The 72089-nt window shown below is 37.9% G+C and overlaps 1 protein-coding gene across 1 annotated transcript; it reads right to left on the bottom strand.

Annotated features, from left to right (window-relative positions):
• Window positions 1–32540: 32540 nt before the first annotated feature.
• LOC125877443 (uncharacterized) lies at window positions 32541–40983 on the bottom strand. The gene is made up of 3 exons (XM_049558734.1): window positions 40861–40983; window positions 32942–33579; window positions 32541–32832 (listed from the first exon to the last, which is right to left on the bottom strand). Exons 1-3 carry the CDS (start codon window positions 40981–40983, stop codon window positions 32541–32543), a joined length of 1053 nt encoding a protein of 350 aa, XP_049414691.1.
• Window positions 40984–72089: the final 31106 nt, after the last annotated feature.

Genomic DNA, 72089 nt, shown 5'->3' with positions numbered 1-72089 from the left:
AAGAAAGACTCATAGACCATCGATTGAATAATTTTGGTTTTACGACCTCTCTCTCGATCTAGCCAAAAACACAAAGTTAAGATTGTATTTGCAACTACAACCGATTAAATTCAACCACAATTATTGAACAAAATCACTTTTAAACAACGAATAAATAATTAATTAGCAATACCCATCAGGTAATTCATCACATAATCACACCCCAAGAATTGGGGTTTTAGCTAGACATAGTAAAAAAATAGAAATCCATACCGAAATGTGTTTCCATCAATTGGGTACGATTGATATGGTCTTTACAAACGTCTAAGATGAAGAATCTTCAATACCCACTTCCAATTTCTTCGAAATGGGAATCTTCAAAAACTCCTAAGCTAAGGAAAAATGTCTCCAAAAACCAAGTTCTAAAATTGAATAACTCTCAAAATGGTTTCTAAATTGTAAAACTCCTCCTAAACTAAAACTTCAAACAAGTATTTATAGTTGTAGAAAAGTGTGTTGTGAAGGATCACTCAGCGCAGTAAGTCAGGACCACCGATCCTCCCTTTGGTCATTTGTATCGCCATTCTGCTTTTGCCTTCAGCATCCTTGAGGTCTTGTACCTTTGGGCGATAAAGCACTACATTGCGGAGCTGTTCGGCGACACGCTAACTGCTCTTTTATCTCGTCAACTAGATCTTCTTCTTCAGGGCATGGCAAACTGGAACATTAGGTGAGACCAAGGCCATTCGGCGACTCGCCTAATGGGTTAGGCGATCCTCAGGCCTTCATTTCTTCGTTCTTTAAGACACCTTGTTCCTTCTTGCTTAATAGTGTGCATGCTTTGTCCTGAAGTCCAAATACCTGAAATTAAAGGATTTACATCAGTTATTGAGATAAAATATTCATTTGAGGACACTAAATCTATTTAATTAAAACCCTAAATAAGTCCAAATCGTGGACTCATCAGCTACCAACATTAGGCCTACCGGTTCAAGACATAGACTAGAATACTTCATCATTCATTTAGGAAAGGGCTACCAACATTAGGTCTATCAATTCAAGAAAAAGCCTTACAATACTATGTTAGTCATTTATGAAAGGGCTACCAACAGTAGGTCTACCGATTCCATGATCATTAAGTCAAGGCACATTCATTACCCAAGAAGAGGATGTCTAAGCCTACCAATTCAAGGTACTTCATTCATGATCACATTCATAAATACAAGAAAAGGATTCCTTAATCCTACCAATTCAAGACACATCAATCCACATTACTTTCATTTATACAAGAATAGGATACCTAATCCTACAAATTCAAGATACAACATCACATTATAGAAACCCTTCGCCTTTTGTCATCATCATTCATGAGTGTTAATTGAGAATATCCTTTCAATCATAACACAACTACATTCCAAACATGATCATAACACTTTATTTTAGATCACACACATATAATTCACATCGTGTCCATACATAGATCCTTCATGAATTGCCTTCCAAGGCTATGAATCAATATCAACCCATACATCTAGAATGCTATATTAGATAAGGGAATTAACATAATTCAATAACTAATTCAATATAAACATAAAAAATTCAACATACTTTCATAATCAATCAACCCAATTCACATACTTCCAATTTTGGATTTGGGGGAAAACATCGGTTCATAGAATAAATTCATCAATAATTCAACAATCCATCATTTATAATCCTTTGACAACGTTTTGGAATTGAACCCATGCATAGATTGAAAACCCTAGGTTTTGGGGGGAATTTGGAAACTTGAAATCATCTTTTGATAGGGCTCCTTGAATGAAAATTAGTCAAGGATGAAGACTACCATACATTTTGGGAATAAATTCCATGAAAATTGAGTGAGAATAGTGAGATCTTGAGCTTGAAAGCTTGAATCCTTCATCTCCAATGGTGGTTTCTATCGAGAAAATATTTAGGGAGGTGGGTAGTTTCTAATTTGTGTTTTTGGAATAATGAATTGGAAAAGGAGCTTTAATAGTTTTCAAAGTCTTAAAATACCTTAATTAATCAATAATAACTGTCTATTAACTCAACTAACCTTAAAAGCAATTTACCTAAACACCCTTACCTTGGCCGAGTCTTGGACAGTAACACAGGCATGACCTACGAAACCCTACCCACGGATCATGGGTGGGTCAACGAGCCATGCTGGCAAGTCGTGGTTTGGGTCTGGAGCTTGTCATCTAGGCCCTTGACCTACAGATAGGTTCCACGGGGAGTGGATGGACATACGAGGCATAGGTCCCATCAATGTGGCACAACTTTTTGGGCAGGTTTAGGGGTTAGGCTTTAGGATCCCTCTCAAGGACCCTTGGTTGGTATTTGGGGGGGGGGGGTCATACCTTGACTTTTAACCCCTAAACTCTTCAACCTAAACTTGGGACATCATTTTACAACCTTAAACTCCACAACAAATTCAAAATCAAACTCGTTAGGCTCTAGTTTCACTCCCTAGTTTTCTGGGTTGTTACAATAAGCACCACCACTATTACCTCTTTGTGGTTTAGGACACCCTATATTTGTTTCTCCTTGGAGCACTAGAGGAGCCTTGGTTGGAAAACCTTCTCTTGAACCTTGGTCCACCTTGACCCTTAAATTTACCCTTGGAAGAATTCTCATCATCGGTCCTTTCCCTCTTTACTTCCTTATTCACATGCTTAAGCTTTGGTTCCTCAATTTTTCGGCATGAACCATAAGACGTGAAATATTCATACTTGGGATGAGCATTGCCGAACGACATTCATTGACTACCAAGTTAGATACCCTATAACAAATTTGTTCATCTTGGCCCTAGAGTCTGCTACGAAGGTTGGAGCATACTTAGACAATTGTGTGAATTTAAGGTCATACTCTTTCATACTCAAACCCCCTTGTCTAAGATTTATGAACTCTTGCATCTTGCATTCCCTCAACTCTAGAGGAAAGTACCTATTAAGGAAGACCAACTTGAACAATTCCCAATCTACAGGACCCGCTCCAACGGGTGTTTCACCCTTCCATTGTTGATACCATACTTGAGCCACATCCTTCAATTGGTAGGCGGTTAGTTCAACCTTCCCTTTCTGAGACACCCCCATAGCATCAAGCACCTTAAAGATATCATCAAAAAACCCTTGTGGGTCTTCCTTCACTTTGGAACCAAAGAACATAGGAGGGTTCATTCTTGTGAAATCCCATATCCTTGAAGTAGTTGTACTTGGATTGAGGTTCACATGTGTTCTATCATCGCTATTGACTTGGGCCATCACGGCTTGGGTGTAATACCCCGTATTCTACGTCTACTAGTTCTATTTATTACGCTTAAAATTTTTGTTTTGGTATAGTTATGGACTCGGTTTCCTATGCAACTATGGACAATAGAATAGATTTAAAGTGAACTGTCTGTAGATTTTAATGTGACCCGATTAAGTTGAAGTCGATGAAAGTATTTAAACTTGAGATCATAAGTTGGTATTTGAGTCTAAAGTTTAAAGTGATATAGTGTATATAAGTTTTAAGTTAAGTTAAAGGTATTAAGGTCTAGAAATGGAATAAAATATTGAGGTTCTTGCTTGACTTCACTAAGCTAGTAGATGACAAGTAGGTGCACCACCTACTTTGACTTATTGACCAACCCAAAGGACCAAGTAGGTGCATCACCTACTAAGACTCTTTTTACCATATTATTGGGACATGTACATTACACCTACTTGCATTAATCTAGCCTAAGTTGAATAGAAAAATAAGGGGAAAATGGACATCCAAGGCCCAATCTTTCCAAGCCCACAAGAAATAATTTGAATTGAAAAGTAGGTGCATCACATACTCAAATGTGTGGCCTAGATTAAAGACACATGTTTGGCTGCAAAAGTATTACAAAAAAGGTGGAAAAAGGCCCAAATTTCTTAAGTCCGAAAAGGCCCAAGTGAAAAGTCCAATTAGGTGGGTCACCTAGTTGAAAAATTATGGCCCAAAATGAGTGAGAAGTTGGCCAAAGCAGGTCCCTTTTAAAGGGATTGATATCAGCTTTTTCCAACCATTTTTACTTTGCCAAAAATCTAATTTCTGAAGCTTTCTCTCTTCTCTCTCTTAGCTTCATACAACATCCATTATATACCATAAGGGTTCTTGAATATTAGGGAGTTAAAGCTATTGTAAGGTATAATTTAAGACAAGTTAAGGAGGAGAATCTTAACCTTGAAGAATCCAAGTCTTAACAAGTGGTAGTTTTGTCCAGTAAGGTAAGCTACTACAATTTTCTCCCTCTTGTGATTGAGTTAATTAGGACACTTGGTATGTGTTAGTGAGTTGGAAATTGTTACTTTTACATGGTGTAATATTGGGGAGGATGTTTAGGTGATTAGTTCATGTTGGGACAACCATGGAGGGGAGTCCTCTTTAACTTCAGTCATGAGCTTGTTTGAGCACCTTAAAAGTAATGTTAACTCTTCAAGTGCTGGTGATCAAAAACCATGATTCATATTTCTTTTGTTACATTATTATGTTGAACGATTGTTTTATGTATGTTATGATAACGGATGTGACTGGATGTGCGGGGAAGTTATGGAGACGTTAAAGGACTTAATTATTGCAGGGATGTTTGGGGAGGAGCTGATACGAAGGTTGTACAGAATATAGACGCGATTTAAGGGAAACGGAAGGAAAGAAAACATTGACTAGATAAATTGCATGCTTACTGCTTGGTTACTATTTTGGTGAGATCAAGTAGCTCAAATTGATTGATTAGCTACTAATACTAGTCTTACAACTTATTTTAATATAGATTAGTAATCTGAAGAGAAGGAGCTTAAGTCATACTTTTTGAATTGTATAGCAAGGTATGTAAGGCTATTGGATTTCCTATTTCTTTGGCATGTATCCAACACTTGCATTACAAAAATCTAAGATTTCTAAGTGCCCTTGGAAGTGACTAATCCATAGTTGCAGTTCCTACTCCTTAGAGCATTAAAGTGAGTACTCTAATATGAGTTTGTTACTAAAGTACATGCTTACTCTACCAAGTATTAGCATGCAAGGTTTAAACTTGTTTTACCATCACAGTACCCCTGGCATGTATTTCCTTTATATAAATCAAAATGATCCTAGATTACACATGGTACATATGTTTGTATGTTGGATATACAATCTGCCCATATCATGACAACTTGCTTCAATTATCTATATATATGTCATCGTGTCACATGTTCATATGTTCCCTTTATTGGTTATTACTCCCATTGTGTTATATTTTATATTTTACTTACTTGGAATAAGTATCCGTCCTTAAGTTGAATCTGCCCACGTTCTCCCTTGGTTCCACTTTCATGTATACCTTGTATTAGTTATTGAGTATCCGCCTACCATATAGAGTTCAAATCTCTTGGCTGAATGTTAAATGTCTTCACTTGATATGTGCTTCAATTTGAGATGTCAAAATGCTTAACTGAGTCATATGCTCCTAAGTATTACATGTTCATGTCACATTTGCTTCCCATGTCATTGTTATTATCGTAAGTCCATATTCATATGGCTTCTACTACTGGTCCATAGTTCCAAATCTCAACAATGAATATGACCACCAAAACAACAATCTCAAAAGAGATAATGATCATCAAAAGAATAATCTCAAAAGAGTTATGATTATCCAAAGAACAATCTCAATAATAAAGAATTTAAGTGAAGCTATATGTATAATTATGGGTGGAAGCCCAAGAGCAAATGCCTAGCATGGGCCGATCCCCATTTGTATAAGAGGGTGGCATCTCAGGGGCGAAAGCCTAGCATGGCCCGATCCCAATTTGTGGAATTTTGCGGACAACGTCCTAGGGGTTAAAATGCCTAGCATGGGTCATCCTCTTCTACTGCTGACCAACTGGTCTTTTGTATCATATGTCTTATAAATATTATAATGCAAAGAAAAATAAAGAAAAGAATGTAACATACAAGATTCCACAAGTATAAACAAAGGTCGTCTATAATCCTTATCTATTGCTATTTGGTTTCACTTGAGCTCTCATTTAACATATGGTTGTATTATGCCTTACATATTCAGTACATTCTTTCGTACTGACGTCCCTTATTGGGGATGCTGCATTTCACGCTACAGATACAAGTACTCAACTAGTAGATTTCCCCAATAGAAGCACATGATACTCAGCAGTTGTTGGTGAGCTCCAGGTTGATTCGGGGCTTTGCCGAGTCCTTACTATGCGTATTTCATAGTGGTACAGTCATGACTCGCATATCACTTCTTAACATGTCATATGCATCATAAACCATTTCTATGTATATTACATGCCTCGTAGCTTACTTGCTTAAACATTATAGGCCTTATAGATTTTCTAGCCATGTGTCATGTGTTCACTTGCTCATATTTCATAGGTGTGCTTATTGACATATTAGGTCACCAATCCATGCAATATAACGCACTTGATCAATGTGATATGTGTTCCGTAGTTCATATTTCATATAGTTTACTTGCTTACGTATTATATATTTTGTAGCTTTAGTACTCATGCATCATGTGCTCATCTAGTCCATTTCCTACATTCCTTATAGTTCATTCGCTCACACGCTACCCTATGAACCATATGCGTGCGTACACCATATATTTCTATAGCTTAATGCCCGTATATTATGGGCTCCCTTTTGTGCTAATCTGCTTATGTGGCATACCCAATGTGACTTATTTATTTGTACACTATGCCCCTCTGTGATTATTGACTTGAGTTTTGAACATTTTGGGAAAACATTTCCTTATATCATTATGTAGTGAAGACTTTGACTAGAAAAGGTTGGGCATATATGTAAATTTTATCGCAACCATAGATAAATAAAGCATAATGCCTTATTTGAAGGTGCGGCATAAAATATTAGATTTTATATTAACGGCTATGCGTTCTTATAAGTCTCACCTCTGGAAAGAGTAATGAGATAAAAAAGAGAAGGGAAAGTAGTTCGTCGATAGGTTAGGCCTATGATTTTGTGTTCGTTCCATATACAAAAAAAATGGGAGATACTATAGTTATTCTTGATTGTTAAGGCCTGGAAGCTAAGTTCAAAATGTGTAACCTCCATTGAAGTATTGTGGAAGGAATAGAATATAACATAAGATACTTAGTAATGGAAGATGGTAGAGATCCTAAGTACCCCTCCTCATTCTAAACATCAACATAAGGACCATAGATCATGTGGTCCCCTTATGTGATCATGAATCCTACTAGGATTTGTTCATTTGATATGTCATTTGCATGTCTTGTGTTTAGGTATATTAAAGTCTTTATTTGTATGAGTTCTACTTGTGTATATTTAGTGAATTACATGGTCAAGAAAGGGGTTTAATTTGTCATATTATTATTTTATGAAACATCTCTAGTGAGACTTCATGCCAGACTTGTCTATACGTGTTTTAGGTTAGTCTGTGAATTTTTGATAGTTCTATTTATAATGGGAACTCTCGCAAATCTCCAAATAAAATTCCAAGGTTAACCAAACTATCAAATACACCCATCATTCCAGGACGAATGATCATAAGAGGGGGAGGATGTAACACCCCATATTGTACGCGTACTAGTTCTATTTATTACGCTTAAAAAAATTTTTGTGGTATAGTTATGGACTCGGTTTCCTATGCAACTAGGGACAATAGAATAGATTTAAAGTGAACTATTCGTAGATTTTAATGTGACCCGATTAAGTTGAAGTTGATGGAAGTATTTAAACTTGAGATCATAAGTTGGTATTTGAGTCTAAAGTTTAAAGTGATATAGTGTATATAAGTTTTAAGTTAAGTTAAAGGTATTAAGGTCTAGAAGTGGAATAAAATATTGAGGTGTTTGCTTGACTTCACTAAGCTAGTAGATGACAAGTAGGTGCATCACCTACTTTGACTTATTGACCAGCCCAAAGGACCAAGTAGGTGCATCGCCTACTTAGACTATTTTGACCATGTTATTGGGACAAGTACACTACACCTACTTGCATTAATCTAGCCCAAGTTGAATAAAAGAATAAAGGGAAATTGGACAGCCAAAGCCCAATCTTTCTAAGCCCACAAGAAATAATTTGAATGGAAAAGTAGGTGCATAACCTACTTAAATGTGTGGCCTAAATTAAAGACACATGTTTGGATGCAAAAGTAGTACAAGAAAGGTGGCAAACGGCTCAATGTTCTTAAGTCCAAAAAGGCCCAAGTGAAAAGTCCAAGTACGTGGGTCACCTACTTGAAATATTATGGCCCAAAATGAGTGAGAAAGTTGGCCAAAGCAGGTCCCTTTAAAAGGGATTGATATCAGTTTTTCCAGCCATTTTTACTTTGCCAAAAATCTGATTTCTAGAGCTTTCTCTCCTCTCTCTCTTAGCTTCATACAACATCCATTATATACCATTAGGGTTCTTGAATATTAAGGAGTTCAAGCTTTTGGAAGGTATAATTTAAGACAACTTAAGGAGGACAACCTTTACCTTCAAGAATCCAAGTCTTAGCAAGTGGTATTTCGGTCCAGCAAGGTAAGCTACTTCAATTTTCTCCCACTTGTTCTTGAGTTAATTAGGACACTTGGTATGTGTTAGTGAGTTGGAAATTGTTACTTTTACATGGTGTAATATTGGGGAGGATGTTCTGGTGATTAGTGCATGTTGGGACAGCCATGGAGGGGAGTCCTCTTTAACTTCAGTCATGAGCTTGTTTGAGCACCTTAAAAGTAATGTTAACTCTTCAAGTACTGGTGATCAAAAACCAAGATTCATATTTCTTTTGTTACTTTATTATGTTTAAGGATTGTTTTATGTATTTTATGATAACGGATGTGACTGGATGTGCGGGGAAGTTATGGAGACGTTAAAGGACTTAAATACTACAGGGAGATTGGGGGAGGACCTGAAACAAAGGTTGTACAGTATATAGACGTGATTTAAGGGAAAGGTAAGGAAAGAAAACATTGACTAGAAATTGCATGCTTACTGCTTGGTTACTATTTTGGTGAGATCAAGTAGCTCAAGTTGATTGATTAGCTACTAATACTAGTCTTACAACTTATTTTATTATAGATTAGTAATCTGAAGAGAAGGATCTTAAGTCATACTTTTTGAATTGTATAGCAAGGTATGTAAGGCTATTCGATTTCCTATTTCTTTAGCTTGAATCCAACACTTGCATTACAAAAAAGTAAGAGTTATAAGTGCCCTTGGTAGTGACTAATCCATAATTGCAATTCCTACTCCCTAGAGCATTAAAGTGAGTACTCTAATATGACTTTGTTACTAACGTACGTGCTTACTCTATCAAGTATTAGTATGTAAGGTTTAAACTTGTTTCACCGTCAAAGTACCCTTGGCATGTATTTTTCTTATATAAATCAAAATGATCCTAGATTACACATGGTACATATGTTTGTTTGTTGGATATACAATCTGCCCATATCATACAAACTAACTTCAATTATCTATATATATGTCATCTTGTCACATGTTCATATGTTCCCTTTATTGGTTATTACTCCCATTCTATTAGATTTTATATTATACTTACATGGAATATGTATCCGTCCTTAAGTTGAATCTTCCCACGTTCTCCCTTGGTTCCACTTTCATGTATACCTTGTATTTGATATTAGTTAGTGAGTATCTGGCTACCATATCTAGTTCAAATCTCTTGGCTGAATGTTAAATGTCTTCACCTGATATGTGCTTCAATTTGAGATTTCAAAATGCTTAACTGCGTCATATGCTCCTAAGTATTACATGTTCACGTCACATTTGCTTCCCATGTCATTGTTATTATCGTAAGTCCATATTCATATGTCTTATACTACTAGTCGATAGTTCCAAATCTCAACAATGATTATGACCACCAAAACACCAATCTCTAAAGAGATAATGATCATCAAAAGAACAATCTCAAAAGAGTTATAATTATCCAAAGAACAATCTCGAAAGAGTTATGAACATCAAAACAACAATCTCAAAGATAAAGAATTTAAGTGAACCTATCTGTATAATTATGGGTGGCAGTCCAGGAGCAAATCCCTAGCATGGGCCGATCCAAATTGGGATAAGAGGGTGGCAGCTCAGGCGCGAAAGCCTAGCATGGGCCGATCCCAATTTGTGGAATTTTGAGGACAGCATCCCAGGGGTTAAAATACCTAGCATGGGTCATCCTCTTCTACTGCTGATCAGCTGGTCATTTGTATCATATGTCTTATAAATAATATAATGCAAAGAAAAGTAAAGAAAAGCATGTAACATACACGATTCCACAAGTATAGCAAAGGTTGTCTATAATCCTTATCTATTGCTATTTGGTTTCACTTGAGCTCTCATTTTACATATTGTTGTATTATGCCTTACATATTCAGTACATTCTTTCATACTGACGTCACTTATTGGGGATGCTGCATTTCATGCTGCAGGTACAAGTACTCAACTAGTAGATCTCCCCAATAGAAGCACATGATACTCAACGGTTATTGGTGAGCTCCAGGTTGATTCGAGGCTTTGCCAAGTCTTTACTATGCATATTTCATAGTCGTACTGTCATGGATTCTAGTAGAGGCTTTGTAGACATTGTAAAGCTGTCATCTGTATTCATAGTTTCACTTGTCACATGTATGGATTCGGCTAGTCAATATGTGTTGTATATGAAGTGTCTCATCAGTAAATCTATATGCATAGTAGTTTACTTTCTAATCATAGGTCACTTGTAAATCATGTGTTCATATGGTACTTGTCCGCCTTAACTAGGGTTGGGGTGTGACAAAAATGGTATTAGAGAAGTTCGTCCTAGGGAGTCTACAAAGCCGTGTCTAGTAGAGCCTTACTTACGAATGTGTTGTGCCCCACATTTATAATTATAGGGCTTCTTGGATATTTAAGAAATGTTACCATCCTTCATAGTCCAGATATTGCAATAGAGCAAAGTTAAGAAGTCAATTTCTACTTGTACCTGATCATGTTATTCATATTATGTTTAAGATGGTTAAGGTTAACGGTACCTAAAATTTCAATATGCAACCTACAGAAAAGGATCTGAAGTTATCAATATTTAGACTACATTGAGCTCATTTTATTTGACAGTCTCACTCCACAAGGTATTTAAAGGCTTTTATGTTATATGCATTTTAAGTTGCATTTTTACCATTTGTATCACATTGGTTCAATTGAGAAAGATATAGTATGGTTATCCATATACTTAAAAATGATGGGTCACCTAGTTAAATATATGAGCTGTTGTATTTCTAAGCACATCTTCTTAGGAGGATGTATCCAACTCTTGAGTTTTTATATTTCCTACATATTTATAGGATCTATTCCAATAGAGGACACTCGTTCTTAGTCTATGCTATACATAGAATTTTTGGTATTACACATTTACTTTAAATTGATTTTTTTTGAACCAGTTTCTTTTAGTTGGAAGAAGGCAGTGGCACAATCTGATAGCTATATGTATCAGTGCAATGTTGTTACTAGATATACCCCTAATTGGTTGACAAGGCATAAAATCTCACCATATATCATCCTGAATATGTTAATAGTAGGTTTTATATGATATGTTCCAACCACCTTGAATAAGTATTAATAACATTTATATTCTTTTCATGATTATGAATTTTAGAGATAACCGTGCTAATTACTGCAAATGATATATGTATGGCAGTTCCTACACCAATCTATATTTTGGCTATAGAAGATTAGTATGTCACCAAAGGGTAAGGTTAACAAAAGGAAAATTGATTGGTTAGACCTAAATTGTGATTAGTTAGGTTGTACATAGTGGCTTTAGAGTACATGAAGCTACTAGTTTTGATTAAAAGGTACTTGTTAGACAGGAAGCATGTGAGAATAACGCTTGAATGACACATGCCAAATATATATGTAGAGAATTATTCACATGTATAGACTTCCATCAATTAGAATAGAGCTACTACAGGGTTCATTTAATATATGTCTGCAGTAATTCGTCAGTCATAGTCCAGTTAAGGGAGAGGAAAAATTGATCATATCCTTGTTGTTATTATTTGCTATCTTGCATGGGAAAGGTGTCAGAGCACCCTCACTTGTTTTTAAAAAAATCTATTAGTATTGCCAGACCTATCTAGTTAAGCCCAAAAGGGATAACTCTAAGATTTTATGAATAATGACATAAATTTATAGGTACCTGAATACATGTTATTAGAGTTCATGTTTTATGGTGCGTTCAAGCTCCACTATTTATTTTCTCGTTCGACCTTCAAAGGGCACAAGGCGTTGAGTGTGATATAACCCAATCTAGTAATGCAGGAAAAGTTCACCTCGGCCTCCTACTATAAAAGATGAACTATTGAGGATTTTCTTTTTCTATCTTCACTGTAGTATTTATGTTGACCTAGACAGAAGCCAAGTTCCAATAGCAGAGCACCTATAAGAATTCTTAGGAGATTGAAAAGAGTAGATGGGGAAATCAATTGTATGTGTTTAGTTGAGTAAGGACTATGAGCAAAATTATCTCACCTGTGACTTAATGCTTAAGACAGTGTGTTTGCCCTTAATATGGTAGAGTTGTTCTATAGGTTATCTCGTAGTTTCCAAAGATGGTTTATCATATAATTATACATGCTACATGTTCCCTAACTTATCTATTTGTATGTCATTTGCCCTTTGTGGATCACTTTTTCATATGTTTTCTAATGTCATAGAATGCTTACATGTAAGTGTTATCCGCTTCAGAGTACCCTTGTTTATTGTTATGTGTTTTTGTAGGACCTTTTACTTACATGTTATTTATTGCACTGGTTACTTTTCACATGTCACTTGTCCATATTGTGTGGGTACTCCATGCTAATTTATCATATGCTATGGACAATATTAGTGCTCGTGGGTTATACGACTCGCATATCACTTGTTTACATGTCATATGCATCATAAACCATTTCTATGTATATAACATGCCTTGTAGCCCACTTGCTTAAACATTACAGGCCTTATAGCTTTTCTAGCAAAGTGTCATGTGTTTCACTTGCTCATATTTCACAAGTGTACTTATTGACATATTAGGTCACCAATCCATGCAATTTAACGTCCTTGATCAATGTGATTTGTGCTCCGTAGTTCATATTTCATATAGTCTACTTGCTTACGTATTTTATATTTTGTAGCTTTAGTACTCATGCATCATGTGCTCATCTAATACATTTCCTAAATTCCTTATAGTTCATTCACTCACACGCTACCATATGAACCATAAGCGTGTGTACACCATATATTTCTCTAGCTTAATGCCTGTATATTATGTGCTCCCTTTTTTGCTAATCTACTTATGTGGCATACCCAATGTGACTTATTTATTTGTACACTATGCCCCTCTGTGATTATTGACTTGAATTTTGAACATTTAGGGAGAACATTTCCTTGTATCATTATGTAGTGAAGTTTTTGACCAGAAAAGGTTTGGCATATATGTAAATTTTATCACAACCATAGATAAATAACTTAGCATAATGCCTTATTCGAAGGTGCGGCATAAAACATTAGATTTTATATTAACGGCTATGCGTTCTTATAAGTCTCACCTCTGGAAAGCGTAATGAGATAAAAAAGAGAAGGGAAAGTAGTTCCTCGATAGGTTAGGCCTATGATATTTTGTTCATTCCATATACAAAAAATTGGGAGATACTATACTTATTCTTGATTGTTACGGCCTGGAAGCAATGTTCAAAATGTGTAACCTCCGTTGAAGGTTTGTGGAAGGAATAGAATATAACATAAGATACTTAGGAATAGAAGATGGTAGAGATACTAAGTGCCCCTCCTCATTCTAAACATCAACATAAGGATCTTAGATAATATGGTCCCCTTATGTGATCATGAATCCTACTAGCATTTGTTCATTTGATATGTCATTTGCATGTCTTGTGTTTAGGTATATTAAAGTTCTTATTTGTATGAGTTCTACTTGTGTATATTCAGTGAATTACATGGTCAAGAAAGGGGTTTAATTTGTCATATTATTATTTTATGAACCATATCTATTGAGACTTCATGTCAGACTTGTATATATGTGTTTTAGGTTAGTTTATGGATTTTGGATAGTCCTATTTATAATGGGAACTCTCGCAAATCTCCAAATGAAATTCCAAGGTTAACCAAACTATCAACTTCACCCATCATTCGAGGACGAATGATCATAAGGGAGGGAGGATGTAACACCATGTATTCTCCGTGTACTTGTTCTATTTATTACGGTTAAAATTTTTGTTGTGGTTTAGTTATGGAGTCGGTTTCCTATGCAACTAGGGACAATAGAATAGATTTAAAGTGAATTGTCCGTAGATTTTAATGTGACGCGATTAAGTTGAAGTCGATGGAAGTATTTAAACTAGAGAGCATAAGTTGGTATTTGAGTCTAAAGTTTAAAGTGACATAGTCTATATAAGTTTTAAGTTAAGTTAAAGGTATTAAGGTTTAGAAATGGAATAAAATATTGAGGTGTTTGCTTGACTTCACTGAGCTAGTTGATGACAAGTAGGTGCATCACCTAATTTGACTTATCGACCAGCCCAAAGGACCAAGTAGGTGCATCACCTACTAAGACTATTTTGACCATGTTATTGGGACAAGTATAGTACACCTACTTGCATTAATCTAGCCCAAGTTGAATAGAAGAATAAGGGGAAAATGAACAGCCAAGGCCCAATCTTTCCAAACCCACAAGAAACAATTTTAATGGAAAAGTAGGTGTATCACCTATTTGAAAAATTATGACCCAAAATGAGTGAGAAAATTGGCCAAAGAAGGTCCCTCTTAAAGGGATTGATATCAGATTTTTCCAACCATTTTTACTTTGCATAAAATCTGATTTCTAGAGCTTTCTCTCTTCTCTCTCTTAGCTTCATACAACATCCATTATTTACCATTAGGGTTCTTGAATATTAAGGAGTTCAAGCTTTTGGAAGGTATAATTTAAGACAACTTAAGGAGGACAACCTTTACCTTCAAGAATCCAAGTCTTAGCAAGTGGTATTTCGGTCCAGCAAGGTAAGCTACTTCAATTTTCTCCCACTTGTTCTTGAGTTAATTAGGACACTTGGTATGTGTTAGTGAGTTAGAAATTGTTACTTTTCCATGGTGTAATATTGGGGAGGATGTTCTGGTGATTAGTGCATGTTGGGACAGCCATAGAGGGGAGTCCTCTTTAACTTCAGTCATTAGCTTGTTTGAGCACCTTAAAAGTAATGTTAACTCTTCAAGTGCTGGTGATCAAACACCATGATTCATATTTCTTCTGTTACATTATTATGTTTAAGGATTGTTTTATGTATGTTATGATAACGGATATGACTGGATGTGCGGGGAAGTTATGGAGACGTCAAAGGGCTTAAATATTGAAGGGAGGTTTGGATAGGACCTGATACGAAAGTTGTACAGTATATAGTCACGATTTAAGGGAAAGGGAAGGAAAGAAAACATTGACTAGATAAATTGCATGCTTACTGCGTGGTTATTATTTTGGTGAGATCAAGTAGCTCAAATTGATTGATTAGCTACTAATACTAGTCTTACAACTTATTTTATTGTAGATTAGTAATCTGAAGAGAAGGAGCTTAAGTCTTACTTTTTGAATTGTATAGCGAGGTATGTAAGGCTATTCGATTTCCTATTTCTTTGGTATGAATCCAAAACTTACATTACAAAAAAGTAAGATTTCTAAGTGCCCTTGGTAGTGACTAATCCGTAGTTGCAGTTCCTACTCCCTAGAGCATTAAAGTGAGTCTTCTAATATTAGTTTGTTACTAAAGTACGTGCTTACTTTACCAAGTATTAGCATGCAAGATTTAAACTTGTTTCACCGTCGAAGTACCCTTGGCATGTATTTCGCTTATATAAGTCAAAATTATCCTAGATTACACATGGTAAGAATGTTTGTATGTTGGATATACAATCTGCCCATATCATGCCAACTTGCTTCAATTATCTATATATATGTCATCCTGTCACATGTTCATACGTTCCCTTTATTGGTTATTACTCCCATTGTGTTAGATTTTATATTGTACTTACTTGGAATATGTACCCGTCCTTAGGTTGAATCTGCCCACGTTCTCCTTTGATTCCACATTCATGTATACCTTGTATTTGATATTAGTTAGTGAGTATCCGTCTACCATATAGAGTTCAAATCTCTTGGCTGAATGCTAAATGTCTTCACTTGATATGTGCTTCAATTTGAGATGTCAAAATGCTTAACTGAGTCATATGCTGCTATGTATTACATGTTCATGTCACATTTGCTTCCCATGTCATTGATATTATCGTAAGTCCATATTCATATGTCTTCTACTACTGGTCCATAGTTCCAAATCTCAACAATGATTATGACCACCAAAATAACAATCTCAAAAGGGATAATGATCATCAAAAGAGTTATGATTATCCAAAGAACAATCTCGAAAGAGTTATGAACATTAAAACAATAATCTCAAAGATAAATAATTATAGTGAAGTTATATGTATAATTATGGGTGGCAACCTAGGGGAAAATGCCTACCATGGGTCAATCCTAATTGGTATAAGAGGGTGGCAACTCAGGTGCGAAATCCTAGCATGCGCCGATCCTAATTTGTGGAATTTTGAGGACAGCATCCCAGGGGTTAAAATACCAAGCTTGGGTTATCCTCTTCTACCGCTGATCAGCTGGTCATTTGTATCATATGTCTTATCAATATTATAATGCAAAGAAAAGTAAAGAAAAGAATGTAACATACATGATTCCACAACTATAAGCAAAGGTGGTCTCTAATCCTTATCTATTGCTATTTGGTTTCACCTGAGCTCTCATTTAACATATGGCTGTGTTATGCCTTACATATTCAGTACATTCTTTCGTATTGACGTCTGTTATTGAGGATGCTGCATTTCATGCTGCAGGTACTGGTACTCAACTAGTAGATCTCCCCAATAGAAGTGCGTGATACTCAGCGGTTGTTGGTGAGCTCCAGGTTGATTCGGAGATTTGTGGAGTCTTTACTCTACATATTTCATACTGGTATAGTCATGGATTCCAGTAGAGGCTTTGTAGACATTGTAAAGCTATCATATGTATTCATAGTTTCACTTGTCACATGTATCAGATCAGCAAGTCAATATGTGTTATATATGAAGTTTCTTATCAGTAAATCTATCTGCATAGTAGTTTACTTTCTTATCATAGGTCACTTGTAAATCATGTGTTCATATGGTACTTGTCCGCCTTACCTAGGGTTGGGGTGTGACATTGGGTCAATACTTGGAGATCCGGCCTTATTTCCACATTTTTCATAACCCCCACAACAGTAGGAGCTTGAGGAACTTGAGGACATTGGGGAGGAACTTCGTCATTCACATTCTCCTCTTCCATCCTTCTTTCGGTCGCCCTTCTTATATTCATATCATATAGACACAAGAGAAGGATTAGGAAAAGGACTTCATAGAGTTAAAACTCTAAGGCACGACAAAAAAGTAATGAAAAAAGTGAAATTTCCTAAGCATCTTATAGCCTCTCATTCATATGTGTGTTGCGCTTCACACTCATGAACAAGACTCTACTAGACGTGGTTCATAATATAATATCCTAGAATCATTTTAAACCTTGGGCTATATTTATAAAGTTTGTCACGACCCAGGGGTACCCCTTAGATGTAACATAGAATACTTGACCTCGAAGGGGTCTTATACAAGCCCTTAGAATAATCATAAACATAAGTAATATAAATGATGCGGAATTTAAAACTTTTACAATCAAAGTCTTTTCATTTATATCAAAAATAGGAGTCTAAATATTAACTCCATGAACCATATACTACAATTGAATATCAATAAGGTCATTGCTGTTTACAATAAATTCTCTAAGTAGAACATATGAAAGGAAACTAGAAAGAATATCTCTTGTCCTCAAACCATGAGGTCTCACCAAGGCAAGGAGAAAATCAATCCAAGCCTTCAACCAAAGAGAAGCCACCTCAAAGATCAGGACCTACACTTATAGAAAAAGGTATAGAATATGGGTTAGCACAAAAATGTACCAAGTATGGAAGCCATGCATAAAAATCCTTAAAACACGCTTAAAATGGACATTTAGTTCACACCATACATTAATCAAGTTTAAAAGGCATCATGCACATTTGTGAATAAACATAAGTCACACCATATCATAAGCAACCCATAGCTATACTTGTGCAATGCATAGGTAAGATCCCATAATCCTACTTAATACTAAGTACCGCCTTTAGGTCACCAACATCATACATATCATACCTTGACCTCATCATTTGACAACATTCATAGAGAAGGAAATATTCATATTCATAACTTGTAGCAAGTAAAGTCACTTTTGACAACAATTCATACCATGATGCATAATTCATAAGTCTTCATAGCATAAGAGAACCTCACCATAACCACTCTTAAAGCCTACTTGTGCAATGCATAAATGGAGTCCCATACCCTCACTCATACTAAATAGTACCTCTTCAGAAGTCATAGTTAAAGTTCATGTTCTTGTCATAATTCATATTCTTATTATATAGGGAAATATAGCCTTAACCGACATAGATCATGTGAGCTACATGGAATCTGGTGTCTTACCCCCACACCGAAAAGAGGTATCCTACTTGCCTAAGGTAGAACTAATATATTAGCTTTTAGGTGGATCCACTAGCTAAAGACCTGTGTGGGCACATAGTTATGGGATAGGGAGATTGCTACTAGAAACCCGGACTTTCTAACGTAAAAGGTTTCCATCTCATGAGATAACTTACATTGGGAAGCCGGACTTTCTAGCGTAAAAGCTTCCATCTCATATTCATATTCACTCGGTGCTAAGCATAATTCCCTTTAAAATTCATATTAAGTATTTACTTAAGTTCATGTTCATGAAAGAATGCTCTAGGAACTCAAACCTACATAGTATCATAATATCTCATAAATCCATTTGGTGAGAATGTCCTTTCAACCTTAGAATCATCAATATGTGAGAAAACCTTTCACATCATATTCATAGTGTGTTCATGAGAATAACCTTTCATTCAACACAACAATACTATCGTAGTCATAGACATTGCATACATAGTCATGTGTAAGGGTATGGGCAGAATGCTCTTATAACAATACCACAATTACACAATGGTCATAGGATCTTCAGTTTCTAAGTGAATCATAAGCTCATACACAATTCTCATTAACATATAAATCCTTCATATATTGCCCTTCAATGGCTATAAATCTAACTCAACTCAAATATCTAGAATTTCTATATTAGATAGGGGAATATAATGATTCACTAACTTAATCAATATAAACATAATTAATTGACATACTTCTATACTCAATCAACCCACATCATAAATTCACAATTTATCAATATGGCGGATTTATGGGTTCTTGGAGGGATTATTTTCATAAATCAACAATTAATCATCAATTCAACCATAATGCACCATAATCAACCATAAATAAACTATTGAAAACATTTTGAAAGAGAACCCATGACATAGATTGAAACCCAAGATTTTTGGGGAAATTGAAAGCTTATAATCAAGTTTTGAAGGGACTCTATGGGTGAAAGCTACCCATACATGAAAATCCACCATAGATTAATGGATTTTCCCCCTAAATTAGAGAATAAAGACCTTGGTTCTTCAAGCCCTAGCGTCTACTTCTTCTTCTTCTTCTTTGGGAACTTCTAGAGAGAGAAATATTGAGAGGAAGAGAACTTTTGGTTTGATTTGGGTGAGTAAGTATAATGACTTGTTTTGGGTGAACTTGGACTTAAAAAAATATATATATAGTACCCCTAAAAATACCCAAAACAACCTCACATTAATTGAACTAAAATAGGAAAAGACTAAAATAACCTTTAATTAATCACCACACCCAAGTGTCACGAGCCACCTTCACGAGCCGTGGTGAGGACCACGACCCGTTGTCCTACTCGTGAAGTGTGAAGCAGTGACTAGGAATTTTGTGCCACAAGCTCACAAGCCCAGGGCATTCCCACGAGGGGCTCCACGAGCTGTGGTCCATCTTGTGGTCCATGAGGCATTAGCCAGGCTACTTTCTGCCCAAGCCACCACGCCTAAGTCATCTTCACGAAGGGCTCCACGAGTCCTGGTCCCTTCCGTGAAGTTGAGGCAGTAGTTATGTTCTTGGTTAGCCATTCTACCATGGCCAAGGCAAGTCCACGAACCACCTTCATGAACCGTGGTGAGGACCACGTCCCGTGGTGCTTCTCGTGAAGTGTGAGGTAGTGGCCAGGATTTTTGTGCCACAAGGTCACAAGCCCAAGGCATTCCCACTAAGGGATCCATGAACTGTGGTCAAGACCACGAGCCGTGGTACCTCTCGTGGTCCTTGAGGCAGTAGCTAGGCTACTTTGTGCCCAAGCCACCATGCCTAAGTCATTTTCACGAAGGGCTCCACGAGCCATGGTCCCTTCTGTAAAGTTGAGGCAGTAGCTAGGTTCTTCGTTGGCCATTATTCCATTGCCAAGGAAAGTCCACGAGCCCCCTTCACGAGCCACGGTGAGGAGCACGATTAGTGGTCCCACTCACGAAGGGTGAGGTAGTGTGCTCAAGCTAGGGGCAGTCTTGGCTTAGCCCCTTTGCCTTGGCACTTGCCTCTTGGGCTTGACTCTTATAACCCTCATTTCAACCCTAAATGATCTTATAATATACAGGGAATCATTTTATGATTTTTAACCCTTACATTAGGCTCTAGTTTAATCTACTATTTTCTGGGGTGTTATAGTGTGCATTGATATCAAGGTCGTTTATGTGTTCCGAATGTGGATGACTTGTGAGAATGAATCCTAGAAGAAGCCCATAGTTCTTGGTATTCTATTTACCTAGGAGCCACCAAGATGTACTATGACCTACGGAAAGCCTATTGTTGGAATTGGATGAAGAAAGATATTACGGAATTTGTGGCCAAGTGTCCTAATTGTCAACAAGTGAAAATTAAGCACCAAAGGCCGGGAGGTTTGTCCCATGACATTGCTATTCCTACTTGGAAGGGGAAGACTTGAATATGGACTTCATAGTTCGTTTGTCTGGCACCCGGTAACAACATGATTCAATATGGGTAATAGTAGATTGAATGACGAAATTGTCACATTTCCTCCCCGTCAAGATCTCATATTCGGCGAAGGACTATTCCAAGATATACTTGACAGAGATAGTAAGGTTGCATGGTGTGCCTTTGTTTGTCATTTCTGATCGTGGTACCCAATTCAGTTCTTAATTTTGGAAGTCATTCCAAAAGGGTCTAGGTACCAAGGTTAAGCCTAACACTTCTTTCAATCCCAAAACTTATGGGCAAGTAGAGCGTAATATTAAAACTTTGGAAGACATGTTAAGGGCTTGTGTGATAGATTTTAACGGTAATTGGGATGACCATTTGCCATTGATGCAATTTGCCTATATTAGAAGCTACCATTCAAGTATAGGTATGGCTTAGTTTGAGGCTCTTTATGGTAGGATTTGTAGATCTCCTATAGATTGGTTTGAGGTAGGTGAAGTTACTTTAATAGGTCCCGAGCTAGTTTATGAAGCCATTGAGAAAGTTTGGCTTATTAGAGAAAGGTTGGAAATGGCTCAAACTTGACAAAAGTCATATGTCGATGTTAGAAGAAGAGATCTTGATGTTCATGATTGTGTTTACTTGAAAATCTCACCTATGAAGGGGATAATGAGGTTTGGTAAGAAAGGGAAGCTCAATCCCCGATATGTAGGCCTATATCAAATTTAGAAACGTATTGGTAAGGTTGACTTTGAGTTAGACTTGCCAAATGAGAGGCATCAGTCCATCCGGTTTTCCATGTTTCTATGCTTAAGAAGTTTTTTGGAGATCTGATGGCCATAACTTCCCTAGAAGGGTTGGGGGTTGATGAAAGCCTCTCTTATGAGGAAGTCTCTATTGATATTTTGGACCGTCAAGTTAGGAGATTAAGAAATAAGGAGGTTGCTGCCGTAAAAGTGTTGCGGAGGAATCACTTAGTTGAGGGTGCTACTTGGGACGCCGAGGCCGATATGAAGTCCAGATATCCTGATCTCTTTCCTTCTACTCCTACCTTAGCTTGAGGTAATGAGTTCCTTTTGGTTTGTTCTATGTTTTGGAGTAATGTGTGTTTTATGTTTTCCACGATCTCTTTAAGTTATGCATGTTCATGAAATCTGGAGTTTTGAAAGAAAATGAATAACATTGTTGATTTTCCTCATGTTGTTGTGCATTAAGTATGAGTTGTCTATACGCTTCATGAGATAATTGTGAACATGCTTTAGTTATGCTTTGTGAGAGTAAATTGCATATTGACTTCATGAGATTGTGTTGAGCATGCTTTTGAGTTTGGAGAAGGTAGTTCCTCCTAGAACATGAGAAATGTAGAAAGTTTCATGCATAATGGATTGTTAGATGTGGTTCCTACTTCTTTGTGGTGCATTGAATGTGTCTAGTGTAGAGTTGATGTTTCCTCCTTTGTTTTGTGTATTGTTATGATGTTGCATGCGTGATGAGTTGCTAGTCTTGAGTCTTGACTCCTGTAAGGTGTCCAGAGCGTCATTCGAGGATGAATGGTCCTAAGTAGGAGATATTGTAACACCCTATATCTGAATAAGGGTAATGAACCAAAAATTCAGCCATCAACGAGGACCACAAATGATTTGTAGGTGGACCCATGGAACGTTAGTGTGGTCCATGGTTGGATCCCTAAAATAGAACTTTCTAACTAGGATCGACGATCCACTAGGACGGGCCGTGGGTCAGACCACGGTCTGTCGACAGGGGTCCGTGGATGGGTGCCTCTGTAACTGTCCAATCATGGACCACGGTTGGACCTACAGACCGTACGTGGGTCCATCGCTCCTGGTCCACTGGCCGTAGTTAAGGGCTAAAATCTCTGACAACCAACCACGGTTCACACGATGGACCGTAGGTCCGTCCACGGTCCATCGACTGGGTGTGTCGGGTTATAGGTTGGTGACAACTGACAGTTAACTCAAGGGTAGTTGGGTCTTTTCCTATTTAATTAGTTTCTATACTATGTCGTTTTGCCTATATTAACAACCCCTATATAAGTCTTTTTACCCCATATACATCCCATTTAATTTATTCTACCAAAATCCCAAAAGAAAATCAAAACCTCCTCTCAAATATTCTCTCTAGAGCTTGAAGAAAAAGAAGAAGATTTCACCTAGGTTTTCAAGATAAGGATCCAAATTCTCCAATGAAGCTTAGAATTGGTCTTTGTTGTTAAGGTATGATAGATTTCATCCATGGTTACCTTACTTCCATGGAGTTCCTTCAAAATTCAATTTCAAAAGAAAGATAGAAATCCCCCATTGTTAGGGTTTGATTCAAAAGTCATGGGTTCCTCTGAAACATGATTCTAATGGTTGAATTATTTTATTATATTTATTAATTGATGATTTACTATGGTTCTTATTATGTATCCCCAAGAACCCATGAAATCCTCATATTTCTCAACTGTGATCTTATAATGTAGGTCTTTGTTGATGAAAGAGGAATTTTCTGATTGATGAATGAAGTGATAGAACCACATGAATTATAATGAAATCCATGTCTAATGCTTGAATTCTATATGTGATGATTGGAAGTAGGTTATGAACCTTGAAAAGGTAAAGTGTGAGATTATGAATGTTTTTATGAAATCTAAGTAAATGCTTTAAGGACACTCTGAGAGTAAAGTGTCAATGATTATAACAATTTTGTTGTGTTGATTGAAAGGACATTCTCATGAACTCATAATGAACTTAATGTGAAAGCTTTTCTCACATAATGAAGATTCTATGATTGAATGGCTTTCTCACCTAATTGAATGTAAGATTTACATGTACACATGGACGGTGAAAGGTTTTCTCATGCATGATCTAAGAGCTATCTTAATGAACTAACTTGGATGGGTTGTCAAGGACGTTCTTCCATGAGGCATGAGTTAAGTAAGACTTAATAAGTACTCTGTGGGATTTAATCTTAGCACCGAGTGGATATTGAAATGAGATGGAAGTATTTACGTCATTTGAGTCTGGGTTTCCCAAGTATGTCTCATGAGATGGAACCTTTTACGTTACTTTAGTCTGGGTTTCTAGTAGCATTCTCCGTATCCCATAAACTATATTCCCCCATAGGTTATCTAGGATCCAGCTAAGCTAAGAGTTCATGGTTCTGCCTTAGGCAAGTAGGACAACCGTTTTCAATATAGGTAACGTCATGTGATCATGTTATAGCTCACACGGTCTCATATCGGTTAAGGCTTATCCCCCGAACAAGAACATGAATAATAAACTAAGGTTGCTTCAAGAATTATTGTACATTAGTTCAAAGATTTTAAAGATGATGTTGACTTATATTGTCAATGTTTATGACTTATGATTTCTAATCTCTTATATGATGTTTTAACTTGGCAATTGCATGCTTTGAAATGAAATGTCCCTTTTTGCATGTTTTCAATGTTTTTATTCATAGTTAACATACTTAGTGCATTATTGTACTCTTGCTTACATTTTTCCCAAATGTAGGGTCCGAAAGATAGGGTATCCATTCTAGTGGCTAGAGCTAGGACTTTGATTTCTTTCCGAGCTTGGTGAGCCCTCATGGTTAAAGGACAGAATTTTGCTTATTGAAGTTTCCATTTCTTGTATTTCCTTTTTGTACATGATGTATGGGCTAGGTCTAATTTCATTCGATATTGTAATAGATGGCTATGATGAGACAAGTGTCTAGACTTCCGCTTCCTTTTATGAAAAAACATTTTACACTTGAAATGTGTTTTACTCTTAATTGTTCTATTTCTTATGTTATGAGTACTAAGTGGCTTTTATGGAGTTCGTCGGGGTTCTATACACCATGTTACATCTAAGGGGTACCCCTAGGTCGTCACAAACTTGGTAATCAAAGCACAAGGTTTAGAATGGCCCTAGGATGATGTCTCATAAGCCACGTCTAGTACAGTCTTGTTTATGAGTGTGAAGCGCGCCACATTTATGATTGAGAGGCTACAAGATGTTTAGGAATTTCTCTTCTTCATTACTATTAACTCGTGCCTTAGAGTTTAACTCTAAAAGATCTCTCTCTTAATCCTTGATCTATCTCTTCAAGATATGAATACTAGAAGGAATGGTAGAAGGATTGAGGGTGACAGTGTAGAACAATAAGCTCCTCCCCAATCTCTGGTAAATCCTTTGGCTGAGAATCTTACAAATGCAGAGGTTAGGTCGACTTTTCAAATGTTGGCCCAAGCTATGAAGGCAAAAGTCAATCGAGAGGTGGTAGTTTCCGTGAACTCAATTGTTGGTACGACGGCTTCAAGTATGAGGGATTTTTTGAGGATGAAACCTCCAGAATTTTATGGCTCAATATTTGAAGAAGACACTCAAGAGTTTGTCAATAAGGTCTATAAGGTACTTGCTATTATGTGGGTGACTCCGGTAGAGAAAGTGGAACTGGAGGCTTACCAATTTAAGGAGGTTTCTTAAGTATGGTACGATGAGTGGAAAGAGGAAAGGCCGATAGGAGCGCGTCCTGTAGAGTGGGAAGAGTTTATATCGGCGTTTCTTGATAGGTTCTTTCCCCTAGAGATGAGGGAAGAAAAGGTGCAAGATCTTATTAACCTTCGTCAAATAAGTATGAGTATGAAAGAGTATGCCCTAAGGTTCACCCAATGGTTGCGAATCCTAAAGCAAAGATGAGTAAGTTTGTGACGGGTATATCTGATATGGTGGTTAATAAGTGTCGTACCGCCATGGTCATTGGTGACATTGACACATCTTGTCTTATGGTCCATGTACAACAAATTGAGGAGGAGAAACTCAAGGAAAAGTCTAGGGAGGTGTTAAGGGCTAGGATCGGTGATGGAAACTTCTCTAATGCAAAGTTCGAGGGACAAGTCGGCCTAGATTTCAACAAAGGTTTTCTGGTCAAGATTAATATTATTCTCCTCCTAAGTCTAATAAGGATAGGGTGCCTAACCCTAAACTTCAAGGAGGAAATGGAGGTGGTTCTTCTTTGGTTAGATCTACTTGTGTGAAGTGTGGGAAAAATCATGTTTGTAAGTGTCTAGTTGGCATGGATGGTTGCTTTGGTTGTGGAAGGAGTCGTCCCTATGTTAGGGGTTACCCGATGCTCAAGGTTAAGGGGAGAGAGGGAAAGCAAGTGTGATACGCTGAAATTACACCTCTCTAAAGTAGTATAAGCGATCATTGTCAAATAAAGAACCCAACTTATAGGTTGAGGTCGATCCCACGAGGAATATGGTTTAGACTTAAACTTAGCTAACAATTATTTCTTTTTAGTCAAACTATTTCCGTTGTTAAGTAAATAAGGGGGGGGGGGGGTCGGGGTTGTAACTAAAGTAACAGATTGGGGATTTGAATCAATAAGTAACAAGTAAGCAAGATTAGCAGTTTGAATGACATGCAAAGTTGGTAAGTTAGGTATCCCTAAGTGATTTGTCCTCCAAGTAGGGAATTTCACTACGCAACTTGGTTCGTCAACATGTGTATACTTGACTAACCCTTACCTTTACCCCAGATTATTCATCATATCAATGTAGTTTAGTTTTCACCCTCACTTCAATTGAAACTAGGCTATTAGATAGCATCCACTAAATCTTTGTTATTCAATCCTTTTCTCATTCATTATCTCCTTGGTCCAGCAAGTAGGAACGAGGCGAGTTCTAACGTTTGCAACCGTTAAAAAGACTTCTAAACGAAAGGATTAACAATACATGCATAAACACTATTCAACAATTACTTATTTATTATTCATACTTTGTTAATTCGCATGGTTGCCACGATCCTATTTATGGATTTAGCTACTCATGCTTTATAATTCCCAATTCATAATTAGGTTAGAAAAATTCATGAACTTACAATGAGAATAGATGAAAACCCAAATCGTGAATTGAAATTCAAAGTGAAAATTGTATTAACCAACTTTCGGAAATTAAATTTCTAAATGTTTGCCAATTATTCCCAAAAGACCAAAACTCAAAGTATACAATAATGTCTAACTCCCAAAAACGAGAATTACAACTCCTATTTATAGAAAACAAATAGGTAGGAAACAAAATAAGGAAATAAACTGATCAGATGCCATTTATGTCGATGCTACAACCTACGGACCGTGGGTCAACCTACGGTCTGTAGTCAACCTCCGTTGTTCCATACTTGTGCAATATTTCAACGCCTTCAAACGATGACTCCACTTACGGTCCGTGGATTGGACTATGGTCCGTTGTGTCTCTTTGTGGTCTGAGTACTGAAAATCCACTTTCTGACCAGGACTTATGACAGCCCATCTACTGCCTATTACTAGACCTACGGTCTGTCGTTTGCTACTTCTACAATTTTCAGCTCGCATGTTCATCAACCACATCCAAGCCTATTTCCTGCAAGAATTACACACAGAACATATTTCTAATAACAAAATAGCCCAAGACCCACACAAACTTTAAGTGAAATGCATCAAAAATACCATAAACTCATGCAATATCAGCACCTTCAATTTAAACTTGTTCTTTATCCTCAAGCGACACACTAAAACTCTTAATGAAACTTATGTAGAAGCAAACATACAAACTCAAGCAATCACATGTCTTTCTCAATCAATTCCATTAGTTAATGCAAATATTTTCATCTAGACTGAACAAGCTAACTCATACGGATTAAAACATGACATATATCGACCAATAGACATCACAACATACACTTTTTACAATCACCAATGTACTAACACTCCAACAATGTAACTAGTGCCCTTACTTCAAAAGAAATCCTTTTTCACCCAAGAAATTGGAATTTCAAGGTTAAGGATTCATTAAACACTCACGCTCAGAATTGAATCTAAATACAGTTAGTGCTCAATACCATAGGCGTGCCCTTATTTTCATTGTATAGACTCTCAAAACTAGTCACTAGGATCACTATAGGACTTTCTTAGCTTGTAGCGTAGGCTCAAGGTAAGGTAGGGTACATTTGGTAACTTTTTTTCCCTCCTTCACATTACATTGACTTTTTACCTCTTTTGTCAACCAATTCTTGACATCTTTTTTATTTTCTGCTCTTTTCCTTGACTTTCTTCAGCACAGATGTGACTTTAATTTTATCGCTCTTATTTTTCCCTTTTTTTTCTTTCTTAGGTTTTTTTCAACAATCTTTATTATTCTTATTTTTATTTGTTTTAACTTCAATCACATCTTTTTCTATCTTTTTCTTTCTTCTACACAAAACTCTTTTTATACCCTTTTTCTTTCGATTTCCTTTTTCATAGCTTCCCTTAACTTATGTAATTTGCATAACTTGAGGTGCACACTATCCGATGTTAAACCAGGGCCAAGATTAAAGTAAATTTTTGAATTGGCCACCCTCAACTTAGGATTTTGGCCTAAGTTAAGGTGCACATGTCCAATTAAAGTCCAGGGCCAAAACTATCTTTTGGGGAAGGTGAGTTGGGTGTATTGGAAGAAGTGGTCTACATTAGGTTCAAACATTTGGATCAAGGGAATCATTTATTTATTTTTGTTGAATTATTTTAGGCTTTAGTGGACTCATTTGAACAAGGGCTTATGATCATCTCCTAATTCCCAACCTAGATTGTTTTAGCAGGACCAACGGGGCAAGTTCTAAGTTTGTCATGACCCAGGGAAACACCCTAGATGTAACATGGCACATAGAACCCCGAAGGATTCCATGTAAGCCACATAGCATATCATAACATAAGATACTAGAAAAGTGCATAAATTTTAAAACATCTTCCATACAATCAATGTCTTTGTAAAATCAAAGCTGAAGTCTTACTACACTTGTCTTCAACCATCTAGAACATGAATATATTTGGGATGCAACCCATACAAAAGTCTAAAACATAAAAAAATACATAAAGGAAAGGTGATCAATCCTTGATGCTATGAGGACTCACCAAGTCTTCAACTCTTTATCTACTAGAAACTTATCCTCGGAGATGGAACTCAAAATTGTCGGACCCTACATTTAGTGAGAATGTGGGAATGATTATGTGTCAGTACAAAAGTACTAAATATGATAGCTAGCATAACATCATAAGAGCATAACATAAGGGTTAGTCAACATAAGTCATACGCCATAATCATAAGAGATACTTCATGAAACATAAACAATAAGCATAAGAGTCCATAACACAGTCATAAACATAATCTCCAACATAGGCATAATATAAGCATTAGTCAACCCTTTGTCCTTCATATCATAGGAAGAACACTTCATAAGTAGCTTCAAGTCCTACTTGTGCAATGCATGAGTAATATCCCATAATTTCACCCACACTAAGTACCACATTGGGCCATCATGCATACTTACTATCTTTAATCTCATCTTTAGCTTAATACTCATAGAAAAGGGATTTTCTCACCTTTAGTCAATCTTAACAATGAAGGCAACTATAGCACCATCCTATCTAAACATATATCATATAAGAGAAAAACTTTCTAGGTAACCTTAAGTCATACTTGTAGAATGCATGGATAAGACCCCATAATTCCATACATACTAAGTACCACTTTAGGTCATCATACTCATACTTCTTGATTGGGGACTAATCCCTCTTTAAGACATTGGAACACTAGGAGATACTTCTTTAAGAACATCTTGGTCCCTCTTCTTTACTTTGTAACACTATGAAATACTTACTCAAGCATGTCTAAGTTCATTATGTTTGAACACTTGGAGATGTTTCTATAAGCATGTCATAGTTCATTGTTAACTTGGAACACTTCGAGATTATTATTCAAATATGCCTTAGTTCATTAATAATCTTGTACTAGTTGGGATATAGTCTTAACCATCACATAAGCTATCACATGATCCCCTCCGATGTTATCCATACCGAAAAGGGTTGGTCTACTTGCCTAGGATAGAACCGGTTTATTAGCTTAGTTGGATCGACTAGCTAACGTTCCTAATGAGCATGTAGTTAAGGGATACATATATTTCTACTAGGAAACCCAGACTCCACTTCTGAGGGACTCCATCTCATGAGACATATTTTGGGAAACTCGAACTCTATTTGTGAGAGTTCACATTTCGGAAGCCAGACTCAACTAGGTAAAAGCTTTCGTCCCATTTTAATATCCACTCGGTGCTAGGAATAGATCCCACAAGATAGCTTAATAATTCTTACATAATTCATGATACATGAGGGGATTTCCTTGACAACTAATCTATGCTTTAAGTGATTCTATCACTCTATGCATTCAAACATATATAAGGTCGATTAGGTGGGTAAAGTCCTTCCAGAACAATGATATTTACTAGTCTCCGATTCTCATATAGGCTTTACTCTCAAACCCATTGCATACATAACTAAACATATTAGCTTTACTTTCAAAGACCTAGTAATAAACATTCATGACTATAACCTTACTATTAAAGATTTACTTTTTACAATCATCATACAAACCTAGATTTCAAGGCATTCTAATCACATGCTTCATTATTAAGTGATTCTAGTCAAATATTGTCATAAAGGTTCAATCTTTCGCTTTTCTAGCCATGATCCATCACATATATATTATTATACTTCAATTCATGTCTACATGCCTTTATTCATGGACAATTACTATTCAATTTATCAATTCTAGAAGATCATCTATGAATCCTCAATTTCCCTTCACAAGGGATAAACCCACATTACTTCAATATAATCATTTAGACTAGGGTTAGTCATAAAAAAACATGTAAATTCTTCATAATAACATGATTCTCTGCAAATTCGATCATAAACAACAAATATCTACTCAATTGGATTCATACTCAACATAACCCATAATATAGGAAGAAACGCTAACTAGAATTGGAGCTCATCTTTAAAATTGGGGGATTTCTAGGGGGATCAATGGATGGAAGAATCAATGGATGAATAAGCTATCATACCTGATTATAAAGCCTAGTAAATCTTTCAACATTGGAGGAATTTGACCTAGCTTTACCCTCCTCTTCTTCTTATTCTTTTTCAATTTTCTAGAGAGAGAATTTCTTAGAGGGAATTAGGTTTCTTTTGGGTGAGTTGAAATATTGATTTGGAATCACTTAATTAAGGGTCTAATAGATTTATATAGGTGGTGTAAACTCTAATAAAACGACACCACTAAACCCCTAATTAATTCTGGAAAGTTCCATATGACCCTTGCTTAACCGACCAAGACCAACAGGCTACCTCACCCACAAAACCCCGCCCACGGGCCTTGAGTGGACCCATGGGCCGTGCTTGTCAATCGTGGGTGGTGGTCTGAGGGTGAAATTTTGGGGCCTTGACCCACGAGGCAATCCACAAGGTGTGGTACCCTCTACGAGGTGTGGGTCCCCTTGTGGATACACTGCTTTGGGGAATATTCTAGGGTCCTCTTCAAGGATTCTTTGATGGTCCTTGATAAGTCGTGTCTTGATGTTCAACCTCGAAACCCTTCATTCTAAATAGGGGAGCTCATATCTACTACTCTAACCCCCACGTGAAGCTCTAGTTTACCGTACTAGTTCCCGGGTGTTACAATATCTCCCCCTTGGGAACATTTGTCTTCGAATGACTCTCTATGCACTTCTTAAGGTCACAACTCTAGACTAGAAACCCATCATGCATGCAACTCATCTAAATGCACATTAACAAAGGGGGAAAGCATAAACTCCAAGACATACCAACTCAATGCAACACAAGAAAGTAGGAACTATATCTCACAACCCAAAATGGATGAAGTTCTATATCTACTCCTATTCAAGGAGGAACTACCATCTCCTAACTAAAACATGATCAACATACGTTCATGGAGCCTACATGAAATTTACTCTCAAAAAGCATTTATTCAAGGAGGAATCTCTAAACTTCCAAAATAAAGCATTCTCATCTATTCATCTCATGGATTCTATAGGGAACTTTTGTAAATGCACTACAACACGAAGAAAAACAATGCACATAAGTCATTTCTATCAGGACCTAAACTTTTTCATGAACATGCATATAAAGAAATCATGGCCACTCATAAACACACAATCACCTTTCTATCTAGGCACACCATTTCCCCCTAGGGAGTAAGCCTAAGTAGACTTTCTAAGCACCATTACTTTCAATTCTAAGGTCGAAACAAGATATCACTAAACTTCATATCTTTCACACAAGAGGATTCTAAACCAAGGTGAATTACATTACTACTCTTTAAACAAGGCTACTCACCCAACACATCAACATATTACTTGAACATCCTATTCATCAAGTCTTCACCAACATACCTAAACCATAAAATTGCCTAGTAGGTTTCTAGTATCAACAACACATAACAATAATGTAGTCCACTCATACTCAATGACAACATCAAAGACTACCATATAAAGTCACAAAAGACCAAACAATACCGGAATCTAGTAAAGCATAAGACACATATCGATATCAACATTCGGAGGTCACTGTTGATCATCTCTAGCTTGAAGTGCATAGAACCTATTCTTCTTTTGAGGATCCCTATCCAAAACACTAGTGGCCACTTGCTTCTCCTCCCTTCACTTAGCCTTAAGCACCGGGCAATCTCTCATTTTGTGCCCATTCTTTCCACAACCATAAAACCCCTCCATGCCGGCTAGGCACTTACCATGGTAATTTCTCCCAGACTTGGTGCAAGTAGGCTTAGGTAATGGAGACCCACTACCTTTTTCTTGGTCAAACCTAGGGGTTTTTTTAGAATCTTGACCGGAATTCTTAGGTCTACTTTGTTCATCGTAATTAGTATTGGAGAAGTTCACATCAACGGTCCTATCCATTTTTGCCTCCCTATTCTTTTTCCTTGAATTTTGACTGCTCAATTTGTTGGGCATAAACTATAAAAGGTGAGATATCCATATCATGCAGGAGCATTGTCGTACGACATTCATTTGCTACCTAGTTGGACACCCCCGTCAAGTACCTACTCATCATATCTCTCGAATCCACCATCATAAATGGAGCATACTTGGATAATTGGGTAAAATTCAAGGCATACTCCCTAACACTCATACAACCTTGCCTAAGGTTTATGAACTCTTCCACCTTAGATTCCCTCAACTCTCGGGGAAAGAACCTATCAAGAAATGCTAATTTGGACACTTCCCACTCTATTGGTCCCGCTCCTACCAGTCTACCATCCTTCAATTGCTTATACCATACTTGTGCTACATCTTTCAATTTGTAAGCAACTAACTCCGCTTTCTCTACCGAATTCACCCCCTTGATAGATAGCACCTTATACACCTCATCTATAAACCCTTGAGGATCCTCCACCACTTTGGAGCCATAAAACTCCGAAGATTTCATTCTCATAAAATCCCTCACTCTTAAAGCCGTGAAATTCTCATTAGTGTTCAACGAAACAATCATTTCCCTACTGACTTGAGTCGTCATGGCTTGTGTAAACATTTGGAAAGCCAACCCAATCTCCGCATTCGACATATCCGAAAGATCAACTGGAGCTTGAGGAGATGCTTGGGGTCGAGCTTGGAGAAGAACTTCTTTCTCATCATTGCCTTCCTCATTCCTCGTAGCATTTTTCCTTGTATTAGCCATACCCTAAAAACCATAGGGCACAGATTAGGAGAAAGGCCTAATCAAGGCAAACAATATGGCATGATTTAGAGAATGAGGAAGTGAGATTTCCTAACATCCAATAGCCTCTTATCCATAAATGTGGTGCACTTTACATTTATGAACAAGACTCTACTAGACGTGGTTTGAGACATCCTAGAACCATTCTAAACCTTGTGCTTTGATTACCAAGTTTGTCACGACCCAGGGGTACACTCTAGATGTAACATGGAACATAGAACCCCGAAAGACTCCATGTAAGCCACTTAGCATATCACAACATAAAATAATAGAAAAGTGCAGAAATTTTAAAATATTTTCCATACAATCAAAATCTTTGTAAAAGTAAAGTGGATGTCTTACTACACTTGTCTCAAACCATATAGAACATGAATTTCTTTGTGACACAGAGTCTAAAACATAAAAGAAAGACATAGAGGAGAGGTGATCAATCCTCGATACTATGATGACTCACCAATTATTCAACTCTTGATCTACTAGAAACTTATCATCGGAAATGGAACTCAAAATCGCCAGATTCTACATTTGATAAGAATGTAGGAAAGAGTATGAGTTAGTAGAAAAATACTAAATATGATAGCTACATGACATCATAAGAGCATAACATAAAGGTTAGTCAACATAAGTCATATGCCATAATCATAAGAGATACTTCATGAAACATAAACTATAATCATAAGAGACAATAACATTGTCATAAACATAATCTCCAACATAGGCATAATATAAGCATTAGTCAACCTGTAGTCCTTCATATCATAGGAAGAACACTTCATAAGTAGCTTCAAGTCATACTTGTGCAATGCATGAGTAAAACCCCATAATCTCACCCACACTAAGTACCACCTTAGGCCATCATGCATGCTTACTATCTTTGATCTCATCCTTAACATAATCCTCATAGACAAGGGAATCTCTCACCTTTAGTCAATCATCACAAGGAAGGCAACTATATCACCATCCTGTCTAAACATACATCATATAAGGGAAACAGTTTCTAGGTAACCTTAAGTCATACTTGTGCAATGCATGGATCCCCATAATCCCATCCATACTAAGTACCACTTTAGGTCATCATACTAATACTTCTTGATTGGGGACTAATCTCTCTTTTAAGACATTGGAACATTAGAAGATAGTTCTTTAAACACATCTTTGTCCCTCTTCTTTACTTTGTAACACTATGAACTACTTACTCAAGCATGTCTAAGTTCATTATATTTCAACACTTGGAGATGCTTCTATAAGCATGTCTTAGTTCATTTATAACTTGGAACACTTCGAGATACTTCTTCAAATATTTCTTTGTTCCTTAATAATCTTGTACCAGTTGGGATATAGCCTTAACCGACATGAGATCACATTAGCTATCACATGATCCCTTCCGATGTTACCTACACTGAAAAGGGTTGGTCTTCTTGCTTAGGGTAGAACCGGTTTGTTAGCTTAGTTGGATCCACCAGCTAACTTTCCTACTGGGCACGTAGTTATGGGATACGGAGATTTCAACTAGGAAACCCGGACTTCATTTGTCAGAGACTCCAACTGATGAGACATACTTTGGGAAACTTGAACTCTATTTGTGAGAGTTCCCTTTTCGGAAGCTGGACTCAACTAGGTAAAAGCATCCGTCTCATTTCAATATCCACTCGGTGCTAGGCATAAATCCCATAAGATAGTTTATTAAGTCTTATTTAATTCATGACAGATAGAGGGATGTCCATGACAACCAATCCATGCTTCAAGTGATTCTATCACTCTATGCATTCAAAAATTCATAAGGTCGATTAGGTGGGTAAAGTCCTTCCACAACAATGATACATACTAGTCTACCATTCTCATATAGGCTTTACTCTTAAAGCCATTGCATACATAACTCAACATATTAGTTTTTACTATCAAAGCCCTAGAAATCAACATTCATTACTACAAGCCTTACTCTCAGAGCTTTACTTTTTACAATCATCATACAAACCTAGATTTCAAGGCATTCTAGTCACATGCTTCATTATTAAGTGATTCTAGTCATTTATCATCATAAAGGTTCAATCTCAAGCTTTACTAGTCATGATTCATAACATATACATTATTCTAATTCAACTCATGTCTACATCCCTTTATTCATGAACAATTACTATACAAGTCATCAATTCTAGAAGATCATCTATGAATCCTCAATTTCCCTTCACAAGGGATAAACCCACATTACTTCAATTTCATCACTTAGAATAGGGATAGGCATTATTAACATTTTAATTCTCCGTAATAACATGATTCACTACAAACTCGATCATAAACAACCAATATCCACTTAATTGGATTCATACTCAACATAACCCACAATATAGGAAGAAGCCCTAACTAAAATTGGGGATCATCCTCACAATTAGGGGAATTCAAGGGGCCTTCATGGATGGAAGAATCCATGGATGAATAAGCTATCATACCTTGATTATAAATACTAGCATAACATGCAACAATGGAGGAATTTTACGTAGCTTGACCCAATCCTCTTCTTCTTCTTCTTCTTCTTCTTGAGTTTTGTAGAGAGAGAACTACTTAGAGCGAATTGGGTTTCTTTTGGGTAAGTTCAAATAATAATTTGTAATCACTTAATTAAGGGTCTAATAGCTTTATATAGGTGTTCTAAACTCTAATAAAATGACACCACTTAACCCCTAATTAGTTCCGAAAAGTTCCATATTACCCTTGCTTAACCATCCAAGACCAACAGGTTGCCTCACCCACGACACACCGCCCATGGGCCATGAGTGGACCCACGGGCGGTGTTGGTCCATCGTGGGTGGTGGTATGAGGGTGAAATATTTGGGCCTAGACCTACCAAGCGTGGATTCCCCTATGGGGCGTGGGTCCCATCGTGGGTACACTACCTTGAGGCAGATTCTAGGGTAATTCTAGGGTTCTCTTCAAGGATCCTTGGTTGGTCCTTAGGGAGTCGTGCCTCGACGGTCAACCCAAAACTCTTTATTCTAAGTACGGGAGGTCATATGTATCACTCTTACCTTACGTCAAGCTCTAGTTTAACCTACTAGTTCCTGGGTGTTACAATATCTTACCCTTTGAAATATTCGTTCTCGAATGACACTCTAGGCACTTCTTATGTTCACAACTCTAGACTAGCAACCCATCATTCATGCAAGTCATCTAAATGCACATAAACAAAAGAGGAAAGCTTCAACTCCAAGACATACAAACTCAATGCAACCCAAGGAAGTAGGAACTACATCTCTCAACCCAAAATGCATGAAATTCTATATCTACTCATATAAAAGGAGGAAATACCATTTCCAAACTAAATCATGCTCAACATACGCTCATGGAGCCTATCTGCAATTCACTCTCAAAAAGCATTTATTCAAGGAGGAATCTCTCAACTTCCAAAATAAAGCATGCTCATCTATTCATCTCATGGAGTAATAGGCAACTCTACTCAATGAACTACAACACGAGGAAAAACAATGCACATAAGTCATTTCTATCAGGACCTAAACTTTTTCATGAACATGCATATAAAGAAATCATGGCCACTCATAAACACACAATCACCTTTCTATCTAGGCACACCATTTCCCCCTAGGGAGTAAGCCTAAGTAGACTTTCTAAGCACCATTACTTTCAATTCTAAGGTCGAAACAAGATATCACTAAACTTCATATCTTTCACACAAGAGGATTCTAAACCAAGGTGAATTACATTACTACTCTTTAAACAAGGCTACTCACCCAACACATCAACATATTACTTGAACATCCTATTCATCAAGTCTTCACCAACATACCTAAAGCTCAAAATGGCCAAGTAGGGTTCTACTATCAACAAAACATAACAATAATGTAGCCCACTCATACCTAATGACAACATCAAAGACTAACATATAAAGTCATAAAAGACCAAACAATACCGAAATCTAATAAAGCATAAGACACATACATGTATCAACATTCGGAGGTCACTCTTGATCATCTATAGCTTGAAGAGCATAGAATCTATTCTTTTTTTAAGGCTCCCCATCCAAAACACTAGTGGCCACTTGTTTATTCTCCCTTGCCTTAGCCTTAAGCACCAGGCAATTGATTTCACATATCAGCACACTTCTTTCAATTCTATGTGCCAACGATTTTTAGTCAGTAATATAACTCAAGTGATTTGGGGTCGAATCCCACAGGGAGTGGTACGTGCTTAAGATTCAAGAGCCAAGTGCAAATATGTTCAAGTCAATTATAGGTAAAGACATTTACAAATAAAAGCATAATTCAAATTTAAGGATCACACAAGTGTAAAATATGGGGGTTTTAATTGTAATTATCAACTAAAACTGCAACAAATAACACTAATTAACAAGTTATGAGAGGGGTTCTTTGGATGTGATCGGATTATAGGCTAAGGTAGACAACTAGGTAATTGCAACTGATAGTAAATAGCTATAAATTAGTGAATAAGCTAGACTTTAGTGGGGATAAACTTTCTCTCGAACAATTTACCCCGAATCAAGTTGGTTTCTCTCGAACACCAATAAGCAGCGATTAAGAACATCCTACGCTTTAGTCCATTGACTCTCTCAAGCTGAGTGTGTGGAAAAGGGTTTAGGACTCACTCTCTCTAACTTAACCCATGACAACCCAATACCCACAGACCATCAAATCAGTAATATTGGTTTTAAAATCTCTCTACCGAGTAAGCCAAAAACACGAAGGTAGAATTACATTTGCAACTACAACCTTTTAAATTAACCCACAATTATTAATTGAAATCACCTTTAAACAACATTTAAATTATCAAGTAACAATACCCATAAGCTAAATCAGCCCATAATCACATAATCATACCCCAAGAATTGGGGTTTTAGCTAGACATCATAAAAAGATAGAAATTGTTACCAAACTATGTTTCCATCAACTAGGTAATATTACTTTCGTCTTTACAATGGTCCAAATTGAAGAATCTCAAAGACCCACTAGTAATTTCTCAAAAAAGGAAAAATTCAATTCTTCAAAGGTAAGGAAAATATTGTCTCAATATTCAGAGTTCTAAACTAAAAAATTCTATATTATGAAAACTAATACTAATACTAAACTAAGAAGTCAAAAAATGTATTTATAGTCGCCAAGAATATGATGTGAAGGACCATTCGGCGCAGTAAGTCAAGATTGCCGATCCACTTGGCGATCCACCCTTTGGTCAATTCCATCGCCTTTTTACTTTGGCCTTCAGCATCCTCACATTCTGTAACTTTGGGCGATCTAACACTACATAGCAAAACCGTTCGGCGACACGCTGACTGCTCCATTCTATCGTCGATTTGATTTTCTCCTTCAGGGCTTGACACTCTGGAGCTTTATGCAAGATCATAGCCATTCGTCAACTCGCCCAATGGGTTAGGCGATCACCAGGACATTTTTTATTCGTTCTTTCAGCTGCCTTGTTCCTTTTTGCTCATTAATGTCCATGCTTTGTTCCTAAATCCAAATATCTGGAAAACAAGGATTTTACATCAGTTATTGGCACACAATAAGTATTTGAGGACATTAAATCTATCTAAATAAAGCCCTAAATGGGTCCAAAACGTGGACTCATCAACACCCACAACTTAAACTTTTGCTTGTCCTCAAGTAAAACTCAAGTTCAGTAGTTCAAAAAGGATGTCTCAAACCGTGCTACACAAGACTCAATCATGAATGCACACAAAAAGACTCAACTTACTCATGCAAGGATCAATTGTGCACTCAAAGATTTAAGTTGTGACTCACCATTACCAAAGATTCTCAGGCTCATAATACTTGCTTCAAATGTGAGTTCAAGCTCAACAAAGGTACTATAATGCCCCCACACAAAGAATGATTTCATATTCACACACAATGGCTCAAAAATTTATAGCTCCAGAATCACAATCAACACTCACACTGAAAAAAAAATACAATGCATGACTTCATCCATAGGTTTGCTTGTATTTTCCAATCAAAACTCGTTTAAGCTCACTCAAGATCAAAAAGGTCTTTTCAAGGCTTGTAACATGGCTGAGTGTAAAGGTATGGTCATTTAGGCTCAGTGACTTCTTTCCTCATGAAACATGGTATGAACAACACTTTCTTTCCTTCTCATCATCATTCTCATTTAAGCTCAAAAGTCACCCCATTATTCACTTTCCATGGACTGTTGGACACCCCATTTCTTTTTGCATTTTCACAACTTTATTCCACAACTTTTTCATTCTTTTCTTCTTTTTCTCTATTTTTTTTTGTATGGAGGGGTTCCATCTTTCTCAAATCCATGGGTCAAAGGGACTTCTTTGCACTTCTAGATTTACCTTCTCTTTTCACCACACCCTCAACTTAGGCCAAAGGCCTAAGTTGGCTATTCAAACAAACCACATCTCATGAGGATTAAGGGTGAAGGGATAAAGAAAGGTCACAATTTCATCAAGTTTCTTCGAAGGAAAGGCCAAGGCTCAAAAGGTGTTCAAGCGAAGTTCACACACTCACAAGGCAAGCCAAAAAAAGAGGTATAGTGTCAAATTGTTTCACACTCTTCAAAGTTGTCTAAGATCATTTCAAAAGATTGCATCACTTAGTTAATCGGACCAACGGGGAAAATTCTAGGTGTCATCACACACGGTTCACGGTAAGCTCAACACAAAAGGCATTGACACCAATGTCAAACAAGACTCCACACTTTCGCTAGTGTGAAATGTTCATCACAAGAGACTCAATTTGATAATTGGCTAGTCACAATGAGATGCAAAAAGTCCATATATTATCTATGCAACTTCATTTGGCCTTATCGTAGCCACACATTTATTTTTATTCGATTATGAGCACTATTCAAGTCATCGGTATTGATCAAGACCGATACTCAAATTTGCAAGAGCACAACCACATTCAAACACAAACAAGAGGTGGCACAAAAAATTTTGGAAGGGTCCAAAAATCACTTTTAATTAAAGTAAGGAGCCACAAGCTCAAACATTCACAAAAACTGTGCTAAATACAATTTATAGCTCAAAAATCCAAATATATAAACAAAACAATCATCACAAAAGGTGGGCCTCCCCCCACCACAAAACAAAAGGTATTTGTCCTCAAATGCAAGCAATAAAATATCAAAAATTCAAAGGAAATAAGATAGATTGGGAGGTAAAAAAAATCCTATCTAAACAGTTGCTCCATTTGTAGTGGCATTAGTGCCCGACGCATCATTCTTGTCTCAGGAATCAGTACTCGTAGTAACCTCAAAAGTAGTGGTTCCACTAGGAGCTGCCATGGGCATTTCTATCAGTGATGTATGGATCACCAAATGTGCAATCGTCTCCGCAAGATCTGTCACATCTCCATATATTATCTCCTCCCCCATCTCTATCTACTCCTCGTCGGTCTCTGTCTTCGACTCATCAGTTGTTGTGCCATCCCTCTGTACATATCATGTGGTAGTCGGAGGAATCTATGAAGTCTTAGGGGTGTCCACATCAACCGCAGCCTCCAGTAGTGAACTGGAGTGAGTAAACTTTAGATAGTCTACATCTTTTCTCAGATCTGCTACTTCGGCTTTCAAAGCCGTAACCTCATAGGTCTCCCCCTGTCTGCTCTCACAACCCTCAACTCTCGCAGTGAGAGTTTCAATGGAAGTCTAGAGGGGGTAAGTGCAAATAAAATTGACGCCTCAATCATCCATGGCATAGAACCCTCCAATCTGGTAGCTCTCACATCAATCATATGGGATATGTGCCCCATCTTCAGGATCATCACCTAGGCAATCTTGGTTGAGTTGGAGGAGGTAGAGGTACCCGGGGCCTCTAAAGAAGAACAAGAAGCAGATGTACCTGAAGGCTCGGAGGCCAGAGTAGGCAAAGATGCCTCTGTAGGTATCAAACCAATGTCCACCTCCGGGGATGTATGCACCGAAGCTGCTCTCCTCCTGTCGGCCTCCTCTCATGTGTACTATGTCTCAATACGCCGAATGTCAGTAGAGGAAGAAGGGGTAACCTCGATATCTCTTGTATCATCCCAGGGCAGTCCAGCGCGGCGGCACAACTCCGTGATCAGGACCAGGAATGGCAAAGAGGTCTAACTCTGCTTGGCCCTCATGGCCATCTCTTGTTCTATTAGGAGTCCCAGGTTGATGCTCCTCGAGGATATGATCGACCCAAGGCATGCCACCTTAGGGTGGGTAGGATGGACTTGTTCTGGGATGGCATGATGGTGCTGCTAATGAAGCCAAACTAGAACAGAGCAGCAATACTTAGATCCCTCTTCTCTATAGGGACCCCTGCCTCGATCCACCTCGGGGTGGTATCGGAAATCAATGGAACTAGCCACCCCTTCAAGTCATCCAAGGACTGAGTTGCCGTTAAACATTCATATGCCACTGTAGCTCGAAGACCCCTACCAAGTATAGTGTTACACCCCGTAGAAACTAGTTGGACCAAGCTAGGATCTAATGGAAGCTAGTAGGTGATTTTAGAGCCTCACATGTTAGTTTATAGTTGGAAACCTTTCAAAAGGATGAATAATGGCTTTTGAAGTTAGTTTGGTGATTTTAGAGGTCAAATGTCAAGAAATGACTATAACATCCAGAAACTAGTCATTTGAACTAGTGTGTTCTAGTGTCTTGTCATTGAAGTTTGGTGTGTTGTATGAGGGCTAACACATGTAGAAATGGTTCCCCTACTTGGATGGAAATGTTTAGGGGTTAAACGTTTGGGTACGACTCCCCAAAGACCACTCGAGGGGTCCTTTATGAGGACCCCAAAAATAGTGCACTAAAGCAGCCTTTGGTGGTCTACGGTTGCTATCTACATTCAGTAGATAAATCTGCGCCCCGTAGGTCATGGGCGTGGATGAGGACTTAGCCTAGGGAGGCTTTCCTTCAATTATGAGCCCCAGCCCCAATCTACGGAGGCACAGTATGGCACGTAGACCCATCCACAATCTGTGGATGGGCAATCGTAGATGCTGCCAACTTTTGGAATGTTAGTTTTAAGTTGATGATTTTAAGTTTAGTTGGTTGATTGATTAAGGGATTGGGGGGGGTTGGTTAGTTAGTTAGTTAATCACCCATTTAAGCTAAAAAAAAAAGACCCTAAATTAAGTCTTGGAATCGTTTGGGACCAAGACCCCCAAAACAGTTCACTAAGACAGTTTTGAGGTGACCTGCGGATGGCCATTAACGGCCAGTAGGTTGGTTGACGCCCCCCCATAGGTCAAGAACGTAGGTCCATTCATAGTTTTTTCAGAGGCCTGCAACATTTATACTCCCAGCTTCAAACCACGAGACCAAACCACGGACAGTAGATCAATCTATGGTCTGTGGATGGCCAAACGTAGATGCTGCCAGTTTTTCAGCTTTTCGTTTTAAGTTAGAAGTTAGGGGTTGGGTTAGTTATTAATTAGGGGTTATATAGGTAATTTAATGAGTTAAATTAACACCTATATAAGTATAATAGACCCCCCAAACTAATCACTTTAAGTCATTCATCTAAAGACCCCCAAATTACTCTCTAAGAAATCCTCTCTCTAGAATAGAAGAAGAAGAAGAAGAAGAGGGGCAGCATCTAGGTCGTTTTTGCATTGGATTCAAGCTTTGTTTGGGGATTTTATTGAAGGTATGTAAATCTCCTTCATCCATGGGTTCTTCCACCCATGGATCCCCCATAGATACCCCTCAATTGTGAATCCAAAATACCCCAATCTAGCTAGGGTTGTGATCACATTATGGGTAAGGCTTGATTGTGATTCCAAAGTACTGTATAGCATTCAATTATGTTTGAATTATGTTTTTATGATGATTCTATGATGTTTTCATGTGAATTCCTTGATGAACCCCAATCTATGTTTATGAAGGTGATCATTGTGGGTTTAGGCCATTAGAGGCAAGATTGAATGTTCTAAATTGATCTTCCTATTTCAATGTCTTGAATGCTAATTGATCATAGTTAGGATCATGTAAATGTTAATTGGACTAGACCTTGTTAATTAGGGTTGATATTGACTTGTGATGTTTGAATTGAACCTTAAAGATGAATTATGGCTAGGTTCACCTACTAGTGAGGAATGTGATGTGAATTGCTTGAAAGAAACCTATTACTTGAGTATCTTGTAATCTAGATGGTAATGAGGATAGAATGAATTGAGTTGGTGATGAAGCAAGAATAGAATGGCTTATGACTATGACTTGTATTGGTTTATATTGTGTTCTTAGGTTGTTGTGTTGGCTGTAGATCTAGGTCTTTGATAGATGAAAGTGATTGAATCATTGAGCATGGATGGATTGTCAAGGACATCCTTCCATGAGAGAAAAGTTTTAAGCAAGGCTTAACTAGTAAACCTTGGGGTGTATGCTTGGCTCCAAGTGGGTATGACAATGAGAAGGAGTGCCACACGGGTTCGGACTCCAAGAAGAAAGGAGAGCCACACCTAGTAGATGTAAGGGCTATCTAAGTAAAGAGGGGGAACTCTTACGTAGTAGAGTGTAGGTTTTCCCAAAGTTAGGTCTCATGAGATGGGATCTTTCACGTAGTTGAGTCAAGGTTTCCTAGTAGAGGTCTCCATATCCTAAGGACTAAGACATGCTTCAGAAGTATCTCATAGTGTCCTAAGCATAATGAACTAAGACTTACTTAATGAAGTAGCTCGTAGTGTTCATGAGTGTAATGAACTTAGACATACCAAGAGTGGTATCTCATAGTGTTCATGAGAATATATGGACTTAGACATTCTTAAGGAAGTATCTCATAGTGTCCATGTGTTTTAGATAACTTAGACATACTTAAGATAGTATCTACTAGAGTTAATCTAATGAGGAACTAAGATGTGCTTGAGATAGAGTACCTCATAGGGTTCTAAAGCTAAGAGAGGAACTAGGTTCCAAACTAAGAAGAAATAGTAAAAAGGACCTAAAAGTAATACCTAGCATAATTAGTATTATGGGATGCTATGAGTGCATTGCACAAGGTATGACCTAGGGTTACCAAAGAAGAGCTTTGAGATAGGATTGGACTAGAGTTACCTTTCCTAGTTATAATTGACTAAAGATGAGAGGTTTCTTAGTTTGAGAGTTAAACTAATAATACGGTCAAGGTAGGGTGAATATGACTAAGATGACTTCAAGAATATACTTAGGGTGAAGGGTAGTATGGGATGCCTTTCATTCATTGCACAAGTGTGACTTGAGGTTACTTAGAAGTATGACATCCTTATGGCACTGAGGATCTTAAAAGATGACCATCTACCTAGGTTATAATTAAGATGATAAGAATACCTAAGTCTTGAATATAAAGAGTGGGCTATGACCAAGAATGACTAAGAGTGGTACTGAGCTTGGATGTTAGTATAGGATGCTATCCTTGCATTGCACAAGTATACTTGGAAGTGGCATGTAGAAGTAGTCCTCTTGTAGTATGAAAAGACCTAAGGTTGAAGGATGTGACTATGAGAACCTTACTAGAGGCTATGTTATGAACTTGATGTATCTCCTATGCTTATTAACTATGTATTATGTTGACTTATGTTTATATGATGCTTATATGGGAAACTATGCTATGGTTATGATGGCTATGTTAAGATTATGTTATTATCTCTTATGTTATGTCTTATGTTAACTAACCATTTGAGATGCTCTTATGATGTTATTTAGCTTTCATACTTAGTACCTTTGTACTAACACATATTGCCTACATTCTAACCAAATGTAGGCTTGGAGCTTTGAGTTGCTATTGGAGGCTAGAGTTTCAAGGAGTTAGAAGAGTTGAAGAATTTGGTGAGTCCTCATAGCTTCGAGGACAACAACCACATTTCCTTTATGTCTTTATTTTTATGTTTTAGACTTTGTATGGGCTGCGTCCCAAAGACTTTTATTCATGAGTTTAAATACATGGTTTGAGACAATGGTTCTAGTAAAGACTGCTGCTTGATTTATGAAATAAGGCATTGATTGTAAAAGTTTTTAATTTTCCTGTATTCTCTATTGTCTTATGTTATGAATCTGCTAAGGGCTTGTATACGACCCCTTCGAGGTCAACTATGCCATGTTACGACTAGGGGGTGCTCTTGGGCCGTGACATACAGTATTAATGTACTCGCTTTTGCATCCAACTTCCTTACCCCGGACAATGACCGACTTAATCGGTCTGAACTCCCTGGCCTTCTTCTTGCTCTTCAAAACCAAGTCACCATACGCTGTATAGAACTCCCTGACCAATGAAGGAATACAGGGGCCTCGGGGCCTGGTGAGCTACTCAAACCACTGGAAGTGGAGGGTGTCCCTCACCCCGGAGTATTTGCCCTCAAGGTCCTCTGTAGATAACAACTTCTCCTCGGGATAGTTTGCAATCCATCACCTTTCAACCTGTTGAAAAGCCTAGGAGGAGGTACTACTGGTGGCACTGGAGCCACAGAAGGTGCCAGAGCTGGCACTGAACTTGCTGGGGTGGAAGCTAAAGGGACTCTAGTGAGTCAGGGCGAGATCTAGCACGGATCTCAACCCGCTGGGACTGTAAGGGTTGGTCTTCCTCGGGCTCAGAGAATGTTGTTTGGGGACCCTTACTATTGGAGTTGTGCTCTGGAGCCTCAGATACGGGCCTTTTTCCTTTGCCCTTGCATTCATTTGGAGGCTCTTCCTTCCCTTTTTTGGAGGGTTTTCTCCCCCTTCGTTGATCACAATAGTCGTGCTCTTTTGTGGGGTGGAATGTCAATGTTCTTTCTTTCCATATCTACAAAACATCAAGAAAAGAGTTAGAAATAATTCAATAAGACGCACAAAAGAATAGTCGCAGACAGACTCACCGAACTGGTCAGCGAGTTACCAAATCTCTTTGGCTAGCTAGATCGGGCTCGCCAAAAGGATTGGCTCAAAAATCTCAAAAAATTTTGGTATGTCGGTGATGTGAAGGGCTTCGGGAAATTGGTTTCATTTCCCTTTTTCGGATATGGGGTGTTACAATATCTCCCCCTTGGGATCATTCGTCCTCGAATGAGATTTAAATTGGTTCTAAAAGAGTAGGATAGGAACTAATAACCCAAGCTACAATGCAATGCATACAGCCAAGGAGGAACTATCGACTCCAAGCTAGGACATTCTCAAAACATCATAAGAGGGGTGAAACTAACTCTATCAGCCCATCATGCATACAATGCACATATACAAGGAGGAAAATCAACTCCAAGATAAATATACTCAATGCATCATAAGCAAGTAGGAACTACATTTAGCAACCCAATATGCATGAATTTTCAGCATTACTCATGTTCAAGGTGGAACTACCTTCTCCAAGATAAAAGCATGCTCAACAAAATATCATGGAGCTCATATGCGATTTGATCTCAAAAAGCATAGCTAAAGCATGTTCATCAATTCATCTCAAGTCTATATGAAACTCATACTCAATGTACAACAACATGAGGAAAATCAATCATGCAAACTTATTTTCTTTCAAAAGATCGACTAGTGTTCATGAACATGCATCACATAAAGAAATCATGGAAACACATAAATACATGACTCCAAAACAAAGAACAAACCAAGAGGAACTCATTACCTCAAGCTAGATTAGGAGTAGAAGGAAAGAGATGAGGATATCGGGACATCATATCGGCCTCGGTCTCCCAAGTAGCACCCTCAACTAACTGATTCTTCCACAACACTTTCACGTAAGCTATTTCTGCATTTCTCAACTTCTTGACTTGCCAGTCTAGAATCTCTACCGAAACTTTCTCATACGAAAGGCTTTCATCAACTCCCAATCCTTCTAAGGGAACTATGGATGTCAGATCTCCAATACATTTCTTAAGCATAGAGACATGGAAAACATGATGCATTGTTGCCAACTCATTCGGCAAATCTAACTCATAAGCAGCCTTACCAATACACCTCAAAACCTGATATGGACCTACATATCAGGGACTAAGCTTTCCCTTCTTACCAAATCTCATAACACAGTTCATGGGTGAGAACTTCAAATAAACCCAATCGTTAACATTAAAATCTAGATCCCTTCTTCTTACATCGGCATACGACTTTTGCCGGCTTTGAGCCATTTTCAAACTTTCCCTTATAAGACGAACTTTATCCATGGATTCTTGTACCAATTCGGGACTCATTAGGGCAACTTCACCCACCTCAAACCAACCTATAGGATACCTACACCTCCTAGCATATAAGGACTCAAATGGAGTCATATCAATACTTGAGTGATAGTTGTTGTTGTAAGAAAACTTAATCAATGGCAAATGGTCATCCCAATTACCCTTAAAATCGATCACACAAGGCCTTAACATATATTCCAAATTCTGGATAGTACACTCCGCTTGCCCATCGATTTGGGGATGAAAGGTCACGTTAAGCTTAACTTTAGTGCCAAGACCATTTTGGAATGACTTTCAAAACTGAGAAGTGAATTGGGCACCATGATCGGAAATAATTGACAAAGGCACCCCATGAAACTTTACCATTCCTCTCAAGTACATCTTGGCATAGTCCTCCACCGAATTGGAAACCTTGACGGAAAGGAAATGAGTTAATTTCGTCATCCAATCTACTATCACCCAAATCAAATCATGTTGTCGCCAGTTGCAAGGCGAACTAACAATAAAGTCCATATTCAAGTCTTCCCATTTCCAATTAAGAATTCTAATATCTTGGAACAAACCTCCCGGTTTTCGATGCTCAACCTTCACTTGTTGGCAATTTAGACACTTAGCCACAAATCCCGCAATATCCTTTCTTCATCCCATTCCACCACTGTACCTCTCTTAAATTACGGTACATCTTGGTGGCTTACGGGTGAATGGAATACCGCAAACTATGGGCTTCTGACAAGATCTTTTCCCTCAAGTCATCCATATTTGGAACACATAAATGACCTTGGTATCTAAGTACAACATTTCCCCATGGGAAGAAAGCCTCAACAGATTTCTTAAACACTGTTTCTTTCAATTATACCAAAATTGGATCAAGACCTTGCTTGGCTTCCACAATTGACATAAAAGACGATTGTGAACCATAACACCACCCTTGGTGGAGTCCATTAGTTGATGTCACGAACAAGGGGTACACACTAGACGTAACATAGAGTACTAGGCCCCGAAAGGCCTAAGACAAGCCACTTAGCATACTATAACATAAAGTAAATAGAAATGAGGCAGAAATTTTAAACTTTTCTTTAAAATTGAAGTCTTTTATAAAAGCAAACGGAACTCTAGACTTGTCTCAATAAAACCATCTATTACGATAGTTCAATGAAAATGGACACATTCCATACAAACATAGTCCGAAAATTAAATACTAGAAATGAAACTCAAAGTTAAACATCCGTCCTCGAATCATGAGGACTCACCACAAGCTAGGAGAATAGTCAAATCCAAGCTAGAACTCAAATGGTAACTGATTTCATGTATCAGGACACTTCATCCAATACTAAGTGCAATCAATCGTTAGTCAGTAATATAACCCAACTAAATGAGTTGGGGTTGAATTCCATAGGTAGTCGTACTTGGTTAAGAATCAGGAGCAAAGTATGAATATGCTCAAGTCAATCATAGGAATAGACATTTACGAATAAAAACATAATTCAAATTAGGGGTAACACAAGTGTCAAATAAGGGGGGGTTTGATTGTAATTATCGACTACAATAGCAGCAAATAACACGAATTAACAAGTAATGAGACGAGTTCTTGGGATATGATTGGATTATAGGTTGAGGTAGACAAATGGGTAATTGCAGTTGTTAGTAAATAGTTGAAAATTAGTGAATACACTAGATTTTAGTGGGGGTAAACTTTCTCTCGAACACCAACAAGCAACAATTAAGAACAGTCTACGCTTTAGTCCATTCACTCTCTCGAGCTGAATGTGTGGAAAAGGGCTTATGATTCACTCTCTCGAGCTGAACCCATGACAACCCACTACCCATAGACCATCAATTCAGTAATCTTTGTTTTATAACCTCTCTCTCGAGAAAGCCAAAAACACGAAGGTAGAGTTGTATTTGCAACTACAACCCTTTATATAAAACCACAATTACTAATTGAAATTACTTTTAAACAGTATTTAAACTATCAATTAGCAATACCCATTAGCTAAATCAAACCCATAATCACACCCCAAGAAATGGGGCTTTAGCTAGACATCATAAAAAGATAGAAATCATTCCCAAATTGTGTTTCTATCAACTTGGTAAGATTAATTTCGTCTTTACAAAGGTCCAAGTTGAAGAATCTCAAAGACCCACTTCCAATTTCTCCAAAAATGAAAAACTTCAATTCTTCAAAGCCAAGGAAAATATTGTCTAAGTACTCAGAGTTCTACCTCAAAAATTACTCTAATGAATGTTCAAAATAAAATTTGATATTAAACATAATGTTTGAAAATGTATTTATTGTCGCAAAAAATATGTTGTGAAAGGCCATTCGGCGCAGTAAGTCGAGATCACCGATCAACTCGGTGATTCACCCTTTGGTCAATTCCATCGCCTTTTTGCTTTGGCCTTCAGCATCCTCAAGTTTTGTAACTTTGGGCGATCCAACATTGTATCGCGGAACCGTTCGGTGACTCACCGACTGCTCCTTTATCTCACCGACTTGATTTTTTCCTTCAAGGTTTGGCACACTGGAACTTTAGGCGAGGTAATATCCACTTGGTGATTCACCCAATGGATTAGGCGATCAACAGGCCTTCTTTTCTTTGTTCTTTCAGCTGCCTTGTTCCTTTTTGCCCGTTAGTGTCCATGCATTGTTCCTCAATCCAAATACCTGAAAATCAAGGATTTTACATCAGTTATTGGCACAAAATAAGTATTTGAGGACACTAAATCTATCCAAATAAATCGCTAAATGAGTCCAAATTGTGGGCTCATTAGTAACCGCCTTAATAACTAGACCCTACACTTTGGAATAGTATAAGAGAATATGGGTTAGCACAAAAATTCACCAAGTATGATAGTCATGCATAAAAACCTTGAAAATATGCTAAAAAGGGACATTTCATTATAAATCATGATATATGCCAAGTTTGAACATCACTATAGATATAGTTATAAAATACAACTCATAAACATAACCCATATATATATATATATATATATATATATATACACCCTCAAAATCTACTTGTGCAATGCATGAATAAGATCCCATAATCTCATCCATACTAAGTAAACCTCTTAGGCCATCATAATCATACTTACCATCTTTGAATCTCATCCTTAGCTTAATTCTCATAGATAAGGGAATCTCTCACCTTTAGTCAATCATAACAAGGAAGGCAACTATAGCACAATCCTATCTAAACATACATCATATAAGAGAAACACTTCATAAGTAACCTCAAGTCACACTTGTGCAATGCATGGACAGGACCCCATAATCCCACCCATGCTAAGTACCATTCTTGGTCACCACTCATATTTGTCAACTCTTAAATACTATCAAGTACTTCCTTAAGCACATTCTTAGTTCATTAATTGTGTTGGACTCTAGGAGATGCTTCTTCAAGCATAATCTTAGTCCATTAGGTTTTAACTCTATGAGATGCTTCTTCAATCATAATCTTAGTTCATTACTAATCTTATTGTAGTTGGGATATGCCTTAACCGACAAGAAACCACACATGAGCTATCACATGATCCCTTCCGATGTTACCCACACCGTCAAGGGTTGGTCCACTTGCCTAAGTTAGAACCGGTTTATTAGCTTAGTCAGATCCACTAGCTAACTTTTCTATGGGGCATGTAGTTATGGGCTACGGAGATTGCTACTAGAAACCCAAACTCTACTAGGTGAAGGTTTCCACATCAGGAGACATACTTTGGGAAATCCAAACTCTACTAGGTAAGAGTTCCCATTTTGGAAGTCCGAACTCAATTAGATGGGAACCTCCATCTCGTTCCAATATCCACTTGGTGCTAGGCCTAAATCCCACAAGATATTTTTTAAGTCTCTACTTCGACTCGGGTTTCATGGAAAGATGTCCTTGACAATCAATCCAAGTTAATTCACTAAATAACTCTATAGACCATGCTTGAGAAACTATCACCATCCATGTTCTAAGTATTAAGGCTCTTTAGCTTTCGGTTCAATTAGGTGAGAATAGTCTTTTAACCCTAGAACCATACTATGTGAGAACACCTTTCATATTAAGTTCATTATGAGTTTGTGAGAGTAACCATTCAATCAACCCACAACAACAACCTAATCATTAACACTTCACTCTCAAATTACATAGATTCTATAAGAACATGCATACATTCATAATTTAGATCACGTGGGTAAACCTTCCACAATACTACTCTATACAATTCAACATACAACTTAGCTCCACTTTTAAGGCCTTACCATTCTTAGCATTTACATATATTTCATAATCATGCATAATTCTCATATTTTTCCCTTCTAGGATCAAAAGACCATATTCTATCAACACATCTAGAATTCACTACTTCAGACATGGATAATAACTCATAATTCAAGTAATCCACTTACTACATGCACAATTCTATAACATTATCCTTACATCAATCAATACCCACACTTTGAGATCTAAACTGGAAAAATAGGGAAATTCATGGATTCTTGGGGAATTCAACATAAAACCATATAAAATAATCAATGTATCCATAATAAAACACAATTCAATCATTAAAAATGAATTTGAAAGGAATCCATGAGATTGAAGTCAAATCCTAACTTTTGGGATTTCTAGCTTTAAAATTTGGGGTTTTGAAGGGGCTCCATGGATGAAGAGCTACCATACCTTGGTGAAGAATCCCCACAAAATTGAGAAAAAACCCCTTGCTCTTTCAAACCTTAGGCTCCAACTTCCTTCTTCTTCTTCCTTGAGTTCTCGTGAGAGAATTTTTGGTAAAGGTGAGTTCTTCTGGGAATATAGAAATAATGATTTGGAATCACTTAATTAAGGGTCTAATAGCTTTATATAAGTGGTCTAATTACAAATAAAACGACACCACTTAACCGCTAATTAATTCTATAAAGTTCCCTTAACCCCCAACTTAAATCGACTTAAGGCCAAGACTGCCTCACCCAAGAGACCACACCCACGGGCCATAGGTGGATCCACGGGGCGTTCTGGTCTTCCGTGGGTGGTGGTCTGCAGGTGTAAATTTGGGGTCTTGACCCACGACCTACAACACCCCGGAAAATGGTAGGATAAACTAGAGCCTCATCGTGTGGGTTAGAGTAACTTTAAGTCAACAACTAGGCTGCTTTAGAGCTTGAATGAATGAGGAGGGAGTCTAGGGTGAAGCCTAGGACCCTAAACTACCTAAGAAAAATGAAGGAAAACAACACCTACCTTTGGTCCACTCGGCGATGGGCAGTAGATTCACCCATATGCCTTGGCGATGCGCCATAGGGCTCTCCTTGCCTAGTTGACAGCCTCCTATTAAGTCCTAGCTACTGTAACAAAGGGCAAGATGGGTTGAGGGTCGCCCAATGGGTTGGCGATTCACCCATTGCCCCTCCACATCGCCTAGTGAGCTGCCCACTTAAGGAGCTCACTGTAACTTTGGGCGAGACCAAAGTGCATTACATGTGTCGACTAAGTGCCTTGGCGAGCCAAGGGTGCCAAAGGGCTAGCTTCAGAGTGGTAAGACTAGAAATTTGAGTTTAATGAAGGGTCTTTTAGTAGATATTTCCTAAACTTGAACCAACACTTTCTACTATTTTCCTACAAAATATAAATACTTTTTAGAGTCAAATTCTTCCTTTTTAATCACTTTTAAAAGAAATAAAAGAAGACCCAAATCCTTTCAATATTTCTCTCTCTAGAAGTTCCTCCATTGAAAAACACCAAGAACTTGAAGATTAGGGTTCAAGCTCCAAGATTTTCATTCCAATTCGTGGGAAAGGCTTCGATTAAGGTATGGAGACCTTCATTCATAGAACACTTTTTCTCCATTGAGCCCTTCAAACTCTAATTTCAAAATTGGTATATTGTTCAAAAACTAGGGTTTCTATTCTAACCATGGGTTCTTCCTAAAAATGATTTCATCTTGTTAATTGCATTATACTATGGATGATTTTATGTTTAATGGTGATTTTCATTGTAAAATTTCCCTTGAACCCATGAATACCCCCATGACCCTAATTTCAAGTATTGTGATGGGTGTATTGATGCAAGATGATTATTATAAATTCCTACTATATGAATTTAGTTATTGAATCTTGTTTTATCTATGCCTATTGTAGTAACTTTGGGTGTAATTGTGAGACATCATTCATGACCTTAAAAAGTGGTAAATTTCTAGGGTTTGTGAATATGAATGAAAGATGTGTACAAACTATTGATTCATTTAGAAAGTAAATCTTCTATGACTAATGTGTAAAGTTGGTATTGTTGAAAGGTAGTTCTTCCCTTACCCTTACACTTGAGATTATATGTATTGTCTAGTATGATGATATTGTTGTTGTTGGGTTGTTGCAAGGACAACTACACACACACATATACTTCATGCATAAACATGATTATGATGTAATAAAATGGTGTTAATTGAAAGTATAGTTCTCATATGCACCTTTACACATTATTATGCATGAATTGTACATAAACCATGTTGATCCTATTATGTTGATTGAAAGTCCATTCTCAAGAGAACACATGATCTTAGTATGAAAGTTATCCGCACATTCTAATTGTGATTCTAAAGTTGAAAGAACATTCTTACCTTTAATGAATCCTTGAGCTATTTTAAGAATTGTATTGAATGAGGGGTAGAGTACTTCCTTTACACATGTGAATACAATTCAAAGACTAATGACGTATAATTTAGGAAATATTGCTTAGCACCGAATGGTTATAGACAATGAGGTAAACGCCCTCCCGCCAATGCAATGTCGAGAGTCATCCACAAGGGAACTCATGCGATGGAAATCCCTCTTCCAATACCATAGGGCGGGTTTCTAGAAGCAATCTCCCTATCCTAGAACTATGTGCCAACATTTAGCTAGTGGATCCACCTTATAGCTAGACATTTTAGTTCTACCTTAGGCAAGTAAAACACCTTTCTCGGTGTGGGGTTACACGACACCGAATTTCATGTAGCTCACATGGTCTATGTCGGTTATGGCTACATTTCCCTAAATAATGAAGATAATGAATGAGGCACGAATCATGCTATAACTTCTTGTTGAATTTGCTTAGTAGGAGTGGGGGTATGGGACTTCACTCCCACATTGCACAAGTGGGTTTAGTAAGGTGTTGTAGTATGGTTCCTTTGCATTATGATGAGATTCAATATATGCATGTGTATTGAATGGTTAGTTGATGTTAATGACTTTCCTTATATTCAAAGTATTATGCATGAGTATTTCTTTAATTGTGACCAATGATATTAATGAGGTTTGAAGATGTTGTACATGACTAAGGTAGCTTCAAAGGGGTATTTAGTAAGGTTGGTATTATAGGATGCCAACCATACATTGCACAAGTGCTTTCTTGGGGTTGCTAAGGTGTTGATATTATCTTGAAATGATTATGTGTGATTGTGGCTTGTGTTGCACATTGGATATACATGTTGGTTTCCAAACTCAATAAATGCAACCTTTTCACTAAATTGTCCATTTTATCATGTTTAAGGATTTTATGCATGTTTCCATACTTGGTACATATTATGTGCTAACCCCTTCTTGCTTCTACTACTTAATGAGTGTAGGTTCCGGCTAGATGACTTCACTCTCATTCGAAGAAGACTTGGATTGCTATCTCCAAGTAGTTGGTGAGTCCTCAAGTTCGAGGATGGGATTTCCTACTTTCTTAGTCATGTTGTATCTCGTATATTGAGACTTTCTATTGGGTATAAGGGCTAAGTCTCAAACTTTGTATTCTTTGGTTTAGATGGTGTACGAGACAAATGTCTAGATTCCTATGATTTCTTATATGGAAAAAATGAAATTGAACTTCGATTGTAAAAGTTTCAAATTTTTCGCATTATTTCTATGTCTTATGTTATGATGATGCTTGATGGCTTGTATGAGACCCCTTCAGGGTCAAGTACGTCGTGTTATGACTTGGGTGTGCTCTCGGGTCGTGACAAACGTGGTATCAGAGCATAAGTTTTTGGGAATAATATTTAGGTTGATGTCTCATACACCGCGTCTAGTAGAGTCTTGTTCATGAGTGTGAAGCGTGCGACTCTTATGAATAAGAAGCTATAATATGTTTAGGAACTCTCAATTTAGTTGTTACTCTTTAATCATGCTTAGAGTTTTACTCTATATAGTCCTTTCTCCTAACCCTTTTCTTGTGCATATAGGATATGAATACAAGAAGAGGTAATGAAAGGAGCGCACAAGAGGAGAATGTTAATGAGGAGGTTCCCCCTCAAGCTCCTCAAGACTCTCAAGCTCCTAATGATGAAGGGGTCATGACTAATGTTGAGGTAAGGGCGGCTTTCCAAACTTTGACTCAACTCATTACGGTTCAAGCTCAAACCGTCACCACTCAAGCTCAAACTATGGCGGCTCAAGCCAACCAAGAGGTTAGGCCCCGGGTAGAGCCCAATGTGAGTACTATAGCCTCAAGGTTGAGAGATTTCACTAGGATGAATCCTCCTATTTTATAGAGTTCCAAGGTGAATGAAGACCCACAAGAATTCTTGGAGGAGGTTTACAAAATTGTGGATGCTATGGGAGTGACTTCTATTGAGAAAGCCAAACTAGCAGGGTATCAATTGAAAGATGTGGCCCAAGTATGGTTTACTCAATGGAAATATAATAGGTCTATAAGAGCGAGTCCCATAACTTGGGAGGTGTTCAAGAAGGCGTTCCTTGAAAGGTTCTTTCCCTGTGAGAAGAGGGAAGCCAAGGTTGAGGAGTTCATCAATCTCCATCAAAGTGGGATAAGTATCCAAGAATAATCCTTGAAATTTACTAAGTTTTTCAAGTATGCCCCATCTTTGGTGTCTAACCCAAGAGATGAAATGAGTTGTTTTGTCACCGGTGTGTCTGATGCTATTAAAGAAGAATGTCAAGCGGCAATGCTCCATTACAACATGGATATCTCAAGGTTGATGGTTCATGCTCAACGAGTTGAGAAATCAAAGCTTAGGAATAAGAGTAGGGAGGTGAAGAAGCCAAGGCCCGATGATGGGAATTCTACAAAGGGTAAGATCGAGGGTCAAAGTGGACCAAGGTTCAAGAAGAGGTTCTCTAATCAAAGTCCCTCTAATGCTCCCAAGACTAACAAAGATAGGGTGTCTAACCCTAAGCCTCAAGGAGGCAATAAGAGTGGATCTCCCATGGATAGACCTATGTGTGCCAAGTGTGGTAAGAGACATGAGAGGAAATGTCTTGCCGGTATGGGTGTGTGCTATGGATGTGGCAAAAGTGGGCATCAATTGAAAAATTGTCCAACACGTGCGGCCAAGGGGAAAGAGGGTAATCAAGTTCCTCCAAGTGGTTCCAACTTCGATGTTTCTAAGAAGAATCGCTTCTATGCTCTCCAATCTAGAGGTGAGCAAGAGAACTCCCCCGATGTTGTAACGGGTATGTTGTAAGTCTTTTCTATTGATGTTTATGCATTATTAGACCCCGGTGCCACTTTATCTTTTGTTACACCTTTAGTATGAAATTTGAAATACTCCCCGAAACCCTAAAAGAACCTTTTTTCCATGTCTACCCCGGTAGGTGATTCGGTTATAGCTAAAAGAGTATATAGGAGGTGTCCAATCTCCTTACCTTATAGAGTCACTTTGGTTGATTTGATCGAATTAGATATGTTGGACTTTGATGTCATCTTGGGGATGGATTGGCTTCATGTTTGTTTTGCATCCATTGATGGTAAAACTCGGGTAGCAAAGTTTCAATTTTCGAGTGAGCCCATTTTAGAATGGAAAGATGGGAATTCAATTCCTAGAGGTAAATTTGTTTCATACCTAAAAGCTAGGAAAATGATTCCAAGGGGTGTGTGTATCATATTGTGAGGGTTGTGGATATTGAACCCAAAGTCCCTTCTTTTGAGTCGATCCCCATAGTAAGGGAGTTTCCGAAAGTCTTTCCCGATGATTTACCCGGAATTCCTCCCGAGCAGGAAATAGACTTTGGCATTAATCTTTTGCCGGATACACAACCCATATATATCCCTCCCTATAGAATGGCTCTGGCTGAATTGGAAGAGTTGAAGGCACAACTCAAGGACTTGTTAGACAGGGGTTTTCTTCAACCAAGCGTATCTCCATGGGATTCTCCGATATTGTTTGTGAAGAAGAAGTATGGGTCCTTTAGGACGTTTTTATTATCGTCAATTGAACAAGGTTACTATAAATAATAAGTATCCACTTCCTAGGATTGATGAGTTGTTTGATCAACTTCAAGGAGCAACCTTTTTCTCCAAAATAAACCTTCGTTCGGGTTACCATCAACTAAGGGTAAGAGGATGTGCTATTCTTAAGACGGCCTTTAGGACCCGGTACGGTCACTTTGATTTTGTGGTTATGTCTTTTGGGTTGACCAATGCCACGGCGGCATTCATGGATTTAATGAATAGAGTCTTTAGGCACTATCTAGACATGTTTGTAATAGTGTTTATTGACGACATCTTGATCTACTCCAAAAGTGAAGAAGAGCATATGGATCATTAGAGGATCGTATTCCAAATCCTTAAAGACCACCAATTATATGCTAAGTTTAGTAAATGTTAGTTTTGGATCAAGTCGGTTGCTTTCCTTGGTCACATTGTGTCGGGAGTGGGTATTGAGGTAGATCCGAAAAAGACTGAGGCGGTCAAGGGTTGGCCTAGACCTCTAACTCCTACCAATATTAGAAGCTTTTTGGGATTGGTCGGCTACTATAGGAGGTTTGTTGAGGGTTTATCCTCTATTGACTCTCCATTGACGGCCTTAACTCAAAAGAAAGTGAAGTTTGTGTGGTCGGAAGCTTGTGAGAAGAGCTTCCAAGAATTGAAGGATAGGCTTACGTCCGCTCCAGTGTTGACTTTATCAGAGGGTAATGATGGGTTTGTAGTGTATCGTGATGCTTCCCGAGTAGGTTTGGGGTGTGTCCTCATGCAACATGGGAAAGTAATCGCCTATGCTTCAAGGCAACTCAAGGTACATGAAAAGAATTATCCGACTCATGATCTCGAATTAGTGGCGGTGGTGTTTGCTTTGAAAATTTTGAGGCACTACCTTTATGGTGTCCATGTAGATGTGTTCACCAACCACAAGAGTCTTCAATATGTGTTTAGCCAAAAAGAATTGAATCTCTGACAAAGAAGGTGGTTAGAGTTGTTGAAAGACTATGACATAAGTGTCCTTTACCACCCCGCCAAAGCCAATGTAGTTGCGGATGCCCTAAGTAGATTGTCCATAGGTAGTGTGGCTCATGTCGAAGATGAGAAGAAGGAATTGGTTTGTGATGTGCATAGGTTGGCCTGGTTAGGTGTCCAACTAGTGGATTCCACTAAGGGTGGGTTCATAGTTCCGAATCGTCCTTAGTGGTTGATGTAAAGTCTAAGCAACACCTTGATCCTATTTTAATGGAATTGAAAGAATCGATTCTCAATAAGTCCGTTGAGGCTTTCTCCCAAGGGGAAGATAGGGTGCTTAGGTTCCAAGGTCGGTTATCTGTTCCAGATGTTGATGGATTGAGAGAGAAAATTTTGGATGAGGCCCACAGTTCGCGATATTCTATTCATCCGGGAGCCACCAAGATGTACCGTGATTTACGGGGAGTCTATTGGTGGAACGGTATGAAGAAAGATATAGCAAGATTTGTGGCCAAATGTCCGAATTGTCAACAAGTTAAAGCCGAACACCTAAAGCCCAGAGGATTGTCCCAAGAATATAAATATTCCCACTTGGAAGTGGGAGGATGTCAACATAGACTTTGTTGTGGGTTTGCCCCGTACTCGAAGGCAACATGATTCTATTTGGGTCATTGTGAATAGGATGACCAAATCAGCCCATTTCATTCTTGTCAAGGCTTCTTTTACAGTGGAAGACTATGCCAAGTTGTACATCAAAAAAATAATGAAGTTGCATGGAGTTCTTTTATCGATTATCTCGGATCGGGGTACTCAATTTACTTCACATTTTTGGAAGGCTTTCAAACAAGGGCTCGGTACCAATGTTAAGCTTAGTACCGTTTTTCACCCTCAAATGGATGGTCAAGGGGAACGCACCATTCAAACTTTATACAACATGTTGAGGGCATGTGTTATTGATTTCAAGGGTAATTGGGATGACCATCTACCGTTGATAGAATTTGCCTACAACAATAGTTACCACTCAAGTATCGCCATGGCACCATTTGAAGCGTTGAATGGTAGGAGATGTAGATCTCTGATTGGGTGGTTTGAAGTAGGTGAAGTTGCCCTACTTGGTCCCGAGTTAGTTCATGAGGCCATTAAAAAAGTTCGCCTCATTAGAGAAAGGTTGAAGATGGCTCAAAGTCGGTAAAAGTCCTATGCCTACGTTAGAAGAAAGGATCTAGAATTCGAAGTTGGCAATTTTGTATATTTAAAAATCTCACCCATGAAGGGTGTGATGAGGTTTGGCAAAAAGGGAAAACTTAGTCCCCGGTTTGTGGGTCCCTACCAAGTCTTGAAATGAGTCGAGAAGGTTGCATACGAATTAGACTTGCCAAATGAGTTAGCCCCGGTTCACCCGGTATTTCATGTATCCATGATCAAGAAGTGCATTGGTGATCCGATATCCATCCTACCTTTAGAAGGTTTAGGAGTTTATGAGAACCTTTCTTACGAAGAGGTCCTGGTCGAGATCTTGGACCGACAAGTGAAAAAGTTGAGAAATAAAGAAGTTGTTTTGGTTAAGGTTCTATGGAGGAATAATTTAGTTGAGGGTGCTACATGGGAGGCCGAGGCCGATATGAAGTCCCGTTATCCTCATCTTTTTCCTTCTACTCCTACCCAAACTTGAGGTAAGTAATTCCTCTCGAATTCTAAGTGCTTTGGGAGTCATATGCATTTTGTGAGTTTTCATGATTTCCTTATGTTGTGCATGTTCTTGTGACAATTCATGAGTAGCATAAATTGAGTTTTCATGGATTACATATTCTTCATGTTGATTGCATTTTTATATGATGAGTGCATTTTTTGATTTCATGAGGTGAATTTATGAACATGTGTAATTATGTGATGAATGACTATTTAGCTCTATATTATTGTTTTGAGCTTACATGAGTTGGAGAAGTTAGTTCCTCCTAAATATACATGAGAATTCATGAGTTTCCGAGCATATTGAGTTGGTAAATGTAGTTCCTACTTTCTTGCAATGCATTGACTATGTCTTATAATGGAGTTGATGTTTCCCCCTATGAATCTTGCATTTTGTTGTTGCATACTTGTTGGGCTGCTAGTATTGAGTCTACACTTCCGTAAGGTGTCCAGATTTTCATTCGAGGATGAATGTCCCCAAGGAGGAGATAATGTAACACCCAGGAAAATGGTAGGATAAACTAGAGGTTCATCGTGTGGGTTAGAGTAACTTTAAGTCAACAACTAGGATGTTTTAAGTCTAGGATGAAGCCTAGGACCCTAATCTACCTAAGAAAAATAAAGGAAAACAACACCTACCATTGGTCCACTCGGCGATGGGCAGTAACTTCGCCCATAAGCCTTGGCGATGTGCCGAAGGGATCTCCTTGCCTAGTGGACAGCCTCCCATTAAGTCCTAGCTACTGTAAAAAAGGGTGAGATGGGTTGAGGATCGCCCAATGGGTTGGCGATTCGCTCATTGCCCCTACCCATCGCCTAGTGAACTGCAAACTTAGGGAGCTCATTGTAACTTTGGGCGAGACCAAGGTGCATTACGTGTGTCGTCTAAGTGCCTTGGAGAACCAAGGGTGCCAAAGGGAGAGCTTCAGCGTGGGAAGACTAGAAATTTGAGTTTAATGAAGGGTCTTTTAGTAAATCTTTCCTAAACTTGAACCAACACTTTCTACTCTTTTCCTACTAAATATAAATACTTTTTAGAGTCAAATTCTTCCTTTTTAATAACTTTTAGAAGAAATAAAAGAAGACCCAAATCCTTTCAATATTTCTCTCTCTAGAAGTTCATCCATTGAAGAACACCAAGAAATTGAAGATTAGGGTTCAAGCTCCAAGACCTTCATTCTAATTCGTGGGCAAGGCTTCGATTAAGGTATGGGGACCTTGATTCATTCAACACTTTTATCCATGAACCCCTTCAAACTCTAATTTCGAAATTGGTATATTGTTCAAACACTAGGGTTTCTATTCTAACCATGGGTTCTTCCTAAAAATGATTTCATCTTGTTAATTGCATTATACTATGGATGATTTGATGTTTAATGGTGATTTTCATTGTAAAATTCCCCTTGAACCCATGAATACCCCCCATGACCCCAATTTCAAGTATTGTGATGGGTGTATTGATGCAAGATGATTATTATGAATCACTACCATAGGAATTTAGTTATTGAATCTTGTTCTATCCATGCCTATTATAGTATCTTTGAGTGTAATTGTGAGACATGATTCATAACCTTTAAAAGGGGTAAATTGCTAGGGTTTATGCATATGAATGAAAGATGTGTATAAACTATTGATTCATTTAGAAAGTAAATCTCCTATGACTAATGTGTAAAGTTGGTATTGTTGAAATGTAGTTCTTCCCTTACCCTTACATTTGAGATTATATGTACTGTCTAGTATGATGATATTGTTGTTGTGGGTTGTTGCAAGGACAATTACACACACACATATACTTCATGCATAAACATCACTATGATGTAATCAAATGGTTTAATTAAAAGTATAGTTCTCATATGCACCTTTACACATTATTATGCATGAATTGTACATAAACCATGTTGATCCTATTGTGTTGATTGAAAGTCCATTCTCAAGAGAACACGTGATCTTGGTGTGAAAGTTATCCCCACATACTAATTATACTTTTAAAGTTGATAGTACATTCTCATCTTTAATGAATCTTTGGACTATTTATGAATTGTATTGAATGAGGGGTAGAGTACATCCTTCAAATATGTAAATACAATTCAAAGACTAATGACATATAATTTGGGAAATATTGCTTAGCACCGAATGGATATGGACAATGAGGTAAAGGCCCTCCCACCAATGCAATGTCGCGGGTCATCCACAAGGGAACTCATGAGATGGAAGCCCCTCCACCAATGCCATAGGGTGGGTTTCTAGAAGAAATCTCCCTATCCTAGAACTTTGTGCCAACATAGGACCTTAGCTAGTGGATCCACCTTATAGCTAGACATTTTAGTTCTACCTTAGGCAAGTAGAACACCTTTCTCGGTGTGGGGTTACACGACACCGGATTCCATGTAGCTCACATGGTCTATGTCGGTTATGGCTACCTTTCCCTAAATAATGAAGATAATGAATGAGGCACGAATAATGCTAAAACTTCTTCGTGAATTTGCTTAGTAAGAGTAGTGGTATAGGACTTCACTCCCACATTGCACAAGTGGATTTAGTAAGGTGTTGTAGTATGGTTCCTTTGCATTATGATGAGATTCACTATATGAAAGTGTATTGAATGGTTAGCTGATGTCAATGACTTTCCTTACATTCAAAGTATTATGCATGACTATTTCCTTAATTGTGACCAATAATATTAATGAGGTTTGAAGATGTTGTACATGACCAAGGTAGCTTCAAAGGGGTATTTAGTACGGTTAGTATTATGGGATGCCAACCATACATTGCACAAGTGCTTCCTTGGGATTGTTAAGGTGTTGATGGTATCTTGAAATGATTATAAGTGTGATTGTCGCTTGGGTTGCACATTGGATATACATGTTGGTTTCCAAACTCAATAAATGCATCCTTTTCACTAAATTGTCCATTTTATCATGTTTAAGGATTTTATGCATGTTTCCATACTTAGTACATATTATGTGCTAACCCCTTCTTCCTTCTACTACTTAATGAGTGTAGGTTCCGGCTAGGTGACTTCACTCTCATTCGAAGAAGACTTGGATTGCTATCTCCAATAGTTGGTGAGTCCTCAAGTTCGAGGACAGGATTTCCTATTTTCTTAGTCGTGTTGTATCTCGTATATTGAGACTTTCTATTGGGGTATAAGGGTTAAGTCCCAAACTTTGTATTCTTTGGATTAGATGGTGTACGAGACAAATGTCTAGATTTCTATGATTTCTTATATGGAAAAAATGAAATTGAACTTCGATTGTAAAAGTTTTAAATTTTCCGCATTATTTCTATGTCTTATGTTATGATGATGCTAGATAGTTTGTATGAGACCCCTTCAGGGTCAAGTACGCCGTGTTACAACTTGGGGGTGCTCTCGGGTCATGACACGACCCCTCACCCATGTGGCGTGGGTTTGTCTAATTTAGGTCATAGTCCCCGTTCGTGGGTGGACTGTTTTTGGCATCTTTTTGGGTGGTTTCTAGGGTCCTCCTCAAGGACCCTTGGTTGGTCCTTGAGGAGTTGTACTTTGACATTTAACCCCTAAACCCTTCATTCTAAGTACGGGAAGTCATATCTACGACTCTAACCCTAACGTCAAACTCTAGAACCCTTACATAAGGCTTTAGTTTCGTCTGCTAGTTCTCGGGTGTTACAATATCTCCCCCTTGGGAACATTCGTCCTCGAATGACGATTCTAAACACTTCTTAAAGAAAACAACCATAGGCTAGCAGCCCATCACGCATGAAATTTAAAAAATAATGCACAATTCAAAGGAGGAAACTTCAACTCCATCTCAATCAAAATCAACGCAACATAAGGAAGTAGGAACTACATCTAACAACCCATTATACATGAAACTCAACATTTCTCATATTCATAGGAGGAATTACCTTCTCCAACTAAAAGCATACTCAACCTAATCCATGAAACCATTAGGCCAACTACTCAAGAATAGCATATACATATAAGGCATGTTCATCAATTTATCTCATGAAGTCAAATAGGCAACGCATACTAAATGCACTACAACATAAGGAACATAAGTCATGAAAACTCATTTTCTTTCTAACCATGAGTTTCTCAAGAACATGCATATCATAAGGAAATCATGGAAACACATAAAACACTCATAACTCCAAAACATAATACAAGCTAATAGGAATTGTTTGTCTCAGGCTAAAGTAGGAGTAGAATAAAGAGATGAAGATATCGGGACACTCCACAACCTTGCTAACTAAGCACACCATCTTCCCCTTGGGAGGAAACCCCTACTAAATCCTCAAGTATCATTTCCTTCAAGCAATCCTAAACGACATAACCAAGAACTCATAATAACCATACCTGGTTCTAAAATCAATAGAGGTCTAACAACAATGGAACCCACCTTACTAAGGATAACATAAAAGTCTAACAAGTAGCATCGGGATCTAATAAACATTACATCTATATGGAAACTATCAACTTACCGGTGTTTTCATCTGGAGAGCTCTGTTGGTCATCTCTAGACCGGAGTGCATAGAAATGGTTTTGCTTTTGAGCATTGGGATCCGGACCACTAGGAGAAGCTTGCTTGGCCTCTCTCCCTTTAGCCCTAAGTATTGGGAAATCCCTCATCTTGTGGCCATCATTACCACAACCATAGAAACCATCTTTGTTGGCTAGTCACCTACCATAATGCTCCCTTCCACACATAGTGCAAGTAGGCTTAAGTAACACATATTCACTATTACTCCTTCTTTGAGACTTAGGGTTAGTCACCCTCTCTTGGTTGTACCCATGGTTATTGGGGGAAACTTGATTAGAAAGCCTTTGTTGGGTCCTAGGTTGACCATATCCACCGGATCTAGCATTGGAGAAATTCCCATCACTGGTCCTAGCCCTTTTTACCTCTCTATTCCTTTTCTTGAGTTTTGACTCCTCAATTTGTTGAGCGTATACAATAAGCCTTGAGATATCCATGTCATGATGGAGCAATGTCGTACGACATTCTTCTTCAACCAAGTCGGACACACCCGTCAAAAACCTACTCATTTCATCCCTTGAATTTGCCACCATAGATGGAGCATACTTGGATAGTTGGGTGAATTTCAAAGCATACTCTTTAACGCTCATGCTACCTTGCCTAAGGTTAATGAATTCTTCTACCTTAGCTTCCCTCAATTCTCGAGAAAGAATCTATTAAGGAATTTCGATTTAAACACTTCCTACTCTATGGGACCCGCTCCTACCGGCCTATTTATCTTCCATTGAGTATACCAAACTTGAGCCACACTCTTCAATCAGTAAGCGGCTAAATTCGCTTTCTCTACCAAAGTCACCCCCATGGCATCAAGTATTTTATAAACCTCTTCTAGAAAATCCTGAGGATCCTCTCCCACTTTGGAACAAAGAAACTTGAGAGGGTTCATTCTTGCAAAATCCCTCAATATAGAAGCTACAGAATTCATATTAGGGTTCACTTGAGCTACAACCTGTATATTGGCTTGCCCCGTCACGACTTGATCCAATATTTGGAAAGCCGATCTAAACTCGTTCTGCATGGGTCACATTCTCAACCACGGGATCAACCGGAGCTTGGTTAACTTAGGAGTTTGATTACCTTGAAGAGCTTCATCATGCAAATTGCCACCCTCCATTCTTCTAGTGTTATCCCTTCGTGTATTCATATCCTGAAGACACAAGAGAAGGATTAGGCGACGGACTTTATAGAGCTAAAATCTATGGAACGACTTAAGAGTAATGAAAGTAGTGTAGCTTCCTAATCATCTTATAGCCTCTCATTTATAAATGTGGTCTGTTTCACACTATAAACAAGACTCTACTAGACGTGTCTTATGAGACATCATCCTAGAATCATTTTAAACCTTCTGCTCTGATTACAATGTTTGTCACAACCCAGGACACACGCCACTTAGCATACCATAATATAAAGTAAATAGAAATGATGCAGAAATTTTAAAACTTTTCTTTACAATTAAAGTCTTTTATAAGAACAAGCGAAAGTCTAGACTTGTCTCAATATAGCCATTTATTATAATAGTTCAATGAAAAGGGACACATCCCATACAAACATAGTCCGAAAATGAAATAGAAATGAAACTCAAAGTGACACATCCGTCCATGAATCATGAGGGCTCACCACAAGCTAGGAGAATAGTCAAATCCAAGCTTGAACCCAAATGGTGACCGCCTTATGAACTGGACACTACACGTGGGAAAAGTATAGAAAAATATGGGTTAGTACAAAAATGCACTAAGTATGATAGTCATGCATAAAATCCTTGAAAACATGCTAAAAAGGGACACTTAATTATAAATCATGCTATATGCCAAGTTTTAACATCATTATAGAGATAGATGGAAAACACAACTCATAAACATAACCCATATATATATCATCATAACATAAAAGAACTACTTCATATACACCCTAAAAGTCTATTTGTGCAATGCATGAATAAGATCCCATAATCTCATCCATCCTAAGTAAACCTCTTAGGCCATCATAATCATACTTACCAATTTTTAATCTCATCCTTAGCTTAATTCTCATAGACAAGGGAAGCTCTCACCTTTAGTCAATCATAACAAGGAAGGCAACTATAGCACAATCCTATCTAAACATACATCATATAAGAGAAACACTTCATAAGTAACCTCAAGTCACACTTGTGCAATGCATGGACAGGACCCCATAATCCCACCCATGCAAAGTACCACTCTTGCTCACCACTCATATTTGTCATCTCTTAAAACTCTTGAACACTATAAAGTACTTCCTTAAGCACATTCTTATTTCATTAACTGTGTTGGACTGTAGGAGTGCCTCTTCAAGCATAATCTTAGTACATTAGGTTTGAACTTTAGGAGATGCTTCTTTAAGCATAATCTTAGTTCATTACCAATCTTGTTATAGTTTGGATATGCCTTAACCGACATGAGACCACATGAGCTATCACATGATCCCTTCTAATGTTACCTACACCGTCAAGGGTTTGTCTACTTGCCTAAGGTAGAACCGGTTTGTTAGCTTAGTTGGATCCACTAGCTAACTTTCCTACGGGGAATGTAGTTATGGGATATGTAGATTGCTACTAGAAACCCAAACTCCACTATGTGAAGGCTTCTATCTCATGAGACATACTTTGGGAAATTCGAACTCTACTAGGTGAAAGTTCCCATTTTGGAAGCCCGAACTCAACTAAGTGGGAACCTCCATCTCATTCCAATATCCACTTGGTGCTAGGCCTAAATCCCAAAAGATAATTGTTAAGTCTCTACTTCGACTCAAGTTTCATAGAAAGATGTCCTTGACAGTCAATCCAAGTTAATTCACTAAATAACTCTATAGACCATGTGTGAGCAACTATCACCATCCATATTCTAAGTATAAAGGCTCTTTAGCCTTCGGTTCAATTAGGTGAGAATAGTCTTTCAACCCTAGAACCATTACTATATGAGAGCACCTTTCATATTAAGTTCATTATGAGTTTATGAGAATAACCTTTCAATCAACCCACAACAACATCCTAATCATTAACACTTCGCTCTCAAAGTGTACTCATAGAATTTACATAGATTCTATAAGAACTTGCATACATTCATAATATAGATCATGTGGGTAAACCTTCCACAATATTACTTTATACAATTCAACATACAACTTAGGTCCACTCTCAAGGCCTTACCACTCTTATCATTTACATATATTTCATAATCATGCATAATTCTCAAACGTTGCCCTTCTAGGATCAAAAGACCACATTCTATCAACACATCTAGAATTCACTACTTTAGACATGGATAATAACTCATAATTCAAGTAATTCAATTACTACATGCACAATTCTATAACATTCTCCTTACACGAATCAATACCCACACTTTGAGATCTAGATTGGAAAAATAGGATAATTCATGTATTCTTGAGGAATTCAACATAAAACCATATAAAATCATCAATTTATCCATAATAAAACACAATTCAATCATTAAAAATGAATTTGAAAGGAATCCATGGGATTGAAGTCAAACCCTAACTTTTGGGATTTCTAGGTTCGAAATTGGGGGTTTTGAAGAGGCTCCATGGATAAATTATATCCAAGGATGAAGAGTTGACATACCTTGGTGAAGAATCCCCACGAAATTTAGAAGAAAACCATTGCTCTTTGAAACCCTTGGCTCCAACTTCCTTCTTCTTTTTTCCTTGAGTTCTAGGGTCCTCCTCAAGGACCCTTGGTTGGTCCATTGGTGAGTCATACCTTGACTTTTAACCCTTAAACCCATCATTCTAAGTATGGGAAGTAATATCTACCACTCTCACCCTCATGTCAAACTCTAGAACCCTCACATAAGGCTCTAGTTTTGTCTACTAGTTTCCAAGTGTTAAAGTTGAACACCTAATCAAAGCCAATTTATGAACATCTGGAACTAACTCTTTATTTTCTTCTTCAATATGAGCAACACTACCCATAGATAACCGACTAAGAGTGTAACAAGCTATTTCCGTCCTTACAGAAAAACCAACGAGGAAAAATTTTTGGCCAAAAAACTTTTTCGTAGTAACCTGAGAATTCCTAGCTTAGTCTAGATATGGACGAAATTGGAGTCAGTGATTTCTACAAATAATATGGTGTAGTATGAGAGATCTAATTATGAATTTTATTACATGAGTGGATACCTAAGACGTTAAGGAATATGTACGACTTTACGGAATCGAATTCGGGCTAGTAAAACTCCTGAAACTGATCTTAACGTGAATGGGTAGTTTCTGAGTGTCATGGGATGAAGGTATGTTGTCAAATGGGGGTTTGGAACTCTTAAATAAAACCACTGTGTCCGTACAAGCCGCCAAGGTAGGATTATTCCCTCCAGGGAAGGACCACTATGGCAGGATAGTGGTCGCCATAGCGGGCCAATCACTAATTAAGTCAGAAATAAACCCCAAAATGCTATTTTTCTTCAATTTTTGGTTTTGAGAACTAGGAGATGGCCCCAGGCGAGCTCTTGATAATTTTCCACGAAATTTGGTACTAAAGGTAAGGTTTTTGCTCCCCAATTCCATTTTTTGATCCGCAAAACGTAACATTTTGATTGTATATCATTGGGGGAGGGTTTTGAACGGTTTTGGCTGGTGAGAAAACCCCTAGCTGCACCTTAGGATCGTAATTTAGGTCTTGGGTTATTGGGTTTGTCATAATTCGGGTAAAATAGACCTTAATTATTGATCCCCGTATTGAATTGTTGTTTGTAGACCTAGAGCAAGTGGAAAGAATCTGGAAAGGGAAGAATCAAGTTTCTTAGGAGGATTCAAGCTTTGTTCGAGCTAGGTAATGGTTGTGATTTCATGTTGGTGTAATGTATGTTAGTATTTACTTCATAATAATGCAAGTATGTATGTGAATGTTGCATTTTTTATCACACTAATCGTAAGTGACTATGAATGAATGATTGCATGCCATGAATCAACACTTGATTGTATGATTATGAGAATGTACATTGTGATTGTGATTTTGGCTTGTTAAAATGGATCAGGTGTCACGTTTGGCACACTAACTTGGATCAGGTGCCACGTACCGGCGCACATATGGGATTAGCTGTCACGTCCTACACACTAACTTGGATCGGGAACCACATAGGGGTACACTAACTGTTTGGGTATAGGTTCCATGAAAGGACCATTGACTTGTTATATAAATGTATTTGAAAATGTGGAATTGTTCGTTGATCCTGAAATGATGAGTAATATTGTATATGTTTAGTATATGCTTGTTTTTTATGTTGTGGTAACTTGTATGCGTTTCACTTATTGGAATAGCCGTGTGATCCTACCAGTACACTGTGGTTGTATACTGATATTGCATTTGCTCTTTCTTTGTTGAGAACAGGGCATCTTCAGGCAGCTATTGACAGACCTCGTTTAGAAGACCAATGATCAATTCGAATTCAAAGGTGAGCCTGTTCTTCCAGGCTGCCATAAGTTCTCTATGTTTTAGTCCACTCTTTTCGTACTCAGACGTTCTAGTTAGTTATTCGTATGTTTAATTGGGTTGTACCTATTTCCTTTAGATTTATGTTTCCTTGTTAGAGTTTTGGTACATTGACTTTCAGGTTCTATGCATTATTTCTGCAAATGTTTTGATTAGACTTTTGTTGGAGTTTATGGGAACTCCCTGTTTTTCCTTTTCTTAGACATTTAAACCTGCTTTCGTATTTTTAAATACCTTAGTTTTTGGTTGAGTTGTTTAGTTTGGGTTGTAGTAATGGTTCTCCCACCGGAAGGTTAGTGTGGGTGCCAATCACGACGGTCTAGGTTGTGACAAAGTTGGTATTAGAGCCCTAGGTTTGTTGATCTTGGTGTACCAAAACGAGTCTAGTACAGTTTTGCAGAATGGTACGAAGACATTCGTACTTTTCTTCGAGAGGCTATAGGACGTTAGGAAATCTCTTTGTTTTCTTTTGTCTCCTTTCGTGCTATAACTTGGGTCCAATTGGTATTTGGTGATCCAAATTGGTATCTAATCTCGTTCACTCTTTTGTCTGTAGATGGTTAACACTAGGTTCAACGGCTTTGGGCACGTAGCTCCCGCCAATGCGCTAGCTGAGGAATCCGCAGCAAGAGTTCACGGTCGAGGTAAGGGTAGTGTAAGAGAAAGGGGCAGAGGCAGAGGAAGGGTAGCACCTACTAGGGATGGAGCTACGATTGAGAATGTTCCCAGAAATGAGAATCCTCATGTGCATCATGAAGAGATAGAGGAGAATGTTGAGGTTGAGGATGAGGAGAATGTTGAGGTTGAGGATGAGGAGAATGTTGGACAAGAAAAAGAAGTCCAGGCTGAGACTACATGTATTCCTCCCCTAGATCCAGTGTTAGCTCAACATGTCATGTTATTCCTGAAAGGATTGGTTGGTCCTAGAGTGTTTCCCTCAGTTCAAGCAACTCAAGCTCCCGCCAATCACTTTATTGTTATCACTGTCCCCAAGGCGGGTGGAACTGTAGGTAATGATGTTTTATTTCATCCTTTGTTAGGTCCTGTTATGATTAGTAATGAACACGAGATGTTGATTAAGTTCTTGAAGTTGAAATCGCCTGTATTCCATGGTTCCGAGAGTAAGGACGCCTATGAGTTCATTCAAGATTGTTATGAGAGCCTACATAAGTTGGGAATTGTCCATCAACATGGGGTAGAGTTTGTGACCTTTTAACTTCAAGGTGAGGCTAAGCAGTGGTGGAGGGCTTATGTGGAATGTAGATATACCCCCACTCACTTGGACCTAGTTTCGTGCTCTGTTCTTGGAAAAGTACGTGTCCCGGACTTTGAGAGATCATAAGAAGGATGAGTTCATTGTTTTGGAGCAAGGTCGTATGTCGGTCGCTGCTTATGAGGCTAAGTTTCATGCTTTGTCTAGATATGCTACGCAATTGGTAACTACTGAGGAAGAGAGGATCCGCCTATTTGTTAAGGGACTAAATTCTGAGTTGCAGGTATTGTCTGTTTATATGACCTCTGCAGGAAAAAGCTTCAGTGAGGTAACAAATTTTGTGAAGAAAGTGGAGGGGGT

The sequence above is a fragment of the Solanum stenotomum genome, chromosome 9 (assembly GCF_019186545.1).
Source record: "Solanum stenotomum isolate F172 chromosome 9, ASM1918654v1, whole genome shotgun sequence".
Lineage (NCBI taxonomy): Eukaryota > Viridiplantae > Streptophyta > Magnoliopsida > Solanales > Solanaceae > Solanum > Solanum stenotomum.
Note: the sequence above shows the minus strand (reverse complement) of the source record. Positions and strands in the feature narration are given on the sequence as shown.

What these genes read in the sequence shown, in the direction of transcription:
- LOC125877443 (XM_049558734.1), bottom strand. Translation starts at nt 40,983, where the DNA reads ATGGGGGAGGAGATAATATATGGAGATGTGACAGATCTTGCGGAGACG. An exon ending in GTGGAACCACTACTTTTGAG is followed by an intron (nt 33,580 to 40,860) that starts GTTACTACGAGT and finishes TATGGTTTTTAG; the next exon opens with GGTATGGCTAATACAAGGAA. An exon ending in TCGAGAGATATGATGAGTAG is followed by an intron (nt 32,833 to 32,941) that starts GTACTTGACGGG and finishes CAAATTGAGCAG; the next exon opens with TCAAAATTCAAGGAAAAAGA.